Raw genomic sequence first — 72,089 nt, forward strand, 5'->3', positions numbered from 1 at the left:
ATATCAAGCAGCCTGCTATGTCCATTTCAGGGCTTTGTGGCAGATTGCATTGACTCTTTTGACTCCTTTGTGTTTCCATAGACATTTTGGAATTCCTTGGTTATAATGCCCTGAAAACAGCCGATTTTTTTTTTAATTTTTATTGGAGGCTAATTATTTTACAGTATTGTATTGGTTGGTTTTGCCATACATTGACATGAATCCGCCTCGGGTGTACATGAGGTCCCTCTCCCGAACCCCACTCCCACCTCCCTCCTTCCTTTATTTTCCCTCTGGGTCATATCAGTCCTGAACATCCTGTAACATGCCTCGACCCTGAACTGGTGATTCGTTTCACATATGATAATATACATGTTTCAATGCCATTCTCCCAAACCATCCCATCCTAACCCTCTCTCACAGAATCCCTACGACTGTTTTATACATCTGTTTCTCTTTTGCTGTCTCGTATACGGGGTTATCATTTGCATCTTTCTAAATTCCATATATATTCGTTAGTATATTGTATTGGTGTTTTTCTTTCTGGCTTACTTCACTCTGTATAATAGGCTCCAATTTCACCCACCTCATTAGAACTGATTCAAATGCATTCTTTTTAATGGCTGAGTAATACTCCATTGTGTATATGTACCAAAGCTTTATTATCTATTCGTCTGCAGATGGACATGTAGGTTGCTTCCATGTCCTGGCTATTGTAAACAGTGCTGCGATGAACATTGGAGTACATGTGTCTCTTTCAATTCTGGTTTCCTCGGTGTGTATGCCCAGGAGTGTGATTGCTGGATCATATGGCATTTCTATTTCCAGTTTTTTGAAGAATCTCCACACTGTTTTCCATAGTGGCTGTACTTGTTTTCATTCCCACCAACAGTGTAAGAAGGTTCCCTTTTTTCCACAACCTCTCTAGCATTTATTGCATGTAGACTTTTGGATAGCAGCCATTCTGACTGGTGTGAAATGGTATCTCATTGTGGTTTTGATTTGCATTTCTCTGATTATGAGAGATGTTGAGCATTTTTTCATGTGTTTGTTAGCCATCTTTATGAATTATTTAGAGAAATGTCTGTTTAGTTCTTTGGCCCATTTTTTGATTGGCTCATTTATTTTTCTGGAATTGAGCTGTAGGAGCTGCTTGTATATTTTGTAGATTAATCCTTTATCAGTTGTTTCATTTGCTATTATTTTCCCCCATTCTGAAGGCTGTTTTTTCACCTTGCTTATAGTTTACTTTGCTGTGCAAAAGCTTTGGATTTTAATTAGGTCCCATTTGTTTATTTTTGCTTTTATTTCCAATATTCTGGGAGGTGGGTCTTGGAGGATCCTGCTGTGATTTATGTCAGAGAGTGTTTTGCCTACATTCTCCTCTAGGAGTTTTATAGTTTTTGGTTTTACGTTTATCTCTCTAGTCTATTTTGAGTTTATTTTGGTATATGGTGTTAGGAAGTATTCTAGTTTTATTCTTTTACAAGTGGGTGACCAGTTTTCCCAGAACCACTTGTTAAAGAGACTGTCTTTTCTCCATTTTATATTCTTGCCTCCTTCGTCAAAGATAAAGTATCCATAGCTGCGTGGACTTATCGCTGGGCTTTCTATTTTGTTCCATTGATCTATGTTTCTGTATTTATGCCCGTACCATACTCTCTTGATGACTATGGCTTTGTAGTAGAGCCTGAAGTCCGGCAGGCTAATTCCCCCAGTTACATTTTTCTTCCTTAAGATTTCTTTGGCTATTCGAGGTTTTATGTATTTCCACACAAATTGTGAGATTATTTGTTCTAGTTCTATGAAAAATATCGTTGGTAGCTGGACAGGGATTGCATTGAATGTATAAGTTACTTTAGATATTATACTCATTTTAACAATATTTATTCTTCCAATACACGAACATGGTATATTTCTCCATCTATTAGTGTACTCTTTGATTATGTTCACTAGTGTTTTATAGTTTTCTGTGTACAAGTCTTTTGTTTCCTTAGGTAAATACATTCTTAAGTATTTAAATCTTTCCATTGCAGCAGAGAATAGAATAGTTTCCTTAATTTCTCATTCTATTTTCTCATTATTAGTGTAAAGGAATGCAAGTGATTTCTGTGTGTTGACTTTATATCCTGCAACTTTACTGTATTCATTGATTAGCTCTAGTAGTTTTCTGGTAGATTCTTTAGGATTTTCTGTGTAGAGGATCATATTATCAGCGAACAGTGAAAGTTTTACTTCTTCTTTTCCAGTTTGTATTCCTTTTATGTCTTTTTCTGCTCTGATTGCTGTAGCCAAAACTTCCAGAACTATGTTGAATAGTAGTGGTGCGAATGAGCACCCTTGTCTTATTCCTAACATTAGGGGAAATGCTTTCAGTTTTTCACCGTTGAGGATAACGTTTGCTGTGGGTTTGTCATATATAGCTTTTATTATATTGAGATATGTCCCTTCTATTCCCACTTTATGGAGGGTTTTTATCATAAATGGATGCTGTATTTCGTCAAAGGCTTTCTCTGCATTTATTGAAATAATCATATGACTTTTAGTTTTCAGTTTGTTAATGTGGTGTATTACGTTGATTGATTTGTGGATATTGAAGAATCGTTGCATTCCTGGGATAAGCTCACTTGGTCATGATGTATGATCTTCTGAATGTGTTGTTGGATTCTGATTGCTAGAATTTTGTTAAGGATTTTTGCATCTATGTTCATCAGTGATATTGGCCTGTAGTTTTCTTTTTTGTGGGATCTTTAGTAGGTTTTGGGATTAGGGTGATGGTGGCCTTATAGAATGAGTTTGGAAGTTTCCCTTCCTCAGCAGTTTTCTGGAAGAGTTTGAGTAGAATAGGTGTTAGCTCTTCTCTAAATTTTTGGTAGAACTCAGCCGTGAAGCCGTCTGGATCAGGGCTTTTGTTTGCTGGAAGATTTTTTATTATAGCCTCTAGTTCCGAGCTTGTGATGGGTCTGTTCAGATTTTCTATTTCTGCCTGGTTCAGTTTTGTAAAGTTGTACTTTTCTTGGAATTTGTCAATTTCTTCCAGGGTATTCATTTTATTGCCATATAATTGCTGATAGTATTCTCTAATAATCCTTTGTATTTGTGTAGCCGTTGTTATTTTGAGAGGAATAGCGTGCGACCTCTGGACTGCCCCAAGTTGGGGGTCGGGGGTAGGGGGAAGTGACATTTTCTTACCAGGAGAAATTCTTCTGATACTGGAACACAGTTTATTTTCCATTGGATTGGTGGGCTTCACCTTCTTTCATCCATCTCTTGCAGTTCTCTTAGAAGAGGGGCTTCCCTCCTGGGTTAGATGGACCCCTAGCTATTGCCTTTCAGGAAATGTCACTCTCGATGGGGTTGATACTTGCCGTCTCCTTCTAAGCCTTTGCTGTTAGTATTAGAAATGCCAACGATTTCTCTTCCCCTTCCTCACTGTCCATCTCTCTGAGCCTCCAGGTTGAACAGGCCTAGTCCAAGGTCCCACGGCTATTGGGGAGTGCAGCTCGACCGTGTTTCTCAGGCCTTCATTGTTGGGCATCATTCGGTATGCTCTCCATGTCCCTTCCTTCGCCTGGTTTCCCTGCAGACCTCTCCTTCAAGCTTGTGTTCATGTCGTTTGTGTATTAGGAGCCAAATTCTGCCTACGTTCCCTGTATGCAAACAGTTGTCTTCCCGCTTGGGATATTTTGTTTGTGTTTTTCAGACGGTCTTTCCCAGAACCCAAATCTTGGATTTGACAAAGTTCACTGTGTTCCCTGGTTACTCTTTGTGTAGTGCCTTTTGGTATTGTGTGTGAAAACTCAGAGCTCATGTCTAATATCTGCTCCATTTCCTTCTGGATTTGTGAAACATTTTGCATGGAACGTATGTCTAGGAATCATTTGAAGTGCATTTGTTGAGAGGTGTTAATTTTCCATGGACATGCATGTCACCCCATCTGGTTTCCAATGTTTCACTCCTAAACAGTTTTGGAGACCTTCTCGGAAAGATGGCTGTTTTTCAGCTTGCATTTCCACAGTTGAATGGATTCAGCAGCTCTAGAAGCCAGGACACTTTGTCCAGTGAAAGGGGGAGTCAGGTGCGTCCTCCCTTTCAGCACCAATCCCCAAGTCTGGTTGAGAGGGCTCTGATCTTCCATCATTGAGCCAGAAGCCACAGGCAACCTTGTGTGCCCTTGGACGTGTGAGCGGCTTAAGGGAGTTTCGTCTGCGCAGGCACCAAGCAAGCCTGCGGCTTTGGACCACCAGAGGTGAGCATCTCAGAAGACAGGATCAACCGTGCAAGAAGTGGAATGGGATCCACCTTGAGGGTGGGCACTGATCGCCAAGAGATGTTCCAGTGGGACTTTGATGGGTCCAGCACATTCTTCTGGCAGAGAGCGAGACAGATGTCTATGGGCTCTGCTGGCCCTCCATTCCCTCTTGTGGTCCTGAAGGCTGGTTGACACCAACCTGAGCACCTAGCTCTGAGATTATGAGAACCGCCACCTGCACTGTGTTTCCCTTTGCCCGTGTGTCCATGCGAAGCATCAGGCCATCTCTGAGCTACACTAGCCATGTGCATTGCCTCACATTGGACTTGCACATGTTTCTTCTCTTTCTTTCCCGATCACTGATTTTCACGAGCATGTGGGGACTACGAGGATGGTGGATCTGGCCTTGTGTTCTGTGGAACACTTCTCCCTTTGTTGGTTTGGGTTTATCATTCCATTTCTCCTGCCTGGTTTATTGTTGTGAGTTTGTTTGTGCCAGAGGAAGAACTCAGCATTCCCCTTGTGCCTGAGGTGTCCCACTTACAACAGCATTGCCTACCTGCGTATTCTGAGCACATTTGCAGAGAGGGCTTCGTTTGGCAGATAACATCTTGAAAAGACCTACATGGTCCTTTCAGATACCCAAAGGCTACGTCAAATGACATAGGGACCAGAATTCTCCAGTTTGGTCTTCCAATATGTGGGGAGTCAGAACAATCCACTGAGAAGGGAAAAGCTACCGACTCCAGGATTCTGACCTAGAGAATTGCATGGATTGTAGAATTCATGGGGATGCCGAGACTCTAACAATGCCGAGAGACTATAACTTTCGCCTTCAGTCAGAGCAAATTCCAGTTTCCTTTTATTTCAGTGATTGGCATTGATTGGGGACCTCGAAAGGATGGGACGAAATGCAGAGAGAAGTAGGCTCAATGTTGTCAGGCGGGGATAGAATAACGGGGAGTGCTTGCCATGAATCCAGGCTTTGCTGGGAAGTGGGGGGGATAGAATGAGGGTGTCCAAATGTAGACAGTGGTGATGTTTACACAGAATTGTGAAGGCCTCCATATTCCCAAATGGCATCAAGGAAGGAAAATTTATTGACACACAGTTGCGAGCAAAATATACAGAAAGCCATAAAAGACATAAAAGATGAAAAGAAAAGCCTAGGAGCCTGATGAAAATCAGCTCAGGGGAATGGAAGTCAATCTCCCCTGGTTGGGGAGAAAGTGGACGGCTGCCGCGGACAACACACAGGGATGGAGGCTGCAGAGTCAACCGCGTCCCTGGACGAGGTTTTTGATGAAAGGGCTCTGGGTCTCTGTCCAGAGGATGGGCCTGTTCTCCCTGCAGGGGTGGGACAGGCATGTTGGGCGTCTGAGTCCTTGGCAGGTGACACGGCAGGCTGCCCCTCTGCAGGTGGTCACTCAGGCCCTGACTCGGGTTCTGCCGCCAAAGCCCGAGCAGGTGTAAGTTCACGTGGAGGTGGAGGTTCTGGAAAACGGGGTGGGACATCGGAGCCTGGGGCTCTGGTTCGTGCAGGCACAGAGCTCGGATGTGCTGATGGTGCTAGCCAGTACCCGGCTCACCCCATTTCTTTGGGAGGGGACGTCTCAGGTCTCAATCTCCCCTCAGTGGATCCCTGGGTGCTGCACCTGGAGCTCCAACCTCTGTAGGGACTCGTTTTGGACGTGGAGGCTGGCTGAGTTTGACGGTCAGAGCTAGAGCTGTTGGAGAAAAAGAGTTTGCCACAGGACAGCCTTGCCATGTGCCTAAGTGGGTACGAAAGCTTCCTAGAGATTCTATAAGAAGGCCTAGCATCGGAGTCTTCTCTGCAGTCTCCAAAAGGAGTGGTGTGTGGCCAGCCATTGGCCCTGGACCAGCCCCAGCTCTGGGAGACACCTCCCTGTGTGGCTCAGCACTACCTCCCCACACTCACATGCAGCAGCCACAAACGCCTCATCTATTTGCTCTGCCCTAGTGGGTTCCAGGTCCTACTGCTACCTCCAAGGCAGGGCTTCTTAGAGCTCTGGGTCAGGGCAGGCTTTGCTGAGTTCCGTGGCAGCCTGAGACTGGGACCCGGGGTGCGTGCTGGGTGGTGTCTGTGTAGCAGCCCTGGCCTGCTCCGTCTTCATTGCCAGTTGGGCTGAGCCCTCCTTGGCCACGTTCACCTGGAGCCTGGACTGGGCCTCGCGGGCAGGGGGCTGGTGCTCTAAGCCCTCCCTCTGGGAGGTGGATGGGGTGTGCCTCTCAGGGGCCACGTCGGGTGGGATGCTCTGCAATGATAGAGACCATCAGCCAGCCCTGCTTTGATATTTGTGAGCTGAGACTGGCCAGTATGGCTGCTCCTTTTGCCCATCTGCCCTTCTGCTCCCAGAAGGAGCAGCGACAAAGATATGCTGAGATACCCACCCAGGAGGACGGAGACACACCCGAGGGCGTGATGTCAGCCTGGTCCACCAGCTCTGACTGGACGCTCCCCATGACAGGCAGCCTGTTCTCCGCTGGGGTGTGGACACAAGCAGTCAAAGGACTCCAAACCCACATGCAGCTGGGCTTGCTTGAGTCAGACACACGCCGAGAAAACCCCTTCCACACACAGGGAAAGGCCTCAGTCTTCCCCGGGTGGGATGGGAGAGGTGGAAGCACCCTGTATGCATATACTGAGCTTAGGCAGGATTTGGCTGTTAATACATAAATGACCTGAACACAAAGGAGCCTTAAGGAGAGGTCTGAAGGGACACCAGGCGGAGAAAGGGACGCGGAGAGTACACCAAATGATGCCCAGAACTGAGGGTCTGATCCACAGGGTCTAGGTGCACACCCCGAGGCCCATGGGAACCTGGACTAGGCCTGTTCTACCTGGAGACTCAGAGAGATGGACAGTGAGGAAGGGGAAGAGAAATACTTGGCATTTCTAACACTCACAGCAAACGCTTAGAAGACGGCAATTATCAACCCCATGGACAGTTACATTCCCTGAAAGGCAATAGCTAGGAGTCCATCTAAACCAGGAGGGGAGCCCCTCTTCTCTGAGAACTGCAAGAGATGGATAAAAGAAGGTGAATCCCACAAATACAATGGAAAATAGCTGTACTCAAGGATCAGAAGAATTCCTCCTGGTAAGATGATATCAATTCCCCCTCCCCCGGACCCACACAGTGGGGCAATCCAGAGGATCCACTCTATTTCTCTCAAATTACCAACGGCTTTTCTCAGGGCATTATAACCAAAGAATCCAAAATGTCTATGGGAACACAAAGGAGTCAAAAGAGTCAATGCAATCTGCCGTAAAGCTCTGAAATGGACATAGCAGGCTGACTGATAGCCAATTATACTCTCAGACTAGGATCATCAGGACAGCATAGTACTGGGAATAAATCAAACACGCAGAACCAGATCCATGGAATGGATTTGAGGTTCCAGACGTAAACCCAAGCTTCTACGGTCAATTCCTCGAAGCCAAAGGTGGGGAGGTGATACGAATGGGAAAAAGAACCTCTGCAAGGAAAGGCCGTGGGAATAGGAGATGGTTCCATCTGAACAATCACATTGGCTTTTGGTCTCAGAACACGTCAGATTCAGTGAAACACATCAATGCAAAGCCTGAAGTGATGAAACTCTTGGAAATAAGCACGGGCCATAGGCGCCTTAATGTCAGGGACTTCTCAACATGTGTGTGGGGGTGGAAGAAAATTGGGTCTCTTCAAGTCAAGGAAATAGTAAACCAAAGGACACCCACCAGCTTCCATCCACTTGAACAGCTTTGCAACAGAAAAGCTAAGAATTTGCTAATCAAAATGGTAACAAACTGAACAAAAAAGAATATTAGCAAGCAGAATATCGGAGAAGGGGTTCCTACGTAAAAGAGACTGAGAACTCACACCACTAAGTCTCCCAGAACATATCCCAGATCTAGCCCTTCCCCTAACACCAATTTCAACCCCAAACCTTTAACTCACTCTACACGAAACACTAAAGCCTCACCCTAGGTCAACAGTTTACATGCTCACATACATTCACATGCAATCAAGCATCCACAGGAGAGACACAGAGAGGAAGACAGACTGAATTTGGAACGGTCAAGAAAGAAACGGAACGCGGAAGAGAGACTGAACCAGGGAGAGAGGAAATGAGTCGATTTCACAGAATTTGCATGAATCTCTCTTGAGGTTGGAAACATTGACAGTGCGTATTCCCCCTGCAAGTGGTAAAATGACACAAGATGATGAGATTCAAAGACAAGGATGCGGGGAGCCACTGTTTGGGCAGACTCCCCCACTCCTCGAGGCTGAGTGGGACACTTGAGTAGGACAAGGAAGGTTGATATCAGAGGGGGCGATGTCTGAATATGACCTTCCGGTCCTCCCATTGCGGGGGTCAAGAAATAGGCAGGAAGCGGACTGCATTTTCCCAGGTCCCAGAGCCCATCCAGGCCTGATTCTGCCCCATTCTGTGCTAGGTCAGCCCTGTGTGAAATCTGTCCTTTGGGAAGTCTCAGTGTCCAAGCTCCATGTGATAAAGGCCCAAAGTATGAACAGGAACTGGAGTTGTTTGTAGGCTGACAAACCTAGGCAGCAGATGGGAGAGTGTTCCCCACTCTGAAGATCAAGAGTCTGGGTTACCCTGTGGAGCACATGCCTTGACCAGGGCCATATCATTTCTGAGAAGAAGGATCCTGGGCTGAAAACATCTGTGTCCTCAGAGCTCAGGCCCTGGATACACCCAGGTCTCCCCAATGCTGTGGGGTGGGCTGTGTGGTTTCACTGTGCCTGCTGTGGTCTAAGGACGTGGGGGAACAGCCAGAAACCCAGAGGTTCCCTTGGGGACCTTTGTGGAAGGGACCTCGGCCACGAACCAGGAAATGATGTCACTTCCTGGCAACAGAACCCAACAGAACCCACAAACCTGGTATCCAGTCCTCCCCAGCGGAGAGGAGCCCCCAGCCAGATCGTTTGCTGTCAAGATGTTCTGCTGCTTGCCCTTGCGCAGATGCTACCGGGACCTCAGGCGAGCTCACAGGCAGACTGTGTGGGCACGTGGTTGACACTGGCTCAGCGCCCCCCCCCCACGAGAGTCCTCTGGCCCTTTGCCCGAAGGAACAGAAAGGTAACAGGGGAGCCCCAGGCCAGGTCCGGCCACCTCTCCTGTCCCACCCGGGGAAGCCTGAGGCCTTTCGCTGTGTGTGGATGGGGGTTTTTCGGGGTGTGTCTGCCTCAAGCAAGCCCAATCGCATGTGGGTCAGGAGACCATGGGTCGCTTGTGTCCACACCCCAGGGGAGAGAAGGCTGGGTGGCATGGGGAATGTCCAGGCAGTTCCGCGTGCCCAGGCTGACCTCACACCCTCAGGGGTGTCTCTGTCCTCCCGGGTGGGTAGCTGAGCAGATCTTTGTCTTTGCTCTTTCTGTGAGCAGAAGGGCAGACAGGCACAGGCAGCAGCCATCCTGGCCAGCCTCAGCCCAGAAATATCGAAGCAGGGCTGGCTGATGGTCACTATCATTGCAGAGCGTCCCACCCGAGTTGGCCCCTGAGGGGCACACCCCATCCACCTCCCAGAAGGAGGGCTCAGAGCACTAGCCCCCTGCCCGGGAGGCCCAGTGCAGGCTCCAAGTGAGCGTGGCCAAGGAGGGCTCAGCCCAACTGAAGATGAAGACGGAGCGGGCAAGGCCTGCTACCCAGACACCACCCAGCATGCACCCCGGGGCCCAGTCTCAGGCTGCCACAGAGCTCCGCCGAGCCGGCCCTGACCCAGAGCTCTGAGAAGCCCTACACCTGAGGTAGCAGGAGGACCTGAAACCCAGAACGGCATAGCACAGACGTGAGGTGGCTGGGACTGTTGAACATGAGTGTAGAGATTCAGTGATGAGCCACACAGGTAGGAGTCCCCCAGAGCTGGGGCTGGGCCTGGACCAAAGGCTAGCCTCACACCACCCATCTTGGAGACTGCAGAGAAGACTCCGATGCTGGGCCTTCTTAGCGAATCTCTAGGAAACTTTCGTGCCCACTTAGGCACATGGCAAGGCTGGCCTATGGCAAAATTTTCTTCTCCCCCAGCTCTAGCTCCAGCCGTCAAACTCAGAGAGCCTCCACCTCCAACACCTGTCCCTACGGAGGTGGGAGCTCCAGGTGCAGGACCCAGGGATCCACTGAGGGGGGTTCGAGACCTGAGACGTACCCTCCCAAAGACATGTGGCCAACCGGGTATTGGCAGGCACACTCAGCACATCGGATCTCTGTGCCTGCATGACCCACAGCCCCAGGACCCGATGTCCCAACCCGTTTCCAGATCCTCCACCTCAAGTTGCACTTACACCTGCTCGGGCATTGCTGGCAGCACCTGAGTCAGGGTCTGAGTGACCATCTGCACAAGGGCAGCCTGCCCTGGTTCCTGCCAAGGACTCAGACACCCACCATGACGGTCCCACCCCTGCAGGGAGAAAAGGCCCCTGCTCTGGACAGAGACCCAGAGCCCGTTCAGCAAACACCTCGTCCAGGGGGGCGTTTGGCTCTGCAGGCTCCATCCCTGTGTGTTCCCTGTGGATGCCGTCCACTCCCTCCCCACCCAGGGGAGACTGACTTCCTTTCCCCTGAGCTGATTTTCATCAGGCTCCTAGGCATCTTTCTTCTCATCTTTTATGTCTTTTATGGCTTTCTGTATATTTTGCTCACAAGTGTGTGTCAATAAATTTTCCTTCCTTGATATCATTTGGGAATAAATAGGCCTTCACAATGCTGTGTAAGCATCACCACTGTCTACATTCGGACACCCTCACTCTATCCCCCCACCCACTTCCCAGCAAAGCCTGGATTCATGGCAAGCACTGCCCATTCCTCTCTCCCCCGCCTGACAACATTGAGTCTACTTCTTTCTGCATTTCTTCCCATCCTTTCGGGGTCCCCAATCAATGCAATCACTGAAATGAAAGGAAACTGGATTTTCCTGTGACTGAAGGTGAACGTTATAGTCTCTCAGTATTGTTAGAGTCTTGACATGCCCATGAATTCTAGAGTGCATGGAATTCTCTAGGCCAGAATCCTGGAGTGGGTAGCTTTTCCCTTCTCCGGGGGATTGTTCTGAGTCCCCACATATTGGAAGACCAAACTGGAGAATTCTGGTTTCTATGTCATTTGAAGGAGCGTTTGGGTATATGAAAGGACAGTGTAGGTCCTTTCAAGATGTCATCTGCCCATCGAAGCCCTCTCGATAACTGCTCAGAATCTCCAGGTAGGCAGTGCTGTTGTAAGTGGGACATCTCAGACACAAGGAAATGCTGAGTTCTTCTCCCGGCTCAAACAAACTCACAACAATAAACCAGGCAGGAGAAATGGAAAGATAAATCCACACCAACAAAGGGAAAACTCTTCCTCAGAACACAAGGCCAGAAAAAGACCCACCATCCTTGTGGTCCCCACATGCTCGAGAAAATGTATGATCGGGAAGGAAAGAGAAGAAACATATGCAGGTCCAAAGAGAGGCAATGGACATGGCTAGTGTAGCTCAGAGACAGCCTTACGCTTTGGGTGGACATGCGGTCAAAAGGAAACACAGTGCAGGTGGCAGTGGTCATCATCTAGAACTAGGTGCTCATCATGGTGACAACCAGCCTTTGGGACCACAAGAGGGAGTGGAGGGTCTAACAGAGCCCATAGACATCTCTCTCGCTATCTGGGAGAAGAATGTGCCTGACCCATCAAAGTCCCATAGTAGCATCTATTGACGATCAATGCCCACCCTCAGGGTGGATCCCACGCCACTTCTGGCACAGTGGCTCCTGTCTTCTGAGATGCTTACCTCTGGCGGTCCGAAGCCACAGGCCTGCTGGGCGCCTGCTGAGATGAAACTCCCTTCAGCTGCCCACACAGCCAAGGGCACACAAGGATGCCAGTGTCCTGTGGCTCACAGATGGAAGATCTGCCCCTGACAATCCGACCTGGGTATTTGTGCTGAAAGGGAGGCCGCACCCGACTCCCTTCATTGGAGTCAGCACCCCTACTGCTAGAGCTGCTGAATCCATTCAACTCTGAAAACGCAAGCTGAAAAACACACATCTTTCCAAGAAGTTCTCCTAAAAAGTTTAGGAGCAACGCATTTGGAACCCAGAGGGGATGACATGCATGTCCATGGAAACTTGACACCTCTCAACAAATGCACTTCAAATGATTCCTAGACATATGTTCCGTGGAAAATGGTTCACAAAACCAGAAGGAAATGAAGCAGACATTAGACATGAGCTCTGTGTCTTCACACACAATACAGAAAGACACTACACAAAGAGTAACCAGGGAACACAGTGAACTTGTCTAACCAAGAATTGGACTCAGGGAAAAATGGTCTGTACAACGCAAACGACACATCCCAAGCTGAGAGACAACTGTTTGCATACACAGAGCTTAGGCAGATTTAGCTTCTAATACACAAGTGAGATGAACACAAAGGAGCCTGAGGGAGAGGTCTGAAGGGATACCAGGAGAAGGAAGGGACCTGGAGAGTACACCGAATGATGCCCAGCACTGAGCACCTGAGAAACATGATCTAGCTGCACTCCCCGAGCCCCTGGGGACCCTGGACTAGGCCTGGTCTACCTGGAGGCTCAGAGAGATGGACAGTGAGGAAGGGAAAGAGAAATCCTTGGCATTTCTAACATTTACAGCAAACGCTTAGAAGGAGAAAGCAAGGATCCACCCCACCGACAGTGACATTTCCTGAAAGGCAATAGCTTGGAGTCCATCTAACCCAGGAGGGAAGCCCCTCTTCTCAGAGAACTGCAAGAGATGGATGAAAGAAGGTGAAGCCCACCAATCCAATGGAAAATAAGCTGTGTTCCCGGATCAGAAGTATTCCTCCTGGTAAGATGATGTCACTTCCCCCTCCTCCCAACCCCTACCGTGGGGCAATCCAGAGGTTGCATGCTATTTCTCTCAAAATACCAAAGGCTGTTTTCAGGGCATTATAACCAAAGAATTCCAAAATGTCTATGGAAACAGAAAGGAGTCAAAATAGTCAATGCAATCTGCCACAAAGCCCTGAAATGTACATAGCAGGCTGCCTGATAGCCAATTAGACTATCACACTAGGATCATCAGGACAGCATGGTACAAACACGCAGAACCAGATCCATGGAATGGAATTGAGGGTCCAGAAATAACCCCAAGCTTCTATAGTCACTTCATGGACGCAAAAGGAGGGGAGACGATATGAATGGGAACAAGAGCCTCTGCAACGAAAAGCTGTGGGTATTGGAGATGGTTGCATCTTCATAATCACATTGGCTTTTGGTCTCATAACACCTCAGATTCAGTGAAACACATCAACGCAAAGCCTGAAGTGATGAAACTCCTGGAAATAAGCAAGGGCCATAGATTCCTTAATGTCAGGGACGTCACGACATGTGTGTGGTGGCGGAAGCAAAATTGCGTCTCTTCATGTCAAGGAAACAGGCAACCAAACAACATCAAGTAGCTTCCATCCAATTGAACAGCTTTGAAACAGAAAAGCTTAGCATTCACAAATCAAAATGGTAACAAATTGAACACAAAGGAATATTTGCAAGCAGAATATAGAAGAAGGGTTTCCTAAGTAAAAAAGACAAGAACTCACACGACTAAGTCTCACAGAACAAACCCCAGACCTATCCCTTCCCCAAACCTCAACTCCATCCCCAAACCTTTACCTCACTGGAAAGGAAACCTTGAAGCTTCACTCTAGGTCAACAATATACATGCTTACATTCATTCACAGGCACGCGAGCATCCGCAGCAGAGACACAGAAAGGAATATACAGAATGAATTTGGAAAGCTCAAGGAAGACAGAAGGAGGGAGAAAGACTGAACAATGGAGAGAGGAAATGAGTCAATTCCACAAAATTTGCATGAATCTCTCTTGAGTTTTGAAACAATGACAATGCCTATTCCCCCTGCAAAGGGGAAAATGACCCAAGTTGATGAGGCTCAAAGACAAGGATGCGGGGAGCCACTTTTGGGGCAGCCTCCCCCACCCCTCGAAGACGAGTGGGACAATTGAGCAGGAGGATGAAAGTTGATATCAGAGGGAGCGATGGCTGAATGTGACCTTCCGGTACTCCCAATGAGGGGGTCAAGAAATAGGCAGGAAGGGGACTGCCTTTTCCCAGGTCCCAGAGCCCATCTAGGCCTGATTCTGCCCAATTCTGTGCTAGGTCAGCCCTTGTTTGTGCCGGCGGAAGAACTCAGACTTTCCCTTATGCCTGCAGTTTCCCACTGAAATAGCAGTGCCTACCTGGAGATTCTGAGCACATTTGCCGAGAGGGCTTCGTTTGGCAGATGACTTCTTGAAAGGACCTACACGGTCCTTTCAGATACCCAAAGGCTACTTCAAATGAAATAGAAACCAGAATAATCCAGTTTGGTCTTCCAACATATGGGGAGTCAGAACAATTGCCTGGAGAAGGGAAAAGCTACCCACTCCAGGATTCTGGCCTAGAGAATTCCATGGACTGTAGAATTCATGGGAATCCCAAGACACGAACGATACTGAGAGACTATAACTTTCACCTTCAGTCAGACCAAAATAAAGTTTCCTATCTTTTCAGTGATTGGCATTGACTGGGGACCCAGAAAGAATGGGAAGAAATGCAGAAAAAAATAGACTCAATGTTGTCAGGCGGGGGAGAGCGGAACGGGCAGTGCTTGCTATGAATCCAGGCTTTGCTGTGAAATTGGGGAGGGGGGAGAATGAGGGTGTCCGAATGTAGACAGTGGTGATCCTTACACAGCATTGAAGACCTCCATATTCCCAATGGCATCAAGGAAGGAAAATTTATTGACACACACTTGTGAGCAAAATATACACAAAGCCATAAAAGACATAAAAGATGAGAAGAAAGATTCCTAGAAGCCTGATGAAAATGAGCTCAGGGGAAGGGAAGTCAATCTCCCCTGGGTGAGGAGGGAGTAGACGGCGTCCAAGGGGAACACACAGGGATGGTGGCTGCAGAGCCAACTGCACCCCTTGATAAGGTATTTGCCGAACGGTCTCTGGGCCTCTGTCCAGAGCAGGGGCCTGTTCTCACTGCAGGGGTTGGACAGTCATGGTGGGCATCTGAGTCCTGGGCAGGAGCCAGGACATGTTCCCTCTGTGCAGGTGGTCAATCAGGCCCTGACTTTAGTCCTGCCACCAAAGCCCGAGCAGGTGCAAGTGCCGGTGGAGGTAGAGGCTCTGGAAGGCATGGTGTGACATCAGGGCCTGGGGCTGGGCGTCATGCATGCAGAGATCCGATGTGCTGAGGGTGCTGGCCAGTACATGGCTGGCCCCGTATCTTTGGGTGGGGACGTCTCAGGTCTCGATCTCCCCTCAGTGGATCCCTGGGTCCTGCACTTGGAGTTCCCACCTCTGTAGGGACAAGTCTTAGACATGGAGGCTGGCTGAGTTTGATGGCCAGAGCTAGAGCTGGGGGAGAAGAAAAGTTTGCCACAGGCCAGCCTTGCCATGTGCCTAAGTGGGCACGAAAGAAGGCCCAGCATCGGAGTCTTCTCTGCAGTCTCCAAGATGGGTAGTTTGAGGCCAGCCTTTGGTCCAGGTCCAGCCCCAGCTCTGTAGGACTCCTCCCTGTGTGGCTCAGCACCGCCTCCCCACATTCACATGCAGAAGCACAGCCGCCTCACATCTGATCTCTGCCGTGCTGCGCTCCAGGTCCTATTGTTGCCTCTGAGGCAGGGTTTCTTGGAGCTCTGTGTCAGAGCCAGCTGTGCTGAGCTCCGTGACAGCCTTAGACTGGGCCCCGGTTTGTGAGCTGGGTGGTGTCGCACAGCAGGACTTGCCCACCTCCTCTTCATTGCTAGTTGGGCTGAGCCCTCCGTGGCCATGCTCACCTGGAACCTGCACTGGGCCTCCTGGTCACGGGGTGGTGCTCTGAACCCTACCTCTGGGAGGTGCATGGGGTGTGCCCCTCAGAGGCCACCTCGGGTGGGACGCTATGCAATGATAGTGACCATCAGCCAGCCCTGCTTCGATATTTCTGAGCTGAGCCTGGCCAGGATGTCTAATGTTTCTGCCCGTCTGCCCTTCTGCTCCCAGAAAGAACAGAGATGAATGCCTGCTCAGATACCCACCAGGGAGGATGGAGACCCCCCGCCAAAGCCTTGAGGTCAGCCTGGGCACACGGCTCTGCCTGGCCGCTCACCATGCCACCAAGCGTGCTCTCCCCTGGGGTGTGGACACAAGCGGTCCACGGGCTCCTGACCCACCTGTGGCTGGGCTTGCTTGAGGCAGACACAGCCTGAGAAACCCCCATCCACACACAGCGAAAGGCCTCAGGCTTCCACGGGTGGGACGGGAGAGGTGGGCGGACCCGGCCTGGGGCTCCCCTGTTACCTTTCTGTTCCTTCCGGCAAAGGGCCAGAGGACTCTCGGAGGGGCCCTGGGCCAGCGTCGACAGCCTTCCCACACTCTCTGCCTGTGAGCTCGCCTGAGGACCCGGCCTCTGGGCAGGGGCAAACAGCAGAACATCTTGACAGCATGCGATCTTGCTGGGGGCTGCTCTCTGCTGGGGAGGCCTAGATACACGGGTTGTGGGTTCTGTTGGGATCTGTTGCCAGGAAATGACATCATTTCCTCGTTCGTGGCCTAGGTCCCTTCCACAAAGTTCCCCAAGGGAACCTCTGGGTTTCTGGCTGTTCTCCCATGCCCTTATGCCACGTGCAGGCACAGTGACACACATTCAGCCCACCCCACAGCCTTTGGGAGACCTGGGTGCAGCCAGGGCCTGAGCTCTGAGGACACAGCTGCATTCAGCCCAGGTTCCCTCTTCTCAGAAGTGATGTGGTCCTGGGCAAGACATGTGCCCCCCTTGGTTTCCCCAGTCTCTCCATCTGCAGAGTGGGGGTCACTCTTCCATCTCCTCCCTAGGTCTGTCATCCTACAAAGAGCTCCAGTGCCTGTTCAGACTTTCGGCTGCTATCACATGGAACTTAGACACTGAGACTTCCCAAAGGACGGATTCAACACAGGGCTAACCTAGCACAGAATGGGCAGAATCAGGCCTGGATGGGCTCTGGGACCTGGGAAAAGTCAGTCCCCTTTCTGCCTATTTCTTGACCCCTGCATTGGGAGGACCGGAAAATCATATTCACACATCGCGACCTCTGATATCAACCTTCCTCGTCCTATTCAAGTGTCCCACTCGGCCTCGAGGCCTGGGGGAGGCTGCCCCAACAGTGGCTCCCCGAATCCTTGTCTTTGAGACTCATCAACTTGGGTCATTTTTCCCCTTGCAGGGGGAATAGGCACTGTCATTTTTTCCATCATCAAGAGAGATTCATGCAAGTTCTGTGAAATTGACTCATTTCCTCTCTCTATTGTTCAGTCTCTCTCCCTCGTTCCGTCTCTTTCTTGATCTTTCCAAATTCATTCTGTATCTTCTTTTCTGTGTCTCTCCTGTGGATGCTCGCATGTCTGTGAATGCATGTAAACATGTATATTGTTGACCTAGGGTGAGGCTTTATGGTTTCGTGTCCAGTGAGATAATGGTATCGGGTTGGAGTTGGTGTTAGGGGAAGGGATAGGTCTGGGTTTTTTTCTGGGACACTTAGTTGTGTGAGTTCTCAGTCTCTTTTACATAGGAACCCCTTCTCTGATATTCTGTTTGCAAATATCCTTTTGTGTTCAGTTTGTTACCATTTTGATTTGTGAATGCTTAGGTTTTCTGTTGCAAAGCTGTTCAAGTGGACGGAAACTCGTTGGTGTCCTTTCGTTTCCTGTTTCCTTGACTTGAAGAGACCCTACTTTGTTTTCCACCCACATATGTTGAGAAGTCCCTGACATTAAAAGCCTATGTTTTGTGCTTTTTTACAGGAGTTTCTTCACTTCAGGCTTTGCTTTGATGTGTTTCACTGAATCTGACGTGTTCTGAGACCAAAAGCCAACGTGATTGTTCAGGTGGAACCATCTGCAATTCCCACGGTATTTCGTTTCACAGACTCTTGTTCCCATTCTTATCGCCTCCCCTCCTTTGGCATCGAGGAATTGACCGTAGAAGCTTGTGTTTATGTTTGGACCCTCAATTCCATTCCATGGATCTGGTTCTGCATGTTTGATTTCTTCCCTGTACCATGCTGTCCTGATGATCCTAGTGTGATAATCTAATTGGCTATCAGCAGCCTGCTATATATATTTCAGGTTTTTGCGGCCGATTTCATTGACTCTTTTGACACCGTAGTGTTTCCATAGACATTTAGGAATTCTTTGGTTTTTATGCCCTGAGAGCAGCCATTTTTATTTTGAGAGGAATAGTGTGGAACCTCTGGAATGCCCCACGGTGTGGCTCTGGGGGAGGGGGAAGTAATATCATGTTATCATGAGTAATTCTTCTGATCCATGAGCACAGCTTATTTTACATTGGATTGGTGGGCTTCACCTTCTTTCATCCATCTCTTGCCGTTCTCTGAGAAATGGGCACCCCTCCTGGGTTAGATGGATTCTTAACTATTGTCTTTCAGGGAATTTACTGTCGGTGGGGTTGATACTTGCCTTCTCCTTCTAAGCATTTGCTGTGAGTGTTAGAAATGCTGAGGATTTCTCTTCCCCTTCCTCACTGCCCATCTCTCTGAGCCTCCAGGTGGAAGAGGCCTAGTCCAGGGTCCCACGGGGCTCGGGGAGTGCAGCTAGACCGTGTTTCTCAGGACCTCAGTGCTGGGCATCATTCGGTATACTCTCTGTGTCCCTTCCTTCGCCTGGTGTTCCTTCAGACCTCTCCTTCAGGCTAGTTTGTGTTCATGTCGTTTGCATATTAGGAGCCAAATCTTGCCTAAACTCTGTGTATGCAAAGAGTTGTCTCCCAGCGTGGGAGGTGTCTTATGCATTTTTCAGACTGTCTTTCCCAGAGTCCTAATCTTGGATTTGACAAAGTTCACTGTGTTCTCTGGTTACTCTTTGTGTAGTGCCTTTCTATATTGTGTGTAAAGACTCAGAGTTCATGTATAATGTATGCTCCATTTACTTCTGGATTTATAAACCGTTTTGCATGGTATATATGTCTAGGAATCATTTGAAATGCATTTGTTGAGCGGTGTCAATTTTCATGGACATGCATGTCATCCCATCTGGTTTCCAAATGCGTTGCTTGTAAACCCTTTTAGAGCCCTTGTCGGAAAGATGGGTGTTTTTCAGCATGAATTTCCACAGTTGAATGGATTCAGCAGCTCTAGCATCAGGGACGCTGTGTCCAGTGAAAGGGGAGTCGGGTGCGTCCTCCCTTTTAACACTGGTCCCCAGTTAAGGTTGACAGGGCTTTGATCTTCCATCTGTGAGCCAGAGGCCACAGACATCCTTGTGTGTCCTTGTCTGTGTGAGCAGCTGAAGTGAGGTTCTACTCCACAGGCGCCCAGCAGGTCTGCAGCTTTGGATCGCTACAGGTGAACATCTAAGAGGACAGGAGCAACCGTGCCAGAAGTAAGTGGAATTCACCTTGAGGGTTGGCATTGATCATTAAGAGATGCTACTGTGGGACTTTGATTGGTCCGGTAATCTCTTCTGCCAGAGAGCGAGAGAGATGTCTATGGGCTCTGCTAGGCCCTCCGCTCCCTCTTTGGGTCCCGAAGGCTGGTTGTCATCATCCTGTACACCTAGCTGTGAGATGATGACCACCGCCACCTGCACTGTGTTTCCCTTTGCCCATGTGACCATGCGAAGAGAGAGGGCATCTCTGAGCTACACTAGCCATGTGCATTGCCTCTCATTGGACCTGCACATGTTTCTTCTTTTTAATTCCTGATCACTGATTTTGTCAAGCATGTGGGGGCCACAAGGATGGTGGGTCTTTCTCTGGCCTTGTGTTCTGAGGAACACTTGTTCCTTTGTTGGTGTGGGTATATCTTTCCATTTCTCCTGCCTGGTTTATTCTTGTGAGTTTGTTTGTGCCGGCGGAAGAACTCACACTTTCGTTGTGCCTGAGGTGTCCCACTTACAACAGCACTGCCTACCTGGAGATTCTGAGCATATTAGCCGAGAGGGCTTCATTTGGAAGATAACATTATAAAAGGACATACGAGTCCTTTCAGATCCCCAAAGGCTACTTCAAACTTTGGTCTTCCAATATGTGGGAGGTCAGAACAATCCTCTGGAGAAGGGAAAATCTACCCACCCAAGATTCTGGCCTAGAGAATTCCATGGACTGTAGAATTCATATGGATGCCAAGACTCTAACGATACTTAGAGACTATAACTTTCGCCTTCAATAAGAGCAAAATCCAGGTTCTTATCATTTCAATGAATAGCGTTGATTGGGAACCCCGAAAGGATGAGAAGAAATGCAGAGAGAAGTGGACTCATTGTTGAGAGGCGGGGGAGAGAGGAACGGGGAATGCTTGCCATGAATCCAGGCTTTGCTGCGAAGTGGGGGGGATAGAATGAGGGTGTCTGAATGTAGACAGCGGTGACGCTTACACAGCATTGTAAAGGCCTCCATATTCCCAAGAAAGGAAAATTTATTGACACACACTTGCGAGCAAAATATACAGAAAGCCATAAAAGACATAAAAGATGAGAAGAAAGATGCCTAGGAGCCTGATGAAAATGAGCTCTGGGGAAGGAAAGTCAATCTCCCCTGGGTGTGGAGGGAGTAGACGGCGTCCACGGGGAACACACAGGGATGGAGGCTGCAGAGCCAACTGCGCCCCTGGATGATGTGGTTGCCAAAGGGTTCTGGGCTTCTATCCAGAGCAGTGTCCTGTTCTCCCTTCAAGTGTTGGATAGTAATGGTGGGCGTCTGAGTCCTAGGTAGGAGGCAGGGCACGCTGCCGCTCCAAAGTTGGTCACTCAGGCCCTGACTCGGGTTCTGCCGCCAAAGCCTGAGCAGGTGCAAGTGCACATGGAGGTGGAGTTTCTCGAAGGCGGCGTGGGACATCTTGGCCTGGCGCTGGGTGTTTTGCAGGCACAGAGATCTGATGTGCTGAGGGTGGTGGCCAATACCCTGTTGGTCCCGTGTCATTGGGAGGGGACGTCTCAGGTCTCGATCTCCCCTCAGTGGATCCGTGAGTCCTGCACCAGGAGCTCCCACCTCCGTAGGGACAGGACTTAGAAATGGAGGCTGGCTGAGTTTGACGGCCAGAGCTAGAGCTGGGGGAGAAGAAAAGTTTGCCACAGGCCAGCCTTTCCATGTGCCTAAGTGGGCACGAAAGCTTCCTAGAGATTTGCTAAGAAGGCCCAGCATCAGAGTCTTCTCTGCAGTCTCCAAGATGGGTGGTGTGAGGCTAGCCTTCATTCCAGGCCCAGCCCCAGCTCTGGGGGACACCTCCCTGTGTGGCTCAGCACCACCTCCCCACACTCACAGGCAGTAGCCCCAGCCAACTCACCTCTGTGCTCTTCCGTGCTGGGCTCCAGGTCTTCCTGCTGCCTCCGAGGCAGGGCTTCTCGGAGTTCTGCATCAGAGCCGGCTGTGCTGAGCTCCGTGGCAGCCTGAGACTGGGTCCCAGGGTGTGTGCTGGGTGGAGTCTGGACAGCAGACCTTGCCCACTTCCTCTTCATCGGCAGTTGGGCTGAGCCCTCCGTGGCCACCCTCACCTGGAGCCTGCACTGGGCCTCCCGAGCAGGGGGCTGGTGCTCTGAACCCTCCCTTTGGGAGGTGGATGGGGTGTGCCCCTCAGAGGCCACCTCGGGTGGGACGGTGTGCAATGTCAGTGACCATCAGCCAACCCTGCTTCGATATTTCTGAGGTTAGCTTGGCAAGGATGGCTGCTGCTTCTGCCTGCCTGCCTTTCTGCTCCAAGAAAGACCAGAGACACGAGTGTCTGCTCAGATACCCACCCGGGAGGATGGAGAATCCCCTGAGGGCATGAGGTCAGCCTGGGCATCTGGCTCTGCCCGGAAACTCCCCATGCCACACAGCCTTCTCTCCCTTGGGGTGTGGACACAAGAAGCACATGGGCTCCTGACTGAAATGCGTCTGCGCTTGCTTGAGGCAGACACACCCTAAGAAACCCCCATCCACACAGAGGGAAAGGCCTCAGGCTTCTCCGTGTGGGACAGGAGAGGTGGCCGGACCCAGTCTGGGGCTCCCCTGTTACCTTTCTTTTCCTTCAGCAAAGGGCCAGAGGCCTCTCGGCGGGGGCCCTGAGCCAGTGTCGACCGCGTTCCCACGCACTCTGCCTGTTAGCTAGCCTGAGACCCCGTCCTCTGGGCAGGGGCAAACAGCAGAATATCTTCACAGATAGCGATCTGGCCAGGGTCTCCTCTCCGCTGGCCAGGCCTGGATACACAGGTTGCGGGTTCTGTTGGGTTCTGTTGCCAGGAAGTGACATCATTTACTGGTTCGTGGCTGAGGTCCCTTTCACAAAGCTCCCAAACGGAACTTCTGGTTTTCTGGCTGGTTCCCCATGCCCTTAGGCCATGTGCAGGCACAGTGACATCCACAGAGCCCATCCCACAGCCTTGGGGAGATCTGCGTGAAGCCAGGGCCTGAGTTCTGAGGACACAGCTCCTTTCAGAACAGGCTCCTTCTTCTCAGAAGTGTTGTGGCCCTGGGCAAGCCATGTGCCCCACAGGGTTTCCCGTCTCTCCATCTGCAGAGTGTGTCACAATCTCCCATCTCCTGACTAGGTCTGTCAGCCTACGAGGAGCTCCAGTGCCTGTTCAAAATTTGGGCCGCTTTCACTTGGAGCTTGGACACAGACTTCCCAAAGGATGGATTCCACACAGCGCTGACCTAGCACACAATGGGCAGAATCAGGCCTGGATTTGCTCTGGGACCTGGGAAAAGGCAGTCCCGTTCCTGCCTATTTATGGCCCCCGATTTGGGAAGACCGAAAGGTCATATTCACACATCCCCCCCTCTGATATCAACCTTTCCTGTCCTATTCAAATGTCCCACTCAGCCTCGAGGGTTGGGGGAGTCTGCCCCAACAGTGGCTCCCCGCAATCTTGTCTTTGAGTCTCATCATCGTGGGTCATTTTACCACTTGCAAGAGAATAGGCACAGTCATTTTTTCCAAATTCAAGAGAGATTCATTCAAATTCTGTGAAATCGACTCATTTCCTCTCTGCATTGTTCAGTCTCTCTCCCTCGTTTCCTCTCTTTCTTGACCTTTCCAAATTCAGTCTGTCTCTTCCACTCTGTGTCTCTCCTGTGGATGCTCGCATGCCTGTGAAGGCATGTACTCATGTATATTTTTGGCCTAGGCTGAGGCTTTAGGGTTTCATTTTGAGTGAGGTAAAGGTTTGGGGTTGGAGTTGGTGTTAGGGGAAGGGTTAGGTCTGGGGTTTGTTCTGGGAGACTTAGTGGTGTGAGTTCTCATTCTCTTACATAATAACCCCTTCTCCGATATTCTGCTTGCAAATATGCTTGTGTGTTCACTTTGTTACCATTTTGATTTGTGAATGCTTAGCTTTTCTGTTGCAAAGCTGTTCAAGTGGATGGAAGCTGGTGGGTGTCCCTTGGTTTCCTGTTTCCTTGAATTGAAGAGACCCAATTTTGCTTCCCCCCCCACACACACATGTTGAGAAATCCCTGACAAGGAGGACCCTATGGCCCCTGCTTATTTCCAGGAGTTTCATCACTTCAGGCTTTGCATTGATGTGTTTCCCTGAATCTGACGTGTTCTGAGACCAAAAGCCGATGTGATTTTTTAGATGGAACCATCTCCATTTCCCACGTCCTTTCGTTGCAGAGGCTCTTGTTCCCATTCTTATCGCCTCCCCCTCCTTTGGCGTCAATGAATTGACCATAGAAGCTTGGGTTTAATTCTGGACCCTCAATTCCATTCCATGGATCTGGTTCTGCGTGTTTCGTTTCTTCCCAGTACCATGCTGTCCTGTTATCCTGGTGTGATAATCAAATTGGCTATCAGGCAGCCTGCAATGTCCATTTCAGGGCTTTGTGGCAGATCTCATTGACCCTTTTGTCTCCTTTGTGTTTCCATAGACATTTTGGAATTCTTTGGTTATAATGCCCTGAGAGCAGCAGTTGGTATTTTGAGAGGAATAGCGTGGAACCTCTGTAATGCCCCACCGTGGGGATCGGGAGGATGGGGAACTGACATCATCTTAGCAGGAGGAATTCTTCTTCTCCGTGAGCACAGCTTATTTTCCATTGGATTTGTGGGCTTCACCTTCTTTCATCCATCTCTTGCAGTTCTCTGAGAAGAGGGACTTCCCTCCGTGTTAGATGGACTCCTAGCTATTGCCTTTCAGGGAATGTCACTGTCGGTGGGGTTGATCCTTGCCTTGTCCTTCTAAGCATTTGCAGTGAGTGTTAGAAATGCCAAGGATTTCTCTTCCCCATCCTCACTGTCCATCTCTCTGAGCTTCTTTGTAGAACAGGCCAAGTCCAGGGTCCCACGAGTCTCGGGGAGTGCAGCTAGACCGTGTTTCTCAGGCCCTCAATGCTGGGCATCACTCGGTGTACTCTCTGTGTCCTTTCCTTCGCCTGGTGTCCCTTCACAGTCCTCTCCTTCAGGCTCGTTTGTGTTCATGTCATTTGTGTATTAGGAGCCAAATCCTGCCTAAGTTCTGTGTCTGTAAACAGTTGTCTCCCAGCTTGGGAGGTGTCATTTGTGTTTTACAGACCGTATTTCCCAGAGTCCAAATCTTGGTTAGACAACGTTCACTGTGTTCCCTGGTTACTCTTTGTGTAGTGCCTTACTGTATTGTGTGTGGAGACTAAGAGCTCATGTCTAATGTCTGCTCCATTTCCTTCTGGATTTGTGAACCGTTTTGCATGGAACGTATGTATAGGAATCATTTGAAATGCATTTGTTGAGAGATGTCAAGTTTCCATGGACCTGCATGTCATCCCCTCTGGTTTCCAAATGCGTTACTCATAAACTCTTTTGTCGACCTTCTTGGAAAGATGGGGGTTTTTCAGCTTGCATTTCCGCAGATGAATGGATTCAGCAGCTCTAGCAGCAGGGACGCTGTGTCCAGTGAAAAGGGAGTCGGGTGCGGCCTCCCTTTCAGCACGGATCCCCAGGTCGGGTTGACAGGGTGCTGATCTTCCATCTTTGAGCCAGAGGCCACAAGCATCCTTGAGTGTCCTTGGTTGTGTGAGTAGTTGAAGTGAGTTTCGACTCCACAGGCGCCCAGCAGGTCTGCGGTTTCGGACCGCCAGAGGTGAGCATTTCAGAGGAGAGGAACAACCGTGCCAGAAGTGGAGTGGGATCCACCCTGAGGGTGGGCACTTATCGTCAAGAGATGCTCCTGTGAGACTTTGATGGGTCTGTCACACTCTTCTGCCAGAGAGCGAGAGAAATGTCTTTGGGCTCTGCTAGTCCCTCCACTCCCTCTCGTGGTCCTGAAGCTAGGTTGTCACCATCCTGAGCACCTAGCTCTGAAATGATGACCAGCACCACTTGCACTGTGTTTCCCTTTGCCCACATGTCCATGCGAAGCATCAGGCTGTCTCTGAGCTACACTAGCCATGTGCATTGCCTCTCATTGGGCCTGCACAAGTTTCTTCTGTTTCCTTCCCGATCACTGATTTTCTCCAGCGTGTGGGGGCCACAAGAATGGCGGGCCTTTCTCTGGCATTGTGTTCTGAGGAATATTTGTCCCTTTGTTGGTGTGGGTTTATCTTTCCATTTCTCCTGCCTGGTTTATTGCTGTGAGTTTGTTTGTGCCGGCGGAAGAACTCAGCCTTTCTCTTGTGCCTGAGGTGTCCCACTTGCAACAGCAATGCTACCTGGAGATTCTGAACACATTTGCAGAGAGGGCTTCGTTTGGCAGATGACATCTTGAAAAGATCTACCTGGTCCTATCAGATACTCAAAGGATCCTTCAAATGACATAGAGACCAGAAATCTCCAGTTTGGTCTTCCAATATGTGGGGAATCAGCACAATCCCCTGGAGAAAGGAAAAGCTACCGACTCCAGGATTCTGACCTAGAGAATTCCATGGACTGTAGAATTCACGGGAATGCCAAGACTAACAATACTGAGAGACTATAACATTCACCTTTAGTCAGAGCAAAATCCAGTTTCCTCTCATTTTAGTGATTGGCATTGACTGGGGACCCTGAAAGGATGGGAAGAAATGCAGAGAGAAGACGACTCAATGTTGTCAGGCGGAGGAGAGTTGGATGGGGACTGCTTGCCATGAATCGAGGCTTTTTTTTTTCTTTTTGAAGTGAGGGTGGATAGAATGAGGGCGTCCCAATGTAGACAGTGGTGATGCTTACACAGCATTGTGAAGGCCTCCATATTCCCAACTGGCATCAACGAAGGAAGCTTTATTGACACACACTTAGGAGCAAAATATACAGAAAGCTATAAATGAAAATAAAGAGGAGGAGAAAAATGCCTAGGACCCTGATGAAAATCAGCTCAGGTTAAGGAAATTCAGTCTCCCTTGGGTGGGGAGGGAGTGGACAGCATCCATGGAGAACATACAGGGATGGAGGCTGCAGCGCCAACCGCGCCCCTGGAGATTTGGTTGCCGAAGGGCTCTGGGTCTCTGTCCAGAGCAGGGGCCTGTTCTCCCTGTGGGGTGGGACAGTCATGGTGGGCGTCTGAGTCCTTTGCAGGAGCCAGGGCAGGCTGCCTCGGCACATGTGGTCACTCAGGCCTTGACTGGGGTTCTGCTGCCAAAACCTGAATAGGAGCAAGTGCACGTGGAGGTGGAGTTTCTGGAAGGCCGGGTAGGACTTCGGGGCCTGGGGCTGGGGGTCATCCTGGCACAGAAATCCGATGTGCTGAGGGTGCTGGCCAGTACCCGGCTGGCCCCGTGTCATTGGGAGGGGACGTCTCAGATCTCGGTCTCCCTTCACTGGATCCCGGCGTCCTGCACTTGGACATCTCTCCTCCTCCTTAGTGACAGGTCTTGGACTTGGAGGCTGGCTGAGTTTGACGGCCAGAGCTAGAGCTGGGGGAGAAGAAAAGTTTGCCACAGGCCAGCCTTGCCATGTGCCTAAGTGGGCCAGAAAGTTTCCTAGAGATTCGCTAAGAAGGCCCAGCATCAGAGTATTCTCTGCAGTCTCCAAGATGGGTGGTGTGAGGCCAGCCTTTGGTCCAGGCCCAGCCCCAGCTCTGGGAGACTCCTCTCTCTGTGGCTCAGGACAGCCTCCCCACACTCACATGGAGCAGCCCCAGCCGCCTCAGCACTGTGCTCTGCCGTGCTGGGCTCCAGGTCCTCCAGCTGCCTCCGAGGCAGGGCTTCTCAGAGCTCTGGGTCAGAGCCAGCTGTGCTGAGTTCGTGGCAGCCTGAGACTGGGCCCCGTGTTATGTGCTGGGTGGTGTCTGAGCAGCAGGCCTTTCCCTCTTCCTCTTCAATGCCATTTGGGCTGAGCCCTACGAGGCCACTCTCACCTGGAGCCTGTTCTTAGCCTCCAGGGCAGGGGGCTGGTGCGCTGAGCCCTCCCTCTGGGAGGTGGATAGGGTGTGCCCCTCAGGGGCACCTCAGTTGGGACGATCTGCAATGATAGTGACCATCAGCTAGCCCTGCTTCGATATTTCTGAGCTATTCCTGGCCAGGATGGCTGTTGCTTCTGCCTGCCTGCCCTTCTGCTCCAAGAAAGACCAGAGACACAAGTGTCTGCTCAGATACCCACCCGGAAGGACGGAGAACCTCATGAGGGTGTGCGGCCAGCATGGGCAGCTGGCACTGCCCGGACTCTCCTCATGCCACCCAGCCTGCTCTCCCCTGAGGTGTGGCCACAAGCAGCCCATGGACTCCTGACCCTCATGTGGCTGGGCTTGCTTGAGTTAAACACACCCAGAGAAACCCCCATCCACACACAGCGAAAGGCCTCAGTCTTCCCTGCGTGGAATGGGAGATGTGGCTGGACCCGGTCTGGGGATCCCCTGGTACCTTTCTGTTCCTTTGGGCAAAGGGCCAGAGGCCTCTCGAGGAGGTGGGTGCCTGAGCCAGCGTCGACCGCATTCCCACACACTGTGCCTGTGAGCTCTCCTGAGGCCCCGGCCTCTTAGCAGGGGCAAGTAGCAGAACATCTTGACAGCAAGTGATCTGGCTTGGGGCTCCTTTCCGCTGAGGAGGCCTGGATACGTGGGTTGCGGGTTCTGTTGGGTTCTGTTGCCAGGAAGTGACATCATTTCCTGGGTTCGTGGCTGAGGTCCCTTCCACAAGCTCCCAAAGGGAACCTTTGGTTTCTGGCTGTTCCCCAACGCCCTTAGTCCACGTGCAGGCAAAGTGACACCTACACACCCCATCCAACAGCCTTGGGGAGAACTTGGTGCAGCCAGAGCCTGAGCTCTGAGGACAGAGCTGCTTTCAACCCAGGCTCCTTCTTCTCAGGAGTGATGTAGCCCTGGGCAAGACATGGGCCCCGCAAGGTTTCCCCAGTCTCTCTGTGTGCAGAGTGGGGGTCCCTCTCCCATCTCCTGCCTAGGTCTGTCAGCTTACGAAGAGCTCCAGTGCCTGTTCAAACTTTGGGCCTCCATCAAAAGGAGCTTGGACACAGACTTCCCAAAGGAAGGATTCCACACAGGGCTGACCTAGCACAGAATGGGGCAGAATCAGGCCTGGATGGGCTCTGGGACCTGGGCGAAGGCAGTCCCCTTCCTGCCTATTTCTTGACCCCCGCCTTGGGAGGATCCGAAGGTCACATTCAGACATCACCCCTTCTGATATCAACCTTCCTCATCCCACTCAAGTGTCCCACTCAGCCTCGAGGGGTGGGGGAGGCTGTTCCAACAGTGGCTCCCCACATCCTTGTCTTTGTGTCTAATCATCGAGGGGGAAGAGGCACTGTCATTGTTTCCGTCCTCAAGAGAGATTCATGAAAATTCTGTGAAATTAACTTATTTCCTCTCTCCATTGTTCAGTATCTGTCCCTCGTTCTGTCTCTTTTATGACCTGTCAAAATTCAGTCTGTCTCTTCTTCTCTGTGTCTCTCCTGTGGATGCTCACAAACTGGGAATGCATGTACACATGTATAATATTGACCTAGGGTGAGGCTATAGTTTTTCCTTTCGAGTGAGGTAATGATTTGGGACTGGAGTTTGTGTGAGGGGAAGGGATTCGTCTGTGGTCAATTCTGGGAGACTTAGTGGTAGGATTTCTCACTCTCTTTTACGAAGGAACCCCTTCGCCGATATTCTGCTTGCAAATATTCTTTTGTGTTCAGTTTGTTACCATTTTGATTTGTGAATGCTTAGCTTTTCTGTTGCATAGCTGTTCAAATGGATGCAAGCCCATTGGTGTGCTTTGGTTTCCTGTTTCTTTGACTTGAAGACATCCAATTTTGCTTCATCCCCGACACATGTTGAGAAGTCCCTGACATTAAGGAGCCAATGTCCCTTGTTTATTTCCAGGACTTTCATCTCTTCAGTTTCGCGTTGATGTGTTTCACTGAATCTGAGGTGTTATGAGACCAAAAGCCAATGTGATTTTTCAGATGGAAACATCTCCAATTTCCATTGTCTTTCGTTGCAGAGGCTCTTGTTCCCATTCGTATTGTTTACTCTCCTTTGGCATCGAGGCATTGACCATAGAAGCTTGGGTTTATTTCTGGACCCTCAATTCCATTCCATGGATCTGGTTCTGCGTGTTTGATTTCTTCCCAGTACCATGCTGTCCTGATGACCCTAGTGTGATAGTCTAACTGGCTATCAGGCAGCCTGTGATGTCCATTTCACGACTTTGCGGCAGATTGCATTGACTCCTTTGACTCTTAATATTTCCATAGACATTTTGGAATTCTTTGGTTATATTACCTTGAGAACAGCCGTTGGTATTTTGAGAGGAATAGCGTGGAAATTCTGGATTGCCCCATGGTGGGGATCGGGGGGAGGGGGAACCGACATCATCTTACCAGGAGGAATTCTTTTGATTCGTGAGCACAGCTTATTTTCCACTGGATTGGTGGGCTTCACCTTCTTTCATCCATCTCTTGCAGTTCTCTGAGAACAGGGGCCTCTCTCCTGGGTTCGATGGACTACTAGCTATTGAGTTTCAGGGAATGTCACCGTCGGTGGGGTTGACACTTGCCTTCTCCTTCTAAGTGTTTGCTGTGAGTGATAGAATTGCCAAGGATTTCTCTTCCACTTCCTCACTGTCCATCTCTCTGAGCCTCCAGGTAGAACAGGCCTAGTCCAGGGTAACATGCGTCTCGGGAAGTGCAGCTAGATCGTATTTCTCATGCCCTCAGTGCTGGGCATCATTCGGTGTACTCTCCATGTCCCTTCCTTCGCCTGGAGTCCTTTCAGACCCCTCCTTCAGGCTCGTTTATGATCATGTGTTTTGTGTATTAAGAGCCAAATCCTACCTAAGTTCTGTGTATGCAAACAGTTGTCTCCCAACGTGGGATGTCTCGTTTGCATTTTTCAGAAGGTCTTTCCCAGAGTCCAAATCTTGGATTTGACAAAGTTCACTGTTCCCTGGTTACTCTTTGTGTAGTGCCATTCTGTATTGTGTGTGAAGACTCAGAGCTCATGTCTAATGTCTGCTCCATTTCCTTCTGGATTTGTGTTCCGTTTTGCATGTAATTATGTCTAGGAATCATGTGTAGTGCATTTGTTGAGAGGTGTCAAGTTTCCATGGACATGCATGTCATCAACTCTGGTTTGCAAACGTGTTGTTCTTAAACCCATTTGGGGAACTTCTCAGAAAGATGCGGGTTTATTTTAGCCTGCATTTCCACAGTTGAATGGATGCAGCAGCTCTAGCAGCAGGGATAGTCTAATTGCTTAACATCTTAAGAGAAATCCCACATTCCCTCTTCAAACTCGAAAGAATACTCAGCACCCTATATGCAACTCAAAGAGTTCCCCGAGATACCCGACCAACCTCGAGAGGAGCAGTGAGGTTCCTGCCACAACTCAAGAAGAGACCAGTTTTCCACTCGTCATATCGAGGTGAGGATCGATTCCCCTTCTTTGTCTAGAAATTAATCCCGATGTTCCTGTTGAATGTGAAGAGGAGGCCTATGTCCCCTTGAAACTCGAGAGGACCCTGGGGAGTCGTGTTGCAATTCAAAAAGACACGGATTATCCCATCCGCTCGAATAAGGACTGATTCCACTGTGCTGATTCAAAGAGAACTCCCGGGATCAAGTAACACCAATAAGGGAGGCCTGACTTCGCAGGTGCATCATGGAGGAAAAGCCCCAGGACAGAAATTGAACTCAACAGGAGGCCTCCCACCCCTTGGACAACTCGAAAAGATAGCGGAGTTACAAGCCTCAACAAGAGACGTGGCATGACTCCCCTGTTGAAACTTCATAGGAAGTCTGAGACCCATGTCAGAACTGGAGAGACACCCTGAGGTTAGCGCCTCAACTCCAGATCAGACCCTATTCCCCTGCAGTGACTCGAAAGACATCCCAAAGGCTTCTCACAGCTCAAAATGATTCCGGACTTCTCAGAGACAACTTGAGATGTTCCGTGAGGCCTCTTTTGCAACTCGAGGGATACGACAGTCTCCTGCCCCCAACCTAGAAACACTCTGGCATTACCCCTTTCAATGTGAATTGAAGCCCGATTCCTCTGCACTGACTCGAGAACAATCACGACCTTCCCCTTGCAAATTGACTTCCTTGAGGCAACACGAGTGTCTCCCTGAGTTCCTGGCGTAACTCGAAAGGAAATCCAAACTTCCCTTCGCAACTCGCTAAAAACCACGAGAAGCCCCAGGCAACTTCACATGAGGCCCTTTTTTTCCTGCAGCGCCTGGAGAGCAATCCCGAGTTGACTATCAAGATAACATAGGAGGCTTGAATCCCTATTTACAATTCAAGTGGCTCACAGAATACCCATCTTCAGTCGAGTGAATCCCTGAGTTTCCATCCACTGTTCAAGAAGAGCTCTGTATTCCCCACCTCCTCACGATATGATCGTTAAAAGCCTGTTTCAAATTTAGAGGAATGCTTTCTTCCTCTCACACCACAAGATAAGGCCTCTGTCTCCTATTGAAACTAGAGGGCACTCCCGAGGGTCCTGATGCAAGGTTAAAGGGCTCTGTGTTCCACCTCCAATCAAAGTAGGTCCTGATGATCTAACAAAGCTCCAATGGAAAACCGACGATCCCCTCACAATGTGATGGGAATCCTGACACCCATGCCGAGCCTATAAAAAAAGCCCTAATGAACAGCCTGATCACGACAAGAGTACTGGTTCCCATTTTACAACTCGAAAGGAAAGCAGAATTCCATGCCTCAAATCGAGACGAAACCTGACTCCCCAGCAGAACCTTCATAGCAACCCCGAGATCCCTGTCGCCACTGGAGAGGAAAACACAGTTGACCGACTCAACGCAAGATGGGGCCCTATTGCTCTACTGTGCCTCGAGGGAAATCCCGAGGTTCCTCTTTCAACACGAGAGGAATCCTGACTTCCCTGCGGCAACACGAGCGAGTTCATAAGGTCCCCGTCACAATTTGAGAAGAATACCAAGCTTCCCGCCACAACTCGAGAAAAACAACCTGATTCGCCATGCAATGCGTGATGAGGAACATTTCTACTGCAGAGTCTCAAGAGAAATCTCAAATTCCCGCTTGAAATTTGAATGGGTACTTGACACCCTTTATACAACTCAAAACTTCCCCGACATAGTCGTCCCCACTGAAGAGGAGCACACAGTTTATGTGCACCACGCTACATGCGGCCCTATTCCTCTGCCACAACTCGAGAGAAATCCCGAGGTTCCCCTTCCAACACAAAATGAGACCTGACATCCCTGGAATGACACGAGCGAGTTCCTGAATTCCCCGTCGCAGCTCAAGAGGTACCCAAAGCTTCCCGCCACAACTCGAGAAAAATCACAAGATTCTGCCCTCAAGGCGAGATGTTCAACTTTTCCGTTGCCGACACTCAGGAGAAATCCCACATTCCCGCTTAAAACTCGACAGGTTACTTAACATCCATTAGGCGACTCAAAAGTGACACTGACATAACCATTCCAGAAAATTAGAGATATCAAGGGAACATTTCATGCAAAGTTGGGCTCGATAAAGGACATAAATGGTATGGACCTAACAGAAGCAGAAGATATTAAGAAGAGGTGGAAAGATTACACAGAGGAACTGTACAAAAATGGTCTTCAGGACAAAGATAAACACGATGGCGTGATCACTCACCTGGAACCAGACATCTTGAAATGTGAAGTCAAGTGGGCCTTAGAGAGCATCACTATGAACAAAGCTAGTGGAGGTGATGGAATTCCAATTGAGCTATTTCAAATCCTGAAAGATGATGCTGTGTAAATGCTTCACACAATATGCCAGCAAATTTGGAAAACTCAGCAGTGGCCACAGGACTGGAAAAGGTCAGCCTTCATTCCAATTCCAAAGAAAGGCAATGCCAAAGAATGCCCAAATTACCGCACAATCGCACTCATCTCACACGCTACTAAAGTCATGCTCAAAATTCTCCAAGCCAGGCTTCAGGAATATGTGAACCGTGAATTTCCAGATGTTCAAGCAGGTTTTAGAAAAGGCAGAGGCACCAGAGATCAAATTGCCAACATCCAGTGGATCATGGAAAAAGCAAGAGAGTTCCAGAAAAACATCTATTTCTGCTTCATTGACTATGCCAAAGCCTTTGACTGTGTGGATCACAATAAACTGTGGAACATTCTGAAAGAGATGGGAATACCAGACCACCTGACCTGCCTCTTGAGGAACCTTTATGCATGTCAGGAAGCAACAGTTAGAACTGGACATGGAACAACAGACTGGTTCCAAATAGGAAAAGGAGTACGTCAAGGTTGTATATTGTCACCCTGCTTATTTAATTTATTTGCAGAGGACCTCATGAGGAACGCTGGGCTGGAAGAAGCACAAGCTGGAATCAAGATTGCTGGGAGAAATATCAATAACCTCAGATATGCAGATGACGCCACCCTTATGGCAGAAAGTAAAGAGGAATTCAAAGGCCTCTTGATGAAAGTGAAAGAGGAGAGTGAAAATTTGGCTTGAAGCTCAACATTCAGAAAACGAAGATCATGGCACCTTGTCCCATCACTTCATGGGAAATAGATGAGGAATCCTTGGAAACCGTCAGACTTTCATTTTTGGGCGGCTCCAAAAAAACTGCAGATGCTGATTGCAGCCAGGAAATTAAAAGACGCTCACTCCTTGGAAGGAAATTTATAACCAACCTAGATAGCATATCAAAAAGCAGAGACGTTACTTTGGCAACCAAGTTCCGTCTAGTCAAGGTTATGATTTTTCCCGTGGTCATGTATGGATGTGAGAGTTGGACTGTGAAGAAAGCTGATCCCCGAAAAACTGATGTTTTTGAACTGTGGTGCTGTAGAAGACTCTTGAGAGTCCCTTGGACTGCAGGGAGATCCATCCAGTCCATTCTAAAGGAAATCAATCCTGGGTGTTCATTGGAAGGACTGATGCTAAAGCCGAAACTCCAATACTTTGGCCACCTCATGTGACGAGTTGACTCACTGGAAAAGAGTCTGATGCTGGGAGGGATTGGGGGTGGGAGGAGACGTAGACGACGGAGAATGAGATGGCTGGATGGCATCACCGACTGGATGGACATGAGATTGAATGAACTGTGGGAAAGGGTGATGGACAGAGAGGACTGGCGTGCTGTGAATCATGGGGTCGCAAAGAGTGGGAGAGGACTGAGCGACTGAACTGAACTGAACCGAGAGGAACACCGAATTTCCTGCCACAACTGACAAAGTGTCCCGTTTTCCAGTCCTCTTTTCCAGATTAAATTCGATTCCCCCGCTTTGTCTGGAATGGGTTCCGGACGTTCCCGTCGCACAGTACGAGGAGACTGGTAACACCTTGAAACTCGGGAGAATTCCGGGTTTCAAAACACAACTGGAAAAGGTACCAATGTCCCCACCCACTCGAGATATTGTCTGAGTCCACTGCACAGATTCAAATATATCTTCGAATATCAACTCACAAGACGAGTGGAGACCTGTCTCCTGAGGATTTTCAACAAAATCTCCAGGTAAAATTTAACTCAATTGTGGCCTAACACTCCTTTTACAACTCGAGAAGAAAGTAGCGTACCATGTCTGAACACGAGACGAGGCCTGACTCCCCAAGACAATTTTGAGAGCAACCCTTTCGCTACTGGAGAGGAATTCTGAGTTAAACGGACTCAAATCTAGATGCAGACCTACTTCTCTGCAGTGACTCCAAAGGAATCCCCAGGTTCCCGTTGGAGATGGAAAGATGTTCTGACTTCCCAGAAACAACACAGGAGGCTCCCTGATATATCCATCGTCACTCGAGAGGATCACCACATTTCCCGCCGCAACTCGAGAATAACCTCGAAATTCCTCTCTCAAAGCAAGATGATGTCACTTCAGGGTCTCAAGAGAAATCCTACATTCCCGCTTGAAATTCGAACAAGTACTTGACAGCCTTTATGCGAATCAAAACTTCCCTGACAGAGCTGTCCCACTGAAGTGGAGCACACAGTTTAGATACACAACGCTAGATGCGGCCCTATTTCTCTGCCGCACCTCGAGGGGAATCCCGAGGTTCCCCTTCAACACGAAATGAGACCTGACTTCCCTGAAGCAACACCATCGAGTTCCAGAGGTCCCCGTCGCAAATCGAGAGGGAGCTCAAGCTTCTTGCCACAACTAGAGAATAACCATAAAAATCTGCCCTCAAAGAGAGATGAGGAATATTTCCACTGCAGAGTCTCAAGAGAAATCCCACATTCCCGCTTGAAATTCGAACGGGTAGTTGATACCCTTTATGTGACCCAAAAACTTCCCGGACATAACCGTCCACATTGAACCGGAGCACACAATTTACGTACACAACACTAGATGCGGCCCTTTACCTCCCACGCACCTCGAGAGGAATACTGAGGTTCCCCTTCCAACAGCAAATGAGCACTAACCTCCCTGGGACAACGTGAACCAGTTCCTGAGTTCTCCGTCGCAACTCGCAGGGAACCCCTAGCTTTCCGCCTCAACTCAAGAAAAACGACAGCGTTCCCCCATTATTGTGAGATGAGGAAATTTTCTGCTGCAGAATATCAAGAGAAATCCCAAATTCCCGCTTGAAATTCGAAAGGGTACTTGACACAATTTATGGAACTCAAAAAGTTCCCTAACATAGCCGTCCCCACTGGAGAGGGGTACACAATTAACGGACTCAACACGAGATGAGGGCCTATTCCCATTTAACGGCTCAAGAGTAACCCCAGAATTCCCCTTCCAACCCAAAAGGGGACAAGACATCCCTGAAGCAACACGAGCGAGTTCCTGAGGTCCATGGCGCACCTCGAGAGGGAACCCAAGCTTCCCGACTCAACTGGAGAAAAAAAAAGATACTGTCCTCAAGGCAAGATGAGGAATATTTCCGTAGCAGATTCACCAGAGAAATCCACATTCCCACTTGAAACTCGACAGGTTACTGAACATCCTTTATGCGACTCAAAAATTAAACCGACATACACAGCCCCAGTCGAGAGGAACACCAAGTTTTGTGCCACGTTGACAAATTGTCCCGTTTTCCAGTCATCTTTTCCAGATGAGAGTAGATTCCTCTGCTTTCCCTGGAATGGAATCCGGAACTTCAGGTCGCACTGCACGAGGAGGTGGGTACCGCCTTGAAACTCAGGAGGATCCCCAGGTTTTCAAAACACAAATGGAAAAGGTACGGATGTCAAAACCCACTTGAGATATTGTCTGATTCTACTGCATAGATTCAAATGTATCCTCGAGAATCAACTCATAAGACGAGTGGAGACCTGACTCCCCGAGCATACTCGATACAATCTCCAGGTACAAATTCAACTCTAATGTGGCCTAACATCCATTTTACAACTCGAGAAGAAAGTGCAGTTCGGTGTCTGAACAATAGAAGAGGCCTGATTCCCCAGGTGAATTTTGAGAGCAACCCCGAGATACTTGTTGCCACTGTCAAGGAACACACAGCTGAACGAATCAACACTAAATGCCGCCCTATTCCTCTGCTGCGCCTCTAGAGGAATCCGGAGGTTCACCTTCCAACACGATAGGAAACCTGGCTTCCCTGGGGCAACACAAGGGATTTCCTGAGGTCCCCGTCACAACTCGAGAAGAACCCAATGCTTCCCGCCGCACTCGTGAAACACCAAAAAATTATGCCCTCAATGCGAGATGAGGAAATTTTCCGCTGCAGAATCTCAAGAGAAATCCTACATTCCCGCTTGAAATTCGAACAGGTACTTGAAACCCTTTATGCGACTCAAAAAATTCCCCAACATAGCCATCCACATTGATGTGGAGCACACAATTTTCCTACACAACATTAGATAACGACCCTATTCTTCTCCCGCACCTCTAGATGAATCCTGAGGTTCCCCTTCCAACAGCAAAGAGACCCAACTTCCCTGGGACAACGCGAGTGAGTTCCTGACGTTCCCATAGCAACTCGAGAGGAACCCAAAGCTTTCCACCTCAACTCGTGAAAAACGACAAAGTTCCCCCATCTATGCGAGATGAGGAAATTTTCTGCTGCAGAATCTCAAGAGAAATCCCACATTTCCAGTTGAAACTCGAAGAGGTATTTGACACCCTTTATGCGACTCAGAAATCTCCCTTACATAGCCGTCCCCACTGGAGAAGATCACACAATTTACGGACTCAACTCAAGATGAAGCCTTAAGCCCATTTAACGGCTCGAGAGTAATCCCAAAGTTCCCCTTCCAACACAAAAGGGGACCAGACTTCCCTGAAGAAACACAAGAGAGTTCCTGAATTCCCCAGCCCAACTCGAGAGGGACCCCAAGCTTCCTGCCGTATCTCAAGAAAAACCACAAGATTCTGCCCTCAAGACGAGATGAAGAACATTTCCGTTGCAGCTTCGCAAGAGAAATTCCACATTCCCACTTGAAACTCGACAGTTTACTGAACATCCTTTATGCGACTCAAAAATTAAACCGACATACACAGCCCCAATCCAGCGGAATACCGAGTTTCCTGCCACAGTGACAAATTACCCCATTTTCCAGTCCTCTTTTTCAGATGAGAGAGTCGATTCCTCTGCTTTCTCTGGAATGGAATCCGGATGTTCTGGTCGCACAGTACGAGGAGGCAGGTACCAATTTGAATCTCTGGAGGGTCCCCAGGTTTTCAGCACACAAATGGAAAAGGTACGGATGTCAACACCCACTGGAAATATTGTCTGATTCTACTGCACAGATTCAAATGTAGCCTTGAGTATCAACTCAGAAGACGAGTGGAGACCTGACTCCCTGAACATACTCGATACAATCTTCAGTTACTAAATCAACTCTCATGGGGCCTAACACCCGTTTTACAACTCGAGAAGAAAGCGCAGTTCCATGTCTGAACAAGAGACGAGGGATGAATCGCCTGGAAAATTTTGAGAGCAACCGCGTTTAGGAGCCCGACAGTGACCACGAGAGAGAATGGTTAAGGAAGCAGAGATGTGCCTGCAAACAAGACTCTCTGCTTGGGCAGAGCATGCTTGCAAACAGGATGTTCTTCCAGGAAGCCTGCAGACAAAATCCAAGGTTAATGTTCCTCTCGCATACGAGGGAACATGCCCTCCTTAGAAAAAAGGAAGAGGCTGGAGTTCTGGGCAGGCTTTGCAGTAAACATGATGTGGTCACTTCCTCCCTTTGTTCCTCCTGTCCTTGAAATGTGCTTAGTTTTTTGTCCTTATTTGGTAGAAGAATGTATTGCTTAGATTTTGGTATGTGCCCAGCTACCGGGGTATAAAATTAAACGGCAAGGGGGTTTGCGCAGAATTTTACCTCTGGCCGGAGTTGTGTCTTTGCCTGTCTTTTGTGTGTCTTGTGTTTGTGTCATTTAGCCCACAACATCTGGCGCCCAACGTGGGGCCCAAGCGAAACCGAAAGGCTGAGTACCCCCTCGAGCATTGTAGGTCCAAGGCAGGGGAACTTTCGGGAAAATTATGGGGAATTCCCCATCAGCAAAGGCACAATACATGGAGCTAGTCAAAGGACTTCTCCACTCCATCAGGGTAAAGGCATCTAGTCGTCGTTTATCGGAGTTATTTCCCCTTGTGGAGCAGCATTGTTATTGGTTTAAGTGCCAACCTAAAGTACAATTAAACTTAAAGGAATGGAAATTAATACAGAAAGAATTACGGCAACAGCCTCAGAAGGGTAACATAATTCTTTTGAAATTGTGGACTGTATGTAGTGCTATCACTCAAGCACTTGCATTGCTTTCCACCGATAGTGAAACTAAATCTACAAAATCTGAGGTAATTTATGAGGAAGTCCTATTGAGAAACAAACAAACAAAAAATCAAGTGGTGCCGCTTTAAATGACGCTTCCGTGGCCACTGCTTTGCATTCCAGGGATGGGGAATCAGACACCAAATCTGATAGTGCTAGTGATTTCTCCTCGTTGTCCGAAGGGAACTGACTCCCATGAAGTAACCCGAGCGAGTTCCTGAAGTCCCCGTCGCAACTCAGGAAGGACCCAGAGTTTCCCGCTGCAACTTGAGAAACACCACGAAATTATCACCTAATGCGAGATGAGGATATTTTGCGCTGCAGATTCTCAAGAGAAATCTCACATTCCCGCTTGAAAGGCGAAAGGGTACTTGACACCCTTTATGCGACTCAGAAAGGTCCCTCACCTAGCCTTCCCTTTACAGAGGAGAACACACTTTATGGTCTCAACTCAAGAAGTACCCCCAGCTTCCCACCGCTATTTGAGAAACACCACAAAATTATCCACTCAATTCGAGATGAGGAAATTTTGCGCAGCAGAATCTCAAGAGAAATCAGACATTCATACTTGAAAGGCAAAAGTCTACTTAACACGCTTTATGTGAAAAAGAAAGTTCATTAGCAGCTGTCCCCATTGGAGAAGAGAACGAACTTGATGGACTCAACTCTAGAAGAGGACTATCCCCATTGAATGGCACGAGAGTAACCCCCAAGTTCCCCTTCCTTCACAAAAGGGAAACTGACTTCACTGAAGCAACCCGAGTGAGTTCCTGAGGTCCCCGTTGCAACTCGAGAAGTACCCCCAGGTTCCTGCCGAACCTGGAGAAACAAAGCAAAATTATCCCTTCAATGGGAGATGAGCAAATTTTACGCTGCAGAATCTCAAGAGAAATCCCAAATTCCCGCTTGAAGGCAAAATTGTACTTGACACCCTTTATGCGATTCAGAAAGTTCCCTAACATGCGTCCATATTGGAGAGTAGAACACACTTTATGGACTCAACTCGAGAAAAGGCCCTATTCTCATTTAACAGGTCAAGAGTAATCCCGATGTTGCCCTTCCAACACAAAAAGGGACCTGATTTCCCTGAAGCAACCCAGGCGAGTTCCTGAGGTCACCGTCGCAACTCCAGTAGTACCCCCAGTTTCCCGCCACAACTCGAGAAACACCACAAAATTATCCCCCAGTACGAGATGAGGAAATTTTGTGTGGCAGATCTCAAGGGAAATCCCACAATCCCGCTGAAAGACAAAAGGGTTCTTGACACTGTTTATGCGACTCAGAAAGTTCCCTCACACAGCCGTCCCCATTGGAGAGGGGTACACACTTTATGGACTCAACTTGTGAAGAGGCCCTATTCCCATTTAACCGCTCGAGAGTAAACCTGAAGTTCCCCTTCCAACACGAAGGGGGACCTGACTAACCTGAAACAACCTGAGCGAGCTCTTGAGTTCCACGTCGCAACTCGAGAAGTACCCACAACTTCCCGTCGAAACTGGAGAAACACCACAAAAATATTACCTCAATGCGAGATGAGGAAATTTTGTGAGACAGAATCTCAATGATAATCCCACATTACCGCTTGAAAGGCAAACAGTTACTTTAAACCCATTATTCAACTCAGAAAATTCTCTCAAACAGCCATCCACATTTAGGAGGAGAACACACTTTAAGGACTTAACTCGAGAAGAGGCCAATTCCCATTTAATAGCTAGAGAATAATCCCGAAATTCCTCTTCCAACACAAAAGGGGACCTGACTTCCCTGAAGCAACCCGAGCGAGTTCCTGAGTTCCCTGCGAAACTCGAGAAGTTCCCACAGTATCCAGCGAAAACTAGTGAAACACCACAAAATTATCCTTTCAATGCGAGATGAGGAAAGTTTGTGCTGCAGAATCTCAAGAGAAAACACACATTCCCCCTTGAAAGGCAAAAGGGTACTTGACACCCTTAATGCTATGCAGAAATTTCCCTCACACAGCCATCCCCATTGGAGAGGAGAACACACTTTATGGACTCAACTCAACAAGAGGCCCTATTCCCATTTAAGGGCTCAAGAGTAATCCCAAAGTTCCCCTTCCTTCACAAAAGAGGAACTTAGTTCACTTAAGCAACCCGAGTGAGTTCCTGAGATCCCCTTCTCAACCCGAGAAGTAACCCTAGCTTCCAGCCGAAACTCGAGAAACACAAAGAAATTATCCCATCAATGTGAGATGAGGAAATGTTACGCTGCAGAATCTCAAAAGAAATCCCACAGTGCCTCTTTAAAGGCAAAAGTGTACTTGATACCATTTATGGGTCTCAGAAAGTTCCCACAAACAGCCGTCCTCATTGGAGAAGAGAACAAACTTTATGGACTCAAATCGAGAAGAGGCCCTATTGCCATTTAACGGCGCGAGAGTAATCCCGAAGTTCGCCTTCCAAAACAAAAAGGGATTCTGAATTCCCTGAAGAACCCCGAGGAAGTTCCTGTATTCCCCCTTGTAACTTGAAAAGTACCGCCAGCTTCCGTGAAACTCGAGAAACACCACAAAATTATCCCTTCAATGCAAGATGAGGAAATTTTGTGCTACAGATTCTCAAGAAAAATCCCACAACCTGCTTGAAAGGCAAAATGGTTCTTCACACCCTTTATGCGACTCAGAAAGTTCCCTAACATCCGTCCACATTGGAGAGAAGAACACACTTTATGGACTCAACTCGAGAAGAGGCCGAATTACCATTTAACGGCTTGAGAGTAATACGGAAGTTCCCTTTCAAACACAAAAGGGGAGCTGAATTCCCTGAAACTACCCAATCAAATTTCTGAGGTCCCCGTCGCAAGTCAAGAAATACCCCCAGCTTCCGGCCGCAACTCGAGAAACACCACAAAATTATCTCCTCAATACGAGATGAGGAAATTTTGCGCTGCAGAGACTCAAGAGAAACCCCACATTCCCTGTGAAAGGCAAAAGGGAACTTGGCAACCTTCATGCGACTCAGAAATTTCCCTCACACAGCCGTCGCCATTGGAGAGGAGAACACACTTTTTGGACTCAACTCGAGAAGAGGTCCTATTCCCATTTAATGGCTCGAGAATAATCCGGAAGTTCACCTTCCAACACAAAAGGGGAACTGACTTCCCTGAAGAAACCCGAGCGAGTTCCTTAGGTCCCCATCGCAACTTGAAAAGTACCCCCAGCCTATGGCCCCAAATCGAGAAACATCACAAAATTATTCCCTCAATGCGAGTTGAGGAAATTTTGCACGGCAGAATCTAAAGAGAAATCCCACATTCCCGCTTGAAAAGCAAAAGGATACTTGACACCCATTATGCTACTCAGAAAGTTCCTTCACATAGCCGTTAACACTGGAGAGGAGAAGACACTTTATGGACTCAACACGAGCAGAGGCCCTATTCCCATTTAATGGCTGGAGAGAATTAGGAAGTTCCCATTCCAACACAAAAGGGGACCTGACTTCCATGAAGCAACCCAAACGATTTCTTGAGGTCTACGTCGCAACTTGAGATGTACCCCCAGCTTCCCGCTGCAACTCGAGAAACACCACAAAACTATCCCCTCAATGCGAGATGAGGAAATTTTGCGCTACAGAATCTCAAGAGAAATCCCACATTCCCTGTGAAAGGCAAAAGGATACTTGACAACCTTCATGTGACTCAGAAAATTCCCTCACACAGCCATCGCCATTGGAGAGGAGAACACAATTTTTGGACTCAACTCGAGAAGAGGTCCTATTCCCATTTAAAGAGTCGAGGGTAACCCGGAAATTCCCCTTCCAACACAAAAGGGGACCTGACTTCCTGAAGCAAACCAAGCGAGTTCCTGAGGTCTACGTCTCAACTTGAGATGTACCCCCTGCTTCCCGACGCAACTCGAGAAACACCGCAAAATACTCCCCTCAATGCGAGATGAGGAAATTTTGCGCTGCAGATTCTCAAGAGAATTCGCACAACACTCTTGAATGGCAAAATGGTACTTGACACACTTTATGCGACTCAGAAATTTTCCTAACATCCGTCCCCATTGGAGAGAAGAACACACTTTATGTACTCAACTCAGAAGAGGCCCTATTCCCATTTAACGGCTCGAGACTAATACGGAAGTTCCCCTTCCAACACAAAAGGGGACCTGAATTCCCTGAAGCTACTCGATCGAGTTCCTGAGGTCCCCGTCGCAACTGGAGAAGTACCCCCACCTTTCGGCCGCAACTGTAGAAAGACCACAAAATTATTCCCTCAATGCTAGTTGAGGAAATTCTGAGCTGCAGAAACTCAAGAGAAATCCCACATTCCCCCATGAAATGCAAAAGGGAACTTGACACCCTTCATGCGAAGCAGAAATTTATCTCACACAGCCGTCCTTATTGGAGAGGAGAACACATTTAATGGACTCAACTCGAGAAAAGGACCTATTCCCATTTAATGGCTCGAGATTAATCCGGAAGTTCCCCTTCCAACACAAAAGGGGAACTCACTTTCCTGAAGCAACCCGAGCGAGTACCTTTGGTCCCCATCGCAACTTGAGAAGTACCCCAAGCCTCCGGCCCCAACTAGAGAAACACCACAAAATTATCCCTTCAATGCGAGATGAGGAAATTTTGTGCTGCAGATTCTCAAGAGAAATTCCACATTCCCGTTTGAAAGGCAAATGGTTACTTGACACCCTTTATGCGACTCAGAAAGTTCTCTCACACAGTCATCCCCATTGGAGAGGAGACAACACTTTATGGACTCAACTCAAGAAGAGGCCCTATTCCCATTTAAGGGCTCGAGAGTAATCTCTAATTTCCCCTTCCTTCACAAAAGAGGAAGTTACTTCCCTTAAGCAACCTGAGCGAGTTCCTGAGATCCTCTTCTCAAGTCGAGAAGTACCCGCAGCGTCCCGCCGCAACTCAAGAAACACAAAAAAATTATCCCCTCAGTGTGAGATGAGGAAATTTTGCTCTGCAGAATCTCAAGAGAAATCCCACATTCCCCCTTGAATGGCAACAGGGTACTTGACACCCTTTATGCGACTCAGAGAGTTCCCTAACATCCGTTCACATTGGAGAGAACACACTTTATGGACTCAACTCGAGAAAAGGACCTATTCCCATTTAACGGCTCGAGAATAATCCCGAAGTTCCCATTCCTTCACAAAAGGGGAACTGACTTCCCTGAGGCAACCCGAGCAAGTTCCTGAGGTCCCCGTCGCAACTCGAGAAGTACACCCAGCTTCTCGCCGAATCTGGAGAGACACAACAAAATTATCCCCTCAATGTGAGATGAGGAAATTTTGCCTTGCAGTATCTCAATAGAAATCCCACATTCCCGCTTTAAAGGCAAAAGGGTATTTGACACCCTTTATGAGACTCAGAACTTTCCCCCAAAGAGCCGTCCCCATTGGAGAGGAAAACACACTTTTCGGACTCAACTCGAGAAGAGGCCCTAATACCATTTAAAGGCTCGAGAGAAATCCGGAAGTTCCCTTCCAACAAAAAGGGGACCTGACTTCCCTGAAACAACCCTAGCGAGTTCCTGAGTTTCCCAAACCAACTCAAGAAGTACCCCAAGGTTCCCGGGGTAACTCGAGAAACACCATAAAGTTATCCCCTCATTTCGAGATGAGGAAATTTTGTGCTGCAGAATCTCAAGAGAAAACCAACATTCAGGCTTTAAAGGCAAAAGGAAACTTGAAACCTTTATGCGACTCAGAAAGTTCCCTCAAAAAACTGTCCTCTTGGAGAGTAGAACACATATTATGGACTGAACTCGAGAAGAGGCCCTATTCCCATTTAACGGCTCTAGAGTAATCCGGAAATTCCCCTTCAAACACAAAAGGGACCTGACTTCCCTGAAGCAACCCGAGCGAGTTCCTGAGGTCCCCGTTGCAACTTGAGAAGTACCCCCAGCTTCCCGCCAAAACTTGAGAAACACCACAAAATTATCCCCTCAATGCGAGATAAAGAAATTTTACGCTACATAATCTCAACAGAAATTCCACATTCCCACTTGAAAAGCAAAAGAGTACTTGACAACCTTTATGCGACTCAGAAATTTCCCCGACACAGACATCCCCATTGGAGAGGAAAACACAATTTTTGGACTCACCTCGAGATGAGGCCCTATTCCCATTTAAAGGCTCGAAAGTAATCCGGAAGTTCCCCTTCCAGCACCAAAGGGGACCTGACTTCCTTGAACCAACCCGAGCGAGTTCCTGAGGTCCCCGTCGCAACAGGAAAAGTACCCCCACGTTCCCAACACAACTCGAGAATCACCACAAAATCATCCCCTCAATGCGATATGAAGAAATTTTGCCCCGCAGATTCTCAAGTGAAATCCCCCATTCCCGCTTGAAAGGCAAAAGGGTACTTGACACCCTTTATGCGACTCAAAAACTTCCCTCTCACTTCCGTCCCCATTGGACAGGAGAACACACTTTATGGACTCAATTCGAGAAGAGGCCCTATTCCCATTTAATGGCTCCAGTGTAATCCAGAAGTTCCCCTTTCAACACAAAAGGGGAACTGACTTCCCTGAAGCCATCCGAGCGAGTTCCTGAGATTCCCATGGCAACTCGAGAGGTACCACCAACTTCCCGCCGAAACTCGGGAAAAACCACAAAATTATCCCCTCAAAGATAGATGAGAAAATTTTATGCTGCAGAATCTCAAGGGAAATCGCACATTCCTGCTTGAAAGGAAAAAGGTACTTCACACCCTTTATGCGACTCAGAATGTTCCCTCAGAGAGCCGTCACCTTTGGAGATGAATACACACTTTATGGTCTCAACTGGAGATGAGGCCGTTATCCCATTTAACGGCTCGAGACTAACCCGTTGAGTTCCCTTTCCAACACTAAAGGGGACCTGACATCCCTAAATTAACCCGAGGGAGTTAATGAGGTCCCCTTCACAATTCAAGAAGTACCCCCAGCTTCCCGCCGCAACTCGAGAAACAACACAAAATTATCCCCTCAATGCAAGATGATGATATTCCGCGCTGCAGAATCTCAAGAGAAATCCCACATTCCCGCTTGACTGGCAAAAGTTTGCTTGACACCCTTTATGCGACTCAGAAAGTTCCCTAACATCTGTCACAATTGGAGAGGAGAACACACTTTATGGACTCAACTCGAGAAGAGGACCTATTCCCATTTAACGGCTTGAGAGTAATCCCGAAGTTCCCATTCCTTCACAAAAGGGGAACTAACTTCCCTGAGGCCACCCGAGCACGTTCCTGAGGTCCCCGTCGCAACTCGACAATTACACCCAGTTTCTCGCCGAATCTGGACACAATAAAATTATCTCCTTAATGCGAGATGAGGAAATTTTGCCTTGCAGAATCTCAAGAGAAATCCCACATTCCCTGTAAAAAAGGCAAAAGGGTATTTGACACACTTTATGAGACTAAGAAATTTCCCCCAAAGAGCCGTCTCCATTGGAGAGGAAAACACAGTTTTTGGACTCAACTCGAAAAGAGGCCCTATTCCCATTTAACGGCTCGAGAGTAATCCGGAAGTTCCCCTTCCAACACAAAGGGGACCTGACTCCCCTAAACAATCCTAGTGAGTTCCTGAGTTTCCCAACGCGACTTGAGAAGTACCCCAGATTACTGCCGCAACTCAAGAAACACCACAAAATTATCCCCTCATTGCAGATGAGGAAATTTTTCGCTGCAGAATCTCAAGAGAAATACCACACTCCCTCTTGAAAGGCAAAAGGGGACTTGACACCCTTTATGCGACTCAGAAAGTTTCCTCAAACAGCATTACCCTTGGAGAGTAGAACACACATTATGGACTCAACTCGAGAAGAGGCCTTATTCCCATTTAATGGCTCCAGTGTAATCCGGAAGTTCCCCTTCCAACACAAAAGGGGACCTGACTTCCCTGAAGAAACCTGAGCGAGTTCCTTAGATTCCCATCGCAACTCGAGAAGTAACCCCAGGTTTCATTGAAACTAGAGAAAAACCACTAGAAAATATCCCCTCAATGAGAGAAGAGGAAATTTTGCACCGCAGACTCTCAAGAGAAATCCCACATTCCTGCTTGAAAGGCGAAAGGTACTTGACACCCTTTATGCGACTCAGAAAGGACCCTCACCTAGCCTTCCCTTTACAGAGGAGAACACACTTTATGGACTCAATTCGTGAAGAGGCCCTATTCCCATTTAACAGCTCAAGAGTAATCCGGAAGTTCCCCTTCCAGCAAACAAGGGGACCTGATTTCCAAGAAGCAAACCAAGCGAGTTCCTGAGTTCCCCGTCGCAACTCGAGAAGTACCCCCAGCTTCTCGCTGCAAATTGAGAAATACCACAAAATTATCCCCCAATGCGAGATCAGGAAATTTTCCTGCAGATCTCAAGGCAAATCCCACATTCCTACATAAAAGGCAAAAGGGTACAAGACATTCATGCGACCCAAAAGTTCCCTCACACAGCCGTCCACATTGGAGAGGAGAATACAATTTATGGACTAAACTCGAGAATAGGCCCTCTTCCCATTTAACGGCTTGAGAGTAATCCCGCCGTTCCCTTTCCAACACAAAAGGGGACCTGACTTCCCTGAAAAAAACCTGAGAGAGTTCCTGTTGTCCACATCGCAACTCGAGGACTACCTTCAGTTTCCCGTTGCAATTCGAAACACCACAAAATTATCTCCTCAATGTGAGATGAGGAATTTTGCACTGCAGAATCTCAAAAGAAATCCCACATTCCTGCTTGAAAGCCAAAAGGGTACTTGAAACTCTTTTTGTGACTCAGAGAGATCCCTCACACAACCGTTCACATTGGAGAGGAGAACACACTTTATGGACTCAATTCGAGATGAGCTCCTATTCCCAATTAACGACTCGAGACTAAAGCGTAAGTTCCCCTTCCAACACCAAAAGGACCTGAATTCCCTGAAGCAACCCGAGGGAGTTCCTGAGGTCCCTGTCACAACTCAATAAGTACCCCCAGCTTCACGCCGCAACTCAAAAAAACACCACAAAATTATCCCCTCAATGTGAGATGAGTAAACTTTGCGAAGCAAAATCTCAAGAGAAATACCACACTCCCTCTTGAAAGACAAAGGGTACTTGACACTCTTTATGCGACTCAGAAAGTTCCCACACACAGCTGTTCCCATTGGAGGAGAACACAGTTTATGGACTCAATTCGAGATGAGCCCCTATTGCCATTTAATGTCTCGAGAGTATACCGGAAGTTCTTAATCCAACAAAAAAGGGGACCTGACTTCCCTGAAGCAACCCAAGCGAGATCCTGAGGTCCCCGTCGCAACTCGAGAAACACCAAAAAATTATCCCTCAATGCGAGATGAGGAAATTTTGCGCTACAGAATCTCAAGAGAAATATCACATTCCCTCTTAAAAGGTAAAAGGGTACTTGACAACCTTTATGTACTCAGAAAGTTCCCTCACACAGCCGTCACCATTGGAGAGGAGAACACACTTTAATGACTCAATTCGAGATGAGCCCCTATTGCCATTTACTGGCTCGAGAGTAAACCGGAAGTTCCCCTGCCAACATCAAAGGGGACCTGAATTCCCTGAAGCAACCCGAGCAAATTCCTGAGGTCCCCGTCGCAACTCAAGAAGTACCCCCAGCTTCCCGACGCAACTTGAGAAACACCACAAAATTATCCCCTCAATGTGAGATGAGGAAATTTTGGGCAGCAGAATCTCAAAAGAAATACCACACTCCCTCTTGTAAGGCAAAAGGGTACATGACACCCTTTATGCGACTCAGAAAGTTACCTCAAACAATCGTTCCCATTGGACAGGAAAACACACTTTGTGGATTCAATTCGAGAAGAGACGCTATTCCCATTTAACAGCTCGAGAGTAAACCAGAAGTTCCCCTTCCAACACCAAAGGAGACCTGACTTCCCTGAAGCAACCCGGGCGAGTTCCTTAGGTCCGAGTGGGAACTCGATAAGTACTCCCAGCTTCCCGCTGCAACTCGAGTAACACCACAAAATTATCCACTCAATACGAGATGAGGAAATTTTGCGCTGCATAATCTCAAGAGAGATACAACATACCCCATTGAAATGCAAAAGGGTACCTGACACCCTTTATGTGACTCAGAAAGTTGCCTCACACAGCCGTCCCCATTGGACAGGAGAACACAGTTTACGGACTCAATTCGAGATGAACCCCTATTCCCATTTAATGGCTGGCCAGTAAACCAGAAGTTCCCTTTCCAACACCAAAGGGGACCTGACTTGCCTGAAGCAACCCGAGCGAGTTCCGGAGGTCGCTGTAGCAACTTGAGAAGAACACCCATCTTCCCGCAGCAACTCGAGAAACACCACAAAATTATCCCCTCAATGCGAGATGAGGAAATTTTGCGCTGCAGAATCTCAAGAGAAATACCACATTCTTTTTTAAAGGCAAAACGGTACTTGACACTTTTTATACAACTCAGAATTTTCACTAACATCAGTCCTCATTGGAGAGGAGAACAAACTTTATGGACTCAAATGGAAATGAAGCCCTATTCCCATTTAACAGCTGGAGAGTAAACCGGAAATTCCCCTTCCAACACAAAAGGTGACCTGACTTCCTTGAGGCAACCTGAGCGAGTTCCTGAGGTCCCCGTTGCAACTAAAGAAGTACCTCCAGCTTCCCGCAGCAACTCGAGAAACACCAAAAAATTATCCCCTCAATGCAAGATGAGGAAATTTTGCCCTGCAGAATCTCAAGAAAAATACCAGATTTCTTCTTGAAAGGCAAAAGGGTACTTGACACCCTTTATGTGACTCAGAAAATTCCTCACAGCCGTCCACATTGGACAGGAAAACACTTTTTATGGACTCTTTCCGAGATGAGGCCCTATTCCCAATTTACGGCTCAAGAGTAAACTCGGATTTCCCCTTACAACACAAAAGGGGACCTGACTTACCTGAAGCAACACGAGCGAGTTCCTCAGGTCCCCGTCGCAAATCCAGAAGTACACCCAGCTTCCCGCCGCAACTCGAGAAACACCGCAAAATTATCCTCTTAATGCGAGATGAAGAAATTTTGCTCTGCAGAATTTCAAGAGAAATACCACATTCCCTCTTGAAAGGCAAAAGGGTATATGACACCCTTAATGCGACTCAGAAATTTCAGTAACATCAGTCAACATTGGAAAGGAGAACACACGTTATGGACTCAATTCGTGATGAGCCCCTATTCCCATTTAACGGTTTGAGAGTATACTGGAAGTTCCCCTTCAAACACAAAAGGGGACCTGACTTCCCTGAGGAAATCGGAGTGAATTCCTCAGGTCTGCGTCGTAACTTGAGACGTACCCCCAGCTTCCAGCCGCAACATGAGAAACACCAGAAAATTATGCCCTCAATGCGAGATGAGGAAATTTTGTGCTGCAGAATCTCAAGAAAAATAACACATTCCCTCCTGAAACGCAAAAGGGGTACTTGACACCCTTTATGCGAATCAGGAATATGACGAACATCAGTCCCCATTGGAGAGGAGAACACACTTTATGGACTCAATTCGAGATGAGGCCCTATTCCCATTTAACGGCTCTAGATTAAACCGGAAGTTACCCTTCCAACAACAAAGGGGACCTGACTTTCCTGAAGCAACCCGAGCGAGTTCTGAGGTCAACGTCGCAACTCGACATGTACCCTCAGAATCCCGCCGCAACTCGAGAAACACCACAAAATTATCCCCTCAATGCGAAATGAGGAAATTTTGCGCTGCAGAATCTCAAGAGTAATACCACATTCTTTCTTGAAAGGCAAAAATGTACTTGACACCCTTTATGCGACTCAGAATTATCACCAACATCAGTCCCCATTGGAGAGGAGAACTCACTTTATGGACTCAATTTGAGATGAAGACTTACTCCCATTTAATGGCTTGAGAGTAAACAGGAAATCCCCTTCCAACACAAAAGGGGACCTGACTTACCTAAAGCAACCCGAGTGAGTTGCTGAGGTCCCCGTCGCAACTCCAGAAGTACACCCAGCTTATAGCCGCATAACGAGAAACACCATAAAATTATCCCCTCAATGCGAGATGAGGAAATTTTTCGCTGCAGAATTTCAAGAGAAATACCACAATCACTCTTGAAAGGTAAAAGGGTATATGACACCCTTTCTGCGACTCAGAAATTTCACTAACTTCAGTCCACATTGGAGAGGAGAACACACTTTATGGACTCAATTCGAGATGAGGCCCTATTCCCATTTAATGTCTCGAGAGTAAACCGGAAGTTCTTCTTCCAACACAGAAGGGGACCTGAATTCCCTGAAGCAACCCAAGCGAATTCCTGAGGTCCGCTTCACTTCTTGAGAAGTACCCCCAGCTTCCCACCACAACAGGAGAAACACCACAAAATTATCCCGTCAATACGAGATGAGGAAATTTTGCGCTGAATAATCTTAAGAGAAATATCACATTCCCTCTTGAAATGCAAAAGGGTACTTGACACCCATTATGCGACTCAGAAAGTTCCCTCACACAGCCATCCCCATTGGACAAGAGAACACATTTTATGGATTCAATTCGAGATGAGCCCCTATTTCCATTTAATGGCTCGAGTTAAACCGGAAGTTCCCCTTCCAACAAAAAAGGGAACTGATTTCCCTGAAGCAACCCGAGAGAGTTCCTGAGGTCGCCGTCACAATTCGAGAAGTTTCCCCTGCTTCCCGCCGAACCTCGAGAAACACCAGAAAATTATCCCCTCAATGCGAGATGAGGAAATTTTGTGCTGCAGAATCTCAAGAGAAATACAACATTTCCTCTAGAAAGGCAAAAGGGTACTTGACACCCTTTATGCTACTTAGAAACTTTCCTCACACAGCCGTCCCCATTGGAGAGGAGAACACAATTTATGGACTCAATTAGAGATGAGCCCCTATTCCCATTTAACGGCTCGAGAGTAAACTGGAAGTTCCCCTTCCGACACAAAAGGGGACCTGACTTACCTGAAGGAACCGGAGCGAGTTCCTGAGGTCCCCGTCGCAACTCGAGCAGTACCCCCAGCTTCCCGCCGCAACTCGAGAAACCCTACAAAATTATCCCCCCAATGCAAGATGAGAAAATTTTGCGCTGCACAATCTCAAGAGAAATACCACATTCCCTCTTGAAAGGCAAAAGGATGCTTGACAACCTTTATTCGACTCAGAAATATGACGGACACCAGTCCCCATTGGAGAGGAGAACACACTTTATGGACTCAATAAGAGATGAGGCCCTATTCCCATTCAATGGCTCGAGAGTAAACTGGCAGTTCTTCTTCCAACACAAAAGGGGAACTGATTTCCCTGAAGCAACCCGAGTGAGTTCCTGAGGTCCCCATGGCAACTTGAAAAGTACTCCAAGCCTCCTCCCGCAACTCGAGAAACACCACAGAATTATCCCCTCAATGCTAGATGAGGAAATTTGGCGCTACAGAATCTCAAGAGAAATACCACATTCCCTCTTGAAATGCAAAAGGGTACTTGACACTCTATATGCGACTCAGAAAGTTCCCTCACACAGCCGTCCCCATTGGAGAGGAGAACACACTTCATGGACTTAATTTGTGATGAGCCTCTATTCCCATTTAAGGGCTCTAGAGTAAACCGGAAGTTACCCTTCCAACACCAAAGGGGACCTGACTTCCCTGAAGCAACCCGAGCAAGTTCCTAAGGTCCCCGACGCAACTCCAGAAGTACCTCCAGGTTCCCACCGCAACTTGAGTAAAACCACAAAATTATTCTCTCAATGCGAATTGAGGAAATTTTGCACTGCAGAATCTGAGCGAAATACCACATTCCCTCTTGAAGGGAAAAAGTGTACTTGACACCCTTTATGCGACTCAGAAATTTCACTGAAATCAGTCGACATTGGAGAGGAAAATACACTTTATGGACTCAATTTGAGATGAGCCCCTATTCCCATTTAACGGCTCCAGAGTAAACCGGAAGTTCTCCTTCCAACATAAAAGGGGATCTGACTTCCCTGAAGCAAAGCAAGCGAGTTCCTGAGGTCCCCGTCGCAACTCGAGAAGTACGCCCAGCTTCCCGCCGCAAATCGAGAAACACCAGAAAATTATCCCCTCAATGCGAGATGAGGAAATTTTGTGCTGCAGAATCTTAAGAGAAATACCACATTCCCTCTTGAAAGGCAATAGGGTACTTGACACCCTTTATACGACTCAGAAATATGACGGACATCAGTCCCATTGGAGAGGAGAACACACTTTATGGACTCAATTCGAGATGAGCCCCCATTCCCATTTAACGGCTCGAGATTAAACCGGAAGTTACCTTCCAACAACAAAGGGGACCTGACTTTCCTGAAGCAACCCGAGCGAGTTCTGAGGTCAACGTCGTAACTCGACATGTACCCTCAGAATACCGCCGCAAATGGAGAAACACCACAAAATTATCCCCTCAATGCGAAATGAGGAAATTTGGCGCTGCAGAATCTCAAGAGTAATACCACATTCTTTCTTGAAGGCAAAAATGTACTTGACACCCTTTATGCGACTCAGAATTATCACCAACATCAGTCCCCATTGGAGAGGAGAACACACTTTATGGACTCAATTCAAGAAGAGGCCCGATTCCCCCTTAACGGCTCGAGAGTCAACCGGAATTTCCCCTTCCAACACCAAAGGGGACCTGACTTCCCTGAAGCAACCGGAGCGTGTTCCTGAGGTTCCCGTCGCAACTCAAGAAGTACCCCCAGCTTCCCACCGCAACTCGAGAAACACCACAAATTATCCCCTCAATGCGAGATGAGCAAATTTTGCGCCACAGAATCTCAAGAAAAATACCACATTCCCTGTTGAAAGGCAAAAGGTTACTAGACCCTCTTTATGCTACCCAAAAAGTTCCCTCACACAGTCGTCCCCATTGGACAGGAGAACACATTTTATGGACTCAGTTGGAGTTGGGGTCCTATTCTCATTTAATAGCTCGAGAGTAAACCAGAAGTTCCCCTTCCAACAATAAAGGGGACTTGAATTCCCTGGAGAAACCAATCGAGTTCCTAAGGTCCCCGTCGCAACTGGAGAAGTACCCCCAGTTTCCCGCTGCAATTCCAGAAACAAAAAAGTATCCCCTCAATTAGAGATGTGGAAATATAGTGATGCAGAATCTGAAGAGAAATCCCTCATTCCCTCTTAAAGGCAAAAGGGTACTTGAAACACCTTATACCACTCAGAAAATACCCTCACATCCGTCCCCACTGGAGAGGAGAACACATTTTACAGACTCAACTCGAGAAGAGGCCCTATTCTGATTAAAGTGCTGGAGAGTAATCCGGAATTTCGACTTCCAGCGAAAAGGGGACCTGATTTCCCTGAAGTAACTCGAGTGAGTTCCTAAGGTCCCCATCGCAACTCGAGAAATACACCCAGCTTCTCACCAGAATTCGAAAAGCACCACAAAATTACCCCCTCAATGCGAGATGAGGAAATTTTGCGCTTCAGAATCTCAAGAGTCATCCCACATTCCAGCTTGAAAGGCAAAACGGTACTCGACTCCCTTGAGGCGGCTCAGAATGGTCCCTAACATCCGTCCTCAGTAGAGAGAACACACTTTATGGACTCAAATCAAGAAGAGGCAATATTCCCGTTTAACGGATCGAGAGTAATCTAGAGGTTCCCCTTCCAACACAAAAGGGGATTTGACTTCCCTGAAGCAACCTGAGCGCATTCCTGAGGTCCCGTCACAACTCTAGAAGTAACCCCTGCTTCCCGCGGCAACTCGAGAAACACCACAAAATTATCCCCTCTATGCGAGATGAGGAAATTTTGCGCTGCAGAATCTCAAGAGAAATCCCACTTTCCCACTTGAAAGGCAAAAGGCTACTTGCCACACTTTATACCACTCAGAAAGTTCCCTAACATCCGTTCCCATTGGAGAGGAGAACACACTTTATGGACTAAACTCGAGACGAGGCCCTATTCCTTTTAAAGGGCTCAAGAGTAATAAGGAAGTTCCCCTTCCAGCACAAAAGGGGACCTGACTTCCCTGAAGTAACTCGAGAGATTTCCTGAGGTCCCCATTGCAAGTGGAGAAGTACCCTCAGCTCCCAGCTGCAATTAGAGAAACACCACAAAATTATCCCCTCAATGCGAGATGAGGAAATTTTGCGCTGCAGAATCTCAACAGAAATCCCAAAATTCCCAATTGAAAGGCAAAAGGGTACTTGACCCAACTTAGGCGACTCAGAATGGTCCCTAACATCCGTCCTCAGTGGAGAAGAGAACACACTTTTTGGACTCAATTCGAGATGAGGCCCTATTCCATTTAACAGTTTGAGAGTAAACAGAGATTCCCCTTCACAAAACAAAAGGGGACATGAACTCCCTGAAACAACCCGAGCAAGTTGCTGAGATCCCCGTCGAAACTCAAGAAATAACCACAGCTTCCCGCCGAAAAATGAGGAACACCACAAACTTATCCCCTCAATGCGAGATGAAATTTGGCGCTGCAGAATCTCAAGAGAAATACCACATTCCCTCTTGAAAGGCAAAAGGGTACTTGACACCCTTGATGAGACTCAGATATTTCAATACATCAGTCCCCATTGGAGAGGAGAACACACTTTACGGACTTAATTCGAGATGAGGCCCTATTCCCAATTAACGGGTCCAGAGTAAACCGGAAGTTCCCGTTCCAACACAAAAGGTGACTTGACTTCATAAAGCAACCCGAGCGAGTTCCTGCGGTCCCCGTCGCAACTTGAGAAGTAAGCCCTGCTTTTCGTCGCAACTCGAGAAAATCCACAAAATTATTCGCTCAATGTGAGATGAGGTAATTACGCACTGCAGAATCTCAAGAGAATTCCCACATTCCCGCTTGAAAGGCAAAAGGGTACTTGACACACTTTATGCCACTCAGAAATTTTCCTATCATCCGTACCCATTAGAGAGGAGAACACACTTTAAGGACTCAACTCGAGAAGAGGCCCTATTACCATTAAAGGGTTTGAGATTAATCCGGAAGTTCCCCTTCCAGTGAAAGGTGACCTGACTTCTCTGAAGTAATTTGAGTTAGTTCCTGAGGTCCCCGTCACACTCGAGATGTAACCCCAGTTTCCCGCCTCAATTCGAGAAACAACACAAAATTATCCCCTCAATGCGAGATGAGATACTTTTGCGCTGCAGAATCTCAAGAGAAATCACACATTCCCGCTTGAAAGGCAAAAGGGTACTTCACACCATTTATGCGATTCAGAAAGTTCCCTCACACAGCATTCCCCATTGGACAGGAGAACACAATTTATGGACTCAGTTCGAGATGATTCCCTATTCCATTAAACGTCTCGAGAGTAAACCGGAAGTTCCACTTCCAAAAAAAAGGGGACCTGACCTCCCTGAAGCAACCCGAGCGACTTCCTGAGGTCCCCGTCGCAACTCGAGAAGTACCCCCGGCTTCCCGCCTCAACTGGAGAAACACCACAAAATTATCCCCTCAATTGGAGATGAGGAAATATTGCGCTGCAGAATCTCAAGAGAAATACCATATTCCCTCTTGAAAGGCAAAAGTTTACTTAACAGCTTTTATGCGACTCAGAAAGTTCCCTCACACAGCCGGCCCCATTGAACAGGAGAACACACTTTATGGACTCAATTCGAGATGAGCCCCTATTCCCATTTAACTGCTCGAGAGTAAACCGGATGTTCCCCTTCCAAAACAAAAGGGGACCTTACTTCACTGAAGCAACCTGAGTGAGTTTGTGAGGTCCATGTCGCAACTCGTGAAGTACCCTCAGCTTCCCTCCGCAACTCGAGAAACACAACAAAATTATCCTCTCAATTGGAGATGAGGAAATGTTGCACTGCAGAATCTCAAGAGAAATACCATATTCCCTCTTGAAAGGCAAAAGTGTATTTGACACCCTTTATGCGACACAGAATGTTCCCTCATACAGCCGTTCCCATTGGAGAGGAGAACACACTTTGTGGACTCAATTTGAGATGAGCACCTATTCCCATTTAACCACTCGAGAGTAAACCGGAAATTCCACTTCTAACACTAAAGGGGACTTGACTTCCCTGAAGCAAGCCGAGCGAGTTCCTGAGGTCCCGTCGCAACTCGAGAAGTACACCCAACTTACCGCCGTAACTCCAGAAACACCACAAAATTATCCCCTCAATGCAAGATGAGGAAATTTTGTGCTGCAGAATCTCAGGAGAAATACCATATTCTCTCTTGATAGGCAAAAGGGTACTTGACACCCTTTATGCGACTCAGAAAGTTCCCTCACAAAGCCTTCCCCATTGGACAGGAGAACACACTTTATGGACTCAATTCGAGATGAGCCCCTATTCCCATTTAATGGCTCGAGAGTAAACCTGAAGTTCCCCTTCAACACCAAAGGGGACCTGACTTCCCTGAAACAACCTGAGCGAGTTCCGGAGGTTCCCGTTGCAATTCGAGAAGTATCCCAACTTCCCGCCGCAACTCGAGAATCACCACAATATTATCCCCTCAATGCGAGATGAGGAAATCTTGCAATGCAGAATCTCAAGAAAAATACCAGATTCCCTCTTGAAAGGCAACAGGGTACATGACACCCTTTATGCGACTCAGAAATTTCACTAACATCAGTCCAGATAGGAGAGGAGAACACACTTTATGGACTCAATTCAAGATGAGCCACTATTCCCATTTAACGGCTCGAGAGTAAACCGGAAGATCCCCTTCCCAAACCAAAGGGGACCACACTTACCTGAAGCAACCCGAGCGAGTTCCCGATGTCCCCATCGCAACTCGTGAAGTACCCTCAGCTTCCCGCCACAACTCGAGAAACACCGAAAAATTATCCTCTCAATTGGAGATGAGGAAATCTTGCACTGCAGAATCTCAAGAGAAATACCACATTCCCTCTGGAAAGGCAAAAGGGTACTTGACAACCTTTATGCGACTCAGAAAGTTCCCTCATGCAGCCTTTCCCATTGGAGAGGAGAACACACTTTATGGACTCAAGTGGAAATGAGGCCCTATTCCATTTAAGGGCTCGAGAGTAAACCAGAAGTTCCCCTTCCAACACAAAAGGGGACCTGACTTCCATGAAGGAACCCAAGCGAATTCCTGAGGTCACCGTAAAAACTCGAGAAGAACCCCCACCTTCCCGCCACAACTCAAGAAAAATAACAAAACTATCCTTTCATGAGAGATGAGGAAATTTTGCAATGCAGAATCTCCAGAGAAATACCACATTCCTTCTTGAAAGGCAAAAGGGTACTTGACACCGTTGATGCGACTCAGAAATTTCACTAACATCAATCCGCAATAGAGAGGAGAACACACTTTATTGACTCAATTCGAGATGAGCCCCTATTCCCATTTAACGCCTCGAGAGAAAACCGGAAGTTCCCCTTCCAACAAAAAAGGGGACCTGACTTCCTTGAAGCAACCCGAGCGAGTTCCTGATGTCCCCGTTGCAACTCGAGAAGTACCCACAGCTTCCCGCCGCAACTCGAGAAACACCACAAAATTATCCCCTCAATCAAGATGAGGAAATTTTGCCCTGCAGAATCTCAAGAGAAATACCGCATTCCCTCTTGAAAGGCAAAAGGGTACTTGACACCCTTAATGTGACTCAAAAAGTTCCCTCACACAGCCGTCCCCATTGGAGAGGAGAACACACTTTATGGACTCAATTCGAGATGAGCCCCTATTCCCATTTAACGGCTCGAGAGTAAACCGGAAGTTCCCCTTCCAACACCAAAGTGGACCTGACTTCTCTGAAGCAACCCGAGCGAGTTCCTGAGGTCCCCGTCGCAAATAAAGAAGTACCCCCAGCTTCCCCTTGGCACTCGAGAAACACCGTAAAATATCCCCTCAATGAGAGATGAGGAAATTTTGCGCTGTAGAATCTCAAGAGAAATTCCCCATTCCCTCTTGAAAGGCAAAAGGCTTCTTGACACGCTTGATGCAACTCAGGAATTTCATTAACATCAATCCGCACTGGCCAGGAGAGCACACTTAATCCACTCAACTCGAGATGAGCCCCTATTCCCATTTAACGATTTGAGAGGAAACCGGAAGTTCCCCTTCCAACACAAAAGGGGACCTGATTTCCCTGAAGCAACCCGAGTGAGTTCCTGAGGTCACCGTCGCACTGAAGAAGCACCCCCACCTTACTGCTGTAACTCGAGAAACACCACAAAATTATCCCCTCAATGCGAGATGAGGAAATTGTGCGCTGCAGAATCTCAAGAGAAATTCGACATTCCCTCTTGAAAGGGAAAATTGTACTTGACACCCTTTTTGCGACTCAGAAATTTCCCTCAACCAGCCATCCACATTGGTGAGGAGATCTCACTTTATGGACTCAATTCGAGATGAGCCCCTATTCCCATTTAATGGCTCGAGAGTAAACCGTAAGTTCCCCTTGCAACAACAAAGGGGACCTTACCTCCGTGAAGCAACCTGAGCGAGTTCCTGAGGTCCCTGTCGCAAGTCGAGAAGTACCCCCAGCTTCTCGCCGCAACTCGAGAAACAACAAAAAAATATGCACTCAATGTGAGATGAGGAAAATTTGCGCTGCAGAATCTCAAATAATTACGACATTACCTCTTGAAAGGCAAAAGGGTACTTGAAACCCTTTATGCGACACAGAAATTTCACTAACATCTGTCCCATTGTAGAGGAGAACACACTTTATGGAATGAATTCGAGATGAGCCCCTATTCCCCTTTAACGGCTAGAGAGTAAACCGGAAGTTCCCTTGGAACACCAAAGGGGACCTGACTTCCCTGAAGCAAAGCAAGCGAGTTCCTGAGGTCCACGTCACAACTCAAGAAGTACCCTCAGCTTCCCGCCGCAACTTGAGAAACACCAAATAATTATCCCCTCAATGTGAGATGAGGAAATTTTGCGCAGCAGAATCTCAAGAGAAATACCACACTCCCTCTTGAAAGGCAAAAGTGTACTTGACACACTTTATGCGACTCAGAAAGTTCCCTCAAACATCCGTTCCCATTGGACAGGAAAACACTTTATGGATTCAATTCGATATGAAACCCTATTCCCATTTAACGGCTCGAGAGTAAACTGGAAGTTCCCTTTCCAACACTAAAGGAGACCTGACTCCCCTGAAGCAACCTGAGCGAGTTCCTGAGGTCCCCGTCACAACTCGAGAAGTATCCCCAGCTTCCCGACGCAACTCGAGAAACACCACAAAATTATCCCCTCAATGCGAGATGAGGAAATTTTGCGCTTCAGAATCTCAAGAGAAATTCCACATTCCCGACTAAAAGGTAAAAGGGTACTTGATACCCTTTATGCGACTCAGAAATTTCACTAACATCAGTCCGTATTTGAGAGGAGAGCATATTTTATGGACTCAATTTGAGATGATCCCCTATTCCCATTTAACTGCTCGAGAGTAAAGGGGAATTTCCCCTTGCAACACAAAGGGGACCTGACTTAACTGAAGCATCCCGAGTGAGTTTCTGAGGTCCCTTTCACAACTCGAGAAGTACCACTAGTTTCCCGCAGCAACGTGAGAAACAACAAAAAATTATCCCCTCAATGCGAGATGAGGAAGTTTTGCGCTGCAGAATCTCAAGAGAAATACCACATTCCCTCTTGAAAGGCAAAAGAGTACTTGACACCCATTATGCGACTCAGAAATTTCACTAACATCACTCTGCATTGGAGAGGAGAGCACACTATATGGACTCAATTCGAGATGAGCCCCTATTTCCCTTTAACTGCTCGAGAATAAACCGGAAGTTCGCCTTCCAACACCAAAGGGGACCTCACTTCCCTGAAGCAACCAGAGCAAGTTCCTGGGGTCCCCGTCGCAACTCGAGAAGTATCGCTAACTTCCCGTGGCAATTCGAGAAACACCACCAAATTACCCCTCAATGCGAGATGAGGAAATTTTGCGCTGCAGAATCTCAAGTGAAATTCGAAATTCCCTCTTGAAAGGCAAAATGGTACTTGACACCTTTTTTGCGACTCAGAAATTTCCCTCACCCAGCCGTACACATTGACGAGGAGATCTCACTTTATGGACTCAATTCGAGATGAGCCCCTATTCCCATTTAACCGCTCGAGAGTAAAACGTAAGTTCCCCTTGCAACACCAAAGGGGACCTTACTTCCATGAAGGAACCCCAGCGAGTTCCTGAGGTCCCCGTCGCAACTTGAGAAGTACCCCCACCTTCCCGCCGCAAGTCGAGAAACACCACAAAATTATCCCCTCAATGCGAAATGAAGAAATTTTGCGCTGCAGAATCTCAAGAGAAACACCACATTCCCTCTTGAAAGGCAAAAGTGTACTTGACACCCTTTAAGCAACTCAGAAACTTCCCTCACACAGCCGTCACCATTGGACAGGAGAATACACTTTATGGATTCAATTCGAGATGAGACCCTAGTCCCATTTAACGGTTCGAGAGTAAACCGGAAATTCCTCTTCCAACACCAAAGGAGACCTGACTTCCCTGAAGCAACCCAATCAATATCCTGAGGTACCCGTCGCAACTCGAGAAGTACCCCAGGCTTCCCGCCGCTACTCGAGAAACACCAAAAAAGTATCCCTCATTGCGAGTAGAGGAAATTGTGCGCTGCAGAATTTCAAGAGATATACCACATTCTCTCTTAAAAGGCAAAAGGGTACTTGACACCCTTTATGCGACTCAGAAATTTCCCTCACACAGCCGTCCCCATTGGACAGGAAAACACACTTTATGGATTCAATTCGAGATGAGACCCTAGTCCCATTTAACGGTTCGAGAGTAAACCGGAGTTCCTCTTCCAACACCAAAGGAGACCTGACTCCCCTGAAGCAACCCGAGCGAGTTCCTGAGGTTCCCGTCGCAACTCGAGAAGTACCCCCAGCTTCACGCCGCAACTCGAGAAACTCCACAAAATTATCCCCTCAATGCGAGATGAGGAAATTTTGCAATGCAGAATCTCAAGAGAAATACCACATTCCCTCTTGAAAGGCAAAAGGGTACTTGACACACTTTATGCGACTCAGAAAGTTCCCTCACACAGATGTTCCCAATGGAGGAGAACCCACTTTATGGACTCAATTCGAGATGAGCCCTTATTGCCATTTAACGGCTTGAGAGTATATCGGAATTTCCCAATCCAACAAAAAAGGGGACCTGACATCCCTGAAGCAACCCGAGCGAGACCCTGAGGTCCCTGACGCAACTCGAAAAACAACAAAAAATTATCCCTCAATGCGAGAAGAGGAAATTTTGTGCTGCAGAATTTCAAGAGAAATACCACATTCCCTCTTAAAAGGCAAAAGTGTTCTTCACAAACTTTATGCGACTCAGAAAGTTCCCTCACACAGTCGTCCCCATTGGAGGAGAACATACTTTATGGACTCAATTCGAGATAAGCCCCTATTATCATTTAACGGCTCGAGACTATACTGGAAGTTCCCAATCCAACACCAAAGGGGACCTGAATTCCCTGAAGCAACCCGAGCGAGTTCCTGAGGTCCCCGTGGCAACTCAAGAAGTACCCCCAGCTTCCTGCCACAACTTGAGAAACACCAAATAATTATCCCCTCAATGTGAGATGAGGAAATTTTGCGCAGCAGAAACTCAAGAGAAATACCACACTCCCTCTTGAAAGGCAAAAGGGTACTTGACACCCTTTATGCGACTCAGAAAGTTCCCTCAAACAGCCGTTCCCATTGGACAGGAAAACACACTTTATGGATTCATTTCGAGATGAAACCCTATTCCCATTTAATGGCTCGAGAGTAAATTGGAAGTTCCCTTTCCAACACTAAAGGAGACCTGACTCCCCTGAAGCAACGCGAGCGAGTTCCTGAGGTCCCCGTCGCAACTCAAGAAGTATCCCCAGCATCCCGACGCAACTCGAGAAACATCACAAAATTATCCTCTCAATGCGAGATGAGGAAATTTTGCGTTGCAGAATCTCAAGTGAAATGCCACATTCCCGACTGAAAGGTAAATGGGTACTTGACACCCTTTATGCGACTCAGAAATTTCACTAACATCAGTCCGTATTTGAGAGGAGAGCATATTTTATGGACTCAATTCGAGATGATCCCCTATTCCCATTTAAATGCTCGAGAGTAAAGCGGAATTTCCCCTTGCACAACAAAGGGGACCTGACTTAACTGAAGCAACCTGAGTGAGTTCCTGAGGTCCCTGTAGCAACTCGAGAAGTACTACTAGTTTCCTGCAGCAACTTGAGAAACATCAAAAAATTATCCCCTCAATGCTAGATGAGGAAATTTTGCGCTGCAGAATCTCAAGAGAAATACCACCTTCCCTCTTGAAAGGCAAAAGTGTACTTGACACCCACTCTGGGACTCAGAAATTTCACTAACATCACTCCGCATTGGAGACGAGAGCACACTATATGGACTCAATTTGAGATGAGCCCCTATTCCCCTTTAACGGCTAGAGAGTAAAACGGAAGTTCCCTTTCCAACACTAAAAGAGACCTGACTCCCCTGAAGCAACCCGAGCGAGTTCCTGAGGTTCCCGTCGCAACTCGAGAAGTACCCACAGCTTCCCGCCGCAACTCGAAAAGCACCACAAAATTATCCTCTCAATGCGAGATGAGGAAATTTTGAGCTGCAGAATCTCATGAGAAATACCACATTCCCTCTTGAAGGACAAAAGGGTACTTCACTCCCTTAAGGCGACTCACAATGGTCCATAACATCCGTCCTCATTGGAGAGGAGAACACATTTTATGGACTCAAATCGAAAAGAGGCAATATTCCCATTTAACTGCTCAAGAGTAATCCGGAAGTTCCCATTCCAACAAAATAGGGGAATTGACTTCCCTGAAGCAACCAGACCGAATACCTGAGGTTCCCGTCGCAACTGGAAAAGTACCCCCTGCTTCCGGCCGCAAATCGAGAAACACCACAAAATTATCCCCTCAATGCGAGATGAGGTAAATTTGGGCTGCAGAATCTCAAGAGAAATCCCACATTCCCGCTTGAAAGGCAAAAGGGTATTGACACACTTTATGCCACTCAGAAAGTTCTCTAACATCCGTCCCCATTGGACAGTAGAGCACACTTTATGGACTCAACTTGAGAAGAGGCCCTATTCCCATTAAAGGGTTCGAGAGTAATCCTGAAGTTCCCCTTCCAGCACAAAAGGGGAACTGACTTCCCTGAAGTAACTCCAGTGAGTTCCTGAGGTCCACGTGGCAACGAGCTTAGAACCCCCAGCTTTCCGCCGCAATTTGAGAAACACCACAAAATTATATACTCAGTGTGAGATGAAGAAATTTTGTGCTGCAGAATCTCAAGAGAAATCCCACATTTCCGCTCGAAAGGCAAAAGGTTACATGACTCTCTTTAGGCGACTCAGAATGGTCCCTAACATCCGTCCTAGGGGAGAGGAGAACACATTTTATGGTCTCAAAAGGAGAAGAGGCAATATTCCCATTTAACGGCTCGAGAGTAATCTTGAAGTTCCCTTTCCAACAAAAAAAGGGGATTTGACTTCCCTGAAGCAACTCGAACGAGTTCCTGAGGTCCCCGTCCCAACTCGAGAAGTACACCCTGCTTCCCGCCGCAATTCGAGAAACACCACAAAATTATCCCCTCAATGCGAGATGAAGAAATTTTGCCCTGCAGAATCTCAATAGAAATCCCACATTTCCGCTTGAAAGGAAAAATGTTTCTTGACTTCCTTTAGGCGACTCAGAATGTTCCCTCACTTCCATCCTCAGTGGAGAGGAGAACACACTTTATGGACTCAAGTCGAGAAGAGGCAACATTTCCTTTTATGGCTGGAGAGTCATCTGGAAGTTCCCCTTCCACACAAAAGTGGACTTGACTTCTCTGAAGCAACCGAAGCGAGTTCCTGAAGTCCCCGTCACAACTCAGGAAGTACCCCCTGCTTCCCAACGCAACTACAGAAACACCACAAAATTATCCCCTCAATGCGAGATGAAGAAATTTTGCGCTGCAGAATCTCAAAAGAAATTCCACATTCCCTCTTGAAAGGCAAAAGAGTACTTGACTCCCTTTAGGCGACTCAGAAATTTCACAAACATCAGTCCCCATTGGAGAGGAGAACATACTTTAAGGACTCATTTCGAGATGAAGACCTATTCCCATTTAATGTCTCAAGAGTAAACCGGAAGTTCCCCTCCCAACACGAAAGGGGACCTGACTTCCTGAAGCAACCCGAGCGAGTTCCTGAGGTCCCCGTCGCAACTCGAGAAGTACCCGCAGCTTCCCGCCGCAACTCGAGAAACACAACAAAATTATCCCCTCAATGCGAGATGAAGAAATTTTGCGCTGCAGAATCTCAAGAGAAATTCCACATTCCCCCTTGAAAGGTAAAAGGGCACTTGACACACTTTATGCCACTCAGAAAGTTTCTTAATATCCGTCCGCATTGGAGAGGAGAACACACTTTATGGACTCAATCCCAGAAGAGTCCCTATTCCCATTAAAGGGCTCGTGAGCAGTCCAGAAGTTCCCCGTCCAGTACAAAGGGGACTTGACTTCCCTAGAGTAACTCGAGTGAGTTCCTGAGGTCTCTGTCGCAACTCGAGAAGTTTCCCCCGCTTCCCTCCGCAATTCGAGAGACTCCACAAAATTATCCCTTTAATGCGAGATGGGGAAATTTTGCCGTGCAGAATCTCAAGAGAAATCCCACAGTCCCGCTTGAAAGGCAAAAGGGTACTTGACTCCCTTTAAGCGATTCAAAATTTTCCGTAACTTCCGTGCTCAGTGGAGAGGAGAACACAATTTATGGACGCAAATCGAGAAGAGGCAATATTCCCATTTAACAGCTCGAGAGTAATCCGGAATTTCCCCTTTCAAAACAAAAGAGGACTTTACTTCCCTGAAGCAAACCGAGCGAGTTCTTGAGGTCCCCGTCACAACTCGAGAAGTACCTCCAGCTCCCGCCGCAACTCGTGAAACACAAAAAATTATCCCCTCAGTGAGAGATGAGGAAATTTTGTGCTACAGAATCTCAAGAGAAATACCACATTCCCTCTTGAAAGGCAAAAGGATACTTGACACCCTTTATGCGACTCTGAAAGTTCCCTCACACAGCCGTCCCCATTGGACAGGAGAACACACTTTATGGACTCAATTCGAGATGAGCCCCTATTCCCAGTTAACGGCTTGAGAGTAAACAGGAAGTTCCCCTAAACACCAAAGGGAAACTGACTTCCTGAAGCAAACCAAGAGAGTTCCTGAGGTCCCCGTCTCAACTCGTGAAGTACCCCCAGCTTCCCGCCGCAAATCGAGAAACACCAGAAAATTATCCCCTCAATGCGAGATGAGGAAATTTTGCGCTACAGAATCTCAAGAGAAATACCACATTTCCTCTTGAAAGGCAAAAGGATACTTGACACCCTTTATGCAACTCAGAAAGTTCCCTCTCACACCTGTCCTCTTAGGACAGGAGAACACACTTTATGGACACAGTTCGAGATGAGACCCTATTCCCTTTTAAAGGCTCGAGAGTAAACCGAAATTTCCCCTTCCAACAACAAAGGGGACCTGACTTCCTAGAAGCAACCCGAGCGAGTTCCTGAGGTCCTCGTCGAAACTCGAGTAGTACCCCTATCTTCTGGCCACAACTCGAGAAACACCAGAAAATTATCCCCAAAATGCGAGGTGAAGTTTTCGCTGCAGAATCTCAAGAGAAATACCACATTCCCTCTTGAAAGGCAAAAGGGTACGTGACACCCTTTATGCGACACAGAAAGTTCCCTCACACCGCCGTTCCCATTGGACAGGAGAACACACTTTATGTACCCATTTCGAAATGAGCCCCTATTCCCATTTAACGGCTCGAGAGTAATCCGGAAGTTCCCCTTCCAGCACAAAGGGGACCTGACTTCCCTGAAGTAATTCGAGTGACTTTCTGAGGTCCCCGTCACAACTCGAGTATGTCCCCCCACTTCCCGCTGCAATTCGAGAGACTCCACAAAATTATCCCCTCCAAGGGAGATGACGAAATTTTGCGTTGTAGAATCTCAAGAGAAATCCCACATTCCCGCTTGAAAGGCAAAAGGGTACTTGACTCCCTTTCGGCGACTCAGAATGGTCCATAAAATCCGTCCTCATTGAAGAGGAGAACACATTTTATGGACTCAAATTGAAAAGAGGCAATATTCCCATTTAACGGCTCGAGAGTAATCCAGAAGTTCCCCTTCCAACACAAAAGGGGACTTGACTTCCCTGAAGAAACCCAAGCGAGTTCCTGAGGTCCCCATCGCAACTCGAGAAGTACCCCCTGCTTCCCGACGCACCTCGAGAAACACCACCAAATGATCCCCTCAATGCGAGATAAGGTAATTTTGCTGTGCAGAATCTCAAGAGAAATCCCACATTCCCGCTTGAAAGGTGAAAAGGGTACTTGACACACTTTTTGCCACTCAGAATGTTCCCTAACCTCCGTCCCCATTGGAGAGTAGAGCACACTTTATGGACTCAACTTGAGAAGAGGCCCTATTCCCATTAAAGGGCTCGAGAGTAATCCGGAAGTTCCCCTTCCAGCACAAAAGGGGAACTGACTTCCCTGAAGTAACTCCAGTGAGTTCCTGAGGTCCCCGTCACAACTAGCGTAGAACCCCCAGCTTCCCGCCGAAATTTGATAAACACCACAGAAAAATATACTCAATGTGAGATGAAGAAATTTTGTGCTGCAGAATCTCAAGAGAAATCCCACATTTGCGCTCGAAAGGCAAAAGGGTACTTGACTCTCTTTAGGGGACTCAGAATGGTCCCTAACATACATCCTAGGGGAGAGGAGAACAAACTTTATGGACTCAAAATAAGAAGAGGAAATATTCCCATTAAAGGGCTCGAGAGTAATCCTGAAGTTCCCCTTCCAGCACAAAAGGGGACCTGAATTCCTTGAAGTAACTCGAGTGAGTTCCTGAGGTTCCCGTCGCAACTCAATAAGTACCCCCAGCTTCCCGCCGCAACACGAGAAACACCACAAAATTATCCCCTCAATGCTAGATCAGGAAAATTTGCGCTGCACAATGGAAAAGAAATCCCACGTTCCTGCTGGAAAGGCAAAACTGTACTTTACACCCTTTATGTGACTCAGAAATTTCCCTCACACAGCTGTCCGCATTGGAGAGGAGAACACACTTTATGGACTCAACTCGAAAAGAGGCCCTATTCCCATGTAATGGCTCGAGAGTATTCCCGAAATTCCCCTTCTTTCACAAAAGGGGAATTGACTTCCCTAAAGCAACACGAGCGAGTAACTGAGGTCCCCGTGGCAACTGGAGAAGTACACCCAGCTACCCCCAACTCGAGAAACACCACAAAATTATCTCCTCAAAGCGAAATGAGGAAAATTTGGACTGCAGATCTCAAGAAAAGACCCACATTCCCGCTTGAAAGGCAAAAGGCTACTTGACAAACTTTCTGCGACTCAGAAAGTTCCCTCAAACAGCCGCCCCATTGGGGAGGAAATCACATTTTTTGGACTAAACACGAGAAGAGGTCCTATTCCCATTTAACGGCTCGAGAGTAATCCAGAACTTCCCCTTCCAACAAAAAAGGTGACCTTATTCTCTGAAGCAACCCGAGCGGAGTTCCTGAGGTCCTTGTTGCAACTCCAGAAGTTCCTCCAGCTTCCCACCGCAACTCGAGAAACACCACAAAATTATCCCCTCAAAGCGAAATGAGGAAATTTTGGGCTGCAGAATTTCAAGAGAATTCCCACATTCCCGCTTGAAAGGCATCAGTGTACTTGACACCCCTTATGCGACTCAGAAAGTTCCCTCAAACAGCATTCCCGCTTGGAGAGTAGAACTCACCTTATGGACTAAACTCGAGAAGAGGCTCTATTCCCATTTAATGCCTCTGGAGTAACCTGGAAGTTCCTCTTCCAAGACAAAAGGGGAACTGACTTTCCTGAAGCAACCCGAGCGAGTTCATGAGGTCCTCGTAGCAACTCGAGAAGTACCCCAAGATTCCCGTAGACACTAGAGAAAAACAAAATTATCCCCTCAATTCGAGATGAGGAAATTGTGCGCTACAGAATCTCAAGAGAAATCCCACATTCCCTGTTGAAAGGCAAAAGGATACTTGACATCCTTAGTGGGACTCAGAAAGTTCCCTCACACAGCCGTCCCCATTTGAGAGGAGAACACACTTTATGGCCTCACCTCGAGAAGAGGCCCTTTTCCCATTTACTGTCGTGAAAGTAATCCCGAATTTCCACTTGCTTCACAAAAGGGGACTTGACTTCCCTGAAGCAACTGGAATGAGTTCCCGAGGTCGTCGTTGTACCTCGAACATTACTGCCAGCTTCCCGCCACTTCTCGGGAAACACCAGAAAATTATCCCCTCAGTGCGAGATGAGGTAATTTTGTGCTGCAAGATCTCAAGTGAAAAGCCACATTCCCGACTGAAAGGCAAAATGGTAGTGACACCCTTTATGTGACTCAGAAAGTTCCCTCACACATATGTCCCGATTGGAGAGGAAAAAATACTTTATGGACTCAACACGAGAAGAGGCCCTACTCCCATTTAATGGCTCGAGAGTAATCCGGAAGTTCCCCTTCCAACACAAAAGGGGACCTGACTTCCCTGAAGCAACCTGAGCAAATTCCTGAGGTCCCCGTCGCCACTCGAGAAGTACCCCCAGCTTCCCACCAAATCTCCAGAAACACCACAAAAATATGGCCTCAATGCGACATGAGGAAATTTTGCGTGGCAGTATCTCAAGAGAAATCCCACATTCCCACTTGAAAGGCAAAAGGGTACTTGACACCCTTTATGTGACTCAGAAATTTCCCTCACACAGCCATCCCCATTGTAGAGGAGAACACACTTTATGGACTCAATTCGAGAAGAGGCCCTATTCCCATTAAATGGCCCGAAAGTAATCCAGAAGTTCCCCTTTCAACACAAAACGGAGACCTGACTTCCCTGAAGCAACCCGATCTAGTTCCTGTAGTCCCCGTTGCAACTCTAGCAGTACCCCCAGCTTCCCGTCGTAACTCGAGAAACACCACAAAAATATGGCCTCAAAGCGAGATGAGGAAATTTTGAGCGGAAGTATCTCAAGAGAAATCCCACATTCCCATTTGAAAGGCAAAATGGTACTTGACACCCTTTATGCAGCTCAGAAATTTCCCTCACACAGCGGTCCCCCTTGGAGAGGAAAACACACTTTTTGGACTCAACCTGAGTGAAGGACCTATTCCCATTTAACGCCTGGAGAGTGATCCGGAAGTTCCCCTTCCAACACAAAAGGAGAGCTGACTTTCCTGAAGCAACCCGAGCGAGTTCCTGAGGTCCTCGTTGCAACTAGAGAAATACCCACAGCTTCCCATCGAAACTCTAGAAACACCACAAAAATATGGCCTCAATACAAGATGAGGAAATTTTGGGCAGCAGAATCTCAAGAGAAATCCCACATTACCGCTTGAAAGGAGAATGGGAACTTGACACCCTTTATGCGACTGAGAAAGTTCCCTAACACAGCGGTCCCCATTGGAGAGGAGAACAAAATTTACGGACTCAACTCGAGAAGAGGCCCTATTCCCATTGAACTGCTCGAGAGTAATCCCGCAGTTCCCCTTCCAACACAAAGGGAAACTGACTTCTCAGAAGCAACACGGGGGATACCCTGAGGTCCCCGTCGCAAATCGAGAGGAAGCCGAAGCTTCCCGCCGACACTCAAGAAAAACCACAAGATTGTGCACTCAAGGCGAGATGAACAACTTTTCCGTTTCAGATTCAGTAAGAGAAATTCAAATGTAACCTCGAGTATCAACTCACAGGACGAGTGGAGACCTGACTGCACGAGCATACTCTATACAATCTCCAGGTGCAAATTCAACTCTAATGTGGCCTAACACTCGTATTACAACTCGAGAAGAAAGCGCAGTTCCAGGTCAGAACAAGAGAGGAGAACTGAATCCCCTGGAGAATATTGAGAGCAACCGGAGATCCCTGTCTCCACTGGAGAAGAACAAACAGTTGCCTGACTCAACGCTCGATGCGGCCCTATTCCTCTGCTTCTCCTTATAGAGGAATCCTGAGTTTCCCCTTTCAACACTATAGGAGACCTGACTTCCCTCGGTCAACAAGAGCGAGTTCCTGACATCCCCGTAGCAACTCAAGATGAAGCCCAACTTCCCGCCGCAACTCAAGAAACACCACAAAATTATCCCCTCAATGCGAGATGAGGAATGTTTTCCATGTCAGTGTCTCAAGAGAAATCCCACATTCTAGCTTGAAAGGCGAACGGGTACTTGACACACTTTATGTGACTCAGAAAGTTCCCTACCATAGCCATCCCCACTCGAGAGGAGCACACAATTTATATTCTTAACTTGAGAGGAAGCCCTATTATCATTGAACGACTCGAGAGTAATCCAGAAATTCCCCTTCCAACAAAAAATGGACCTGACTTCTCTGAAGAGACACGAGGATTTCCTGAGGTCCCCATTGCAACTCAAGAGGGAGCCCAGGCCTCCTGCCGCAACTCGAGAAACACCACAAAATTATCCCCTCAATGCGAGATGAGGAATTTTTTCTGTGGCAGAGTCTCAAGAGAAATCCCACTATCCCACTTGAAACTCGAATGGGAACTTGACACCCTTTAAGCGAACCAAATGCTTCCCCAACATAGCCGTCCACATTGAAGCGGAGCACACAATTTCCGTACACAACACTAGATGCGGCCCTATTCGTCTCCTGTGACTAGACATGAATCCTGAGGTCCCCTTCAAACAGCAAACGATTTCAACCTTCTTGGGACAACGTGATCGAGTTCCTGGGGTCACCGTCACAACTCGAGAGGAACCCCAAGATTTCAGCCGCAACTCAAGATAAACGAAAACGTTCCCCCATCAATGCGAGCTGAGGAAATTTTCTGCA

This window comes from Moschus berezovskii, chromosome 23 (assembly GCF_049115385.1).
Source record: "Moschus berezovskii isolate FMDL1 chromosome 23, NW_MosBer_1.0, whole genome shotgun sequence".
In the NCBI taxonomy this organism is placed as follows: domain Eukaryota; kingdom Metazoa; phylum Chordata; class Mammalia; order Artiodactyla; family Moschidae; genus Moschus; species Moschus berezovskii.